General features: G+C 39.7%; 2 protein-coding genes across 3 annotated transcripts; one reads left to right on the forward strand and one right to left on the reverse strand.

Annotated features, from left to right (window-relative positions):
* Positions 1 to 11292: 11292 nt before the first annotated feature.
* TARBP1 (TAR (HIV-1) RNA binding protein 1) lies at positions 11293 to 49224 on the forward strand. 2 transcript variants are annotated; one of them, XM_063329021.1, is made up of 30 exons: positions 11293 to 12151; positions 12261 to 12358; positions 13265 to 13334; positions 14210 to 14358; positions 15494 to 15546; positions 17319 to 17416; positions 18612 to 18747; positions 19786 to 19882; positions 20742 to 20831; positions 21075 to 21213; positions 22911 to 23007; positions 23303 to 23478; positions 26617 to 26714; positions 28768 to 28929; positions 30591 to 30784; positions 31478 to 31733; positions 31826 to 32014; positions 34816 to 35015; positions 35151 to 35222; positions 36215 to 36335; positions 37752 to 37862; positions 38399 to 38548; positions 40446 to 40532; positions 41408 to 41604; positions 42670 to 42751; positions 44108 to 44279; positions 45067 to 45258; positions 46223 to 46347; positions 47534 to 47670; positions 48840 to 49224. In XM_063329021.1, the coding sequence occupies exons 1-30, from the start codon at positions 11293 to 11295 to the stop codon at positions 49000 to 49002; spliced, it is 4770 nt and encodes a 1589-aa protein (XP_063185091.1). In that variant the 3' UTR covers positions 49003 to 49224. The 2 variants fall into 2 exon arrangements, with proteins under 2 accessions (XP_063185091.1, XP_063185092.1); XM_063329022.1 differs by lacking the exons at positions 45067 to 45258; positions 46223 to 46347; positions 47534 to 47670; positions 48840 to 49224 and having other exon boundaries at positions 41408 to 41510; positions 44108 to 44244.
* An 838-nt stretch (positions 49225 to 50062) lies between these two features.
* On the reverse strand, positions 50063 to 52319 carry LOC134513016 (cytochrome c oxidase assembly factor 6 homolog). Its single transcript, XM_063329023.1, has 2 exons — positions 52014 to 52319; positions 50063 to 50286 (listed from the first exon to the last, which is right to left on the reverse strand). The coding sequence occupies exons 1-2, from the start codon at positions 52155 to 52157 to the stop codon at positions 50191 to 50193; spliced, it is 240 nt and encodes a 79-aa protein (XP_063185093.1). The 5' UTR covers positions 52158 to 52319; the 3' UTR covers positions 50063 to 50190.
* Positions 52320 to 60948: the final 8629 nt, after the last annotated feature.

Consider the following 60948-nt stretch of genomic DNA (forward strand, 5'->3'; position numbering starts at 1 on the left):
GGACTTATAAGCCATGACTAACCAAGTATCTCTTGCAACATTTTATTAACAGTGATCCACAAATTAGAAGCTACACAAATGCTTATTTTCTTAAGAGTCCAGGATGAATTTGCCTGAATGCTGTTTAGGTGGGGAAAGTATTTATATAACAGAAACATAGCATTATCAAGAGATGAGAGATGCTGAATTCCCCTTCCACACACAAAGTCAAACCTGCACACACCTCAATGCTATTTTTAGACTTGTTTTTTCTTAGCAGCAGCACATTGTAGGATGCCTTACAGTCCAGAATATGGAACTAGTGAGCATTTATGCATTTAGTGTTAAAACCTATCTATCAACATGGACATTTAGGACCTTTGTGGTATGTGAGAGGATCTCATCAGAAAGATAAAGAAGGATGTCATCAGAACGGTAAAGAAAGAGCATGCATTTTGGCCTGCTAATGATGCTGAGTCTAGAACAGGCTTTTACAATAGTTCATCTGAGAACTTCCTTGCAGAGCTAACCAAAAGTTGGGAGTTTTCTCTCTCTGGCTTTTGTTTTCCAAATGTTTTCATGAGGAAAAATCTGCACCATGGTCTGTAAACACCTTTTTTTTTATTTAAAGCACAGATGGTCAGAGATCTCTAGAGTGGTCTCACAAATGTAACTCCAATATGAGCATGCATTATAAAACTGGTTTCCCATGAAAAAGATTGCAAGATCTCCAAAGAAACGGCTTTGTTTAGCATTCGTATATACAGTAATTTCAATGGAAACCAGAAGGGGTTCTAGGCTGAGGTCAAATGCTTCCGGAAAATACCATCTCTTTTTCTTGAAGAAAGTATTTTTTTTGCAATATAGTGTTATGACTTTACAGTGGGAAGTTTCAAGAATTATGCAACACTGAATAAAAAAAGAGAACTAATTAGATGCAGCGACAGGAGGTGGAGGTCAAAGAAAACATCTTAATGTCAAGATTCTCAAAGATGGAAAATTATTTTGGATGCCTCCATTTATGGACAGCTACTAGAGGAGATCCGTACTTTCAGAAAACGACTCAGCTTCTGAATGCTGGGTTCCATTAAAGAGTTTCTGTTGCCCAAAACCTGATGACTAGTTATTGTGGTCATCAAGTTGTGTGATTATTGTGGTACATTTTCCTGAGTGTAAAGATGTGGTAATAAATACTTCAGCAGTGTGCTTTGAGGCTTCATATGTTATTATGTATAAAATGCTTTGAATGGGGTCTAATGGAAGACCTCATAAATGTGTAAAAAACTACCATTATCATTTTTTATGAGACTGATATTTAAAGGGGGAAGCAAAAAAGAAATGTTGGGACAATATGATAAATGCCTCTTTTTTACTGTTCCTGTATGGACAGCAGGAAGAGAACCCAAGGTAGAACTGCAAGGCCAAGGCAAATTAATTAATTAATAATTGAAAAATATTTTTGAAGAACACCCACTGTCTTTAGAATGAAATTGTAAAAGTGAGGTATTTCTAAAAATGAGCTGGTCTGGGGGTTTGTCTTTTGATCCCACTATCTTTAAAGTACACTACAAAAACTGAAGAGATTGTAACCTCTTGGAAAACCTTTTACAACATCAAACAAAGGCCTTCCCCTGACTTTGAAGATATCCTGCAATCAATTAAGAAGTCCCTAAATGATGTCGGAATGAGTCAGGAGTTTTGCAGAATAACTGGCAGGCTTCCACTTAGAGAGAATCACCGGGAATATGAGAAAACAGGGAAGATTAGCCTTCCCTATTAAAGACAACAGCATTAGGAGCTGTTTTCAAAACACTAGAGCTTCTTCTTGCCTAATGCTTTCAAAGCTGCTGTTCTCAGATAAACTGATGAGATGTTCTGTGTCTTTATTTTTAGTATGGGAAATTAAAAATAAACTTGGAAGAAGTGCTTTGAAGTCAAATGCGCAAGTCAAAACGTGAAAATTACATTTTGACACAACCGACTCCTGCTTTTTTCCTTGTGAGGTTAGTTAAACCAGCATAACCTAAAGTACTATGGAAGATGAAGGAGAATATTTTATACCTGTTTTCCCTTGCTTTACGTTGATGTAAAAGACTGTGAGAGATGGAAGGCAGAAGTGGTCTGGGCCTTTCACGTCCTGACTTCCCATTGGGGAAATAACCTTGCTCTCAACCAGCGCCTGACCAATTCCTCCACTGATCTGAAAACCAAAGATAACTTCTCTGTATGTAGTGGGCTATCTCTATGCTCCTAGCAGGGATGTCAGATTAACAGCTCAGCCCTGAAAAGCTACTCACCTATGCTGTATTTTCTGAAGCTGAGGAGCTACAAAGTTCTTAATACGCTGCATTCTGGAAAGACACCGAGTTGCAAACCTTCACATTTGCAAAGAAAACTACATAGGAGTTGGAAATAAAGTGAAAGCTTGCTCCCTGCCTCCTGCCCTCTCTTCCTTCCTTCTTTCCTCCCTCCCCAAAGTAAAGTGGCATTTTGCTCTATTCCCACGGAAGTAAGTGAGAACCAGATAGGTCCTTGTGGTTTGCTTTGGTTATATTTGGGGAATTTTTTTTTTATCTGCCTTCCTGTAGTATTACTCCCAGTAATAACACTGGGGCTTTAAAAAGACTAAAGGCTCCCAGGGCTGCCACTGGTATATTTTCATGCAGAAGCAACACACTATTTTCCCCACTAGAGTAGATCCTCTTATCTGGTTCATTATCAGTAGAATCCCCTGTACACTAGAATCCAGAGGCAGCAAAATACTCAGGCATGTGCTTAGAGATAAGCTCATGTTTACATGATTTGCTAGATGAAGACCTACAGACAAAAGCTGTCACGGAGAAACTGTGATACCATATGGACATTCTCTCAATTGTCATGTTTCTTCCAGATCTATGTATGCTTTTCAGGTGGAAAGCTGGAGAAGCATGGATTCTGTACAGTTTAACAGCCCTTTTGCTTCCCTGTAGAGACAATGGTAGAATCTATTTAAGCTTTACCACCCGACTCTGAGTCCTAGTGAGGGGGGAGAGGTCAAAAAGCCTATGGCTGAATGGAAAGTCCTAAATTTTTTTGAAAAAGGAAAGGAAATGGGGTCAACAAATGGGAAAGCCAACTGTTACTCAGAAATATTTTAATTCCAGTCTGTACAGCAAATGCTCTTCAGCTACAAGAAGCAGATAAAAAATGACTGCAGGTTTTGGTAGTGTCCTGTCAAGTAGGTTAGCAAAATAAAGACAGATGGCAAAGGATTATATCTAATTCTTTTTCCTAATTCATCTTTTCCTGACCTTTCCACTGCACTCAGTCTAACTAGAGATTTACCAGCTTAACTTCGCCTGTATAGCTCACAGTGACAAACCGCATAGTATAGATTTGCAACTTCCCAACATTAGGAATGTTTAATTGGACACAACTGCTTTTCATCAGCTGCCTTTAAATGCTGCTTCTGAATGAAGGACGTTTACAGTGAAGCAACAGTGGAACACTAGCTTCGTTTTTAAAGCAAACATCCTAAAAAGCCCAGAAATATCAGAGTGTTTCTGGTGAATGTGGCTGTCCTGCCCAGCCAAAGAATTTCAGGCTGAAATCTCTTACCTAGATGTGGGTAATCTCACAGCACAATACTAACAGTACTGTCCTAAAGATACTTTATTGTTTCTTTCCTGCGCTCTTTTTTCCTGTGCAGATAAAGAAAGGAAGCCATGTAGCACGGCCCTGATAATGCCGAAAGTGTGCAGCCCGTGATTCAGTGCTTGTTCTGCGGCCACAGCTTCTCATGGCCTGCCGGATTCCTTTCTTCCTCCTTCCCCACTCAATTATCTGAAGCTATTTTTTGAAATAAAAATGTCTCTGTTTTCAAATGCCTGGCTTGAGACATGACTGAGCCTGATCTTCCCAGGTGTTGATAATCAATAACAGCTCCTTAGAGAGTCAACAGGGAACTGACAGTATTCAGCACCTTCCTAAGCCTAGTTTATAGTGTCTTCAGGGAAATGGGGAAGAGTGCATCCAGCATAGGGTCTGTGCTGCCTCTCTGATTCTCCTAATTGCTTTTAGACCTCCCTCTGTACTAACACCTTTTGAAAATTCTAGATCTGGGTTCTGGTTTAGATAATCCCTTTGGTTTTCTGTGAATTTATCATTCTTCTCTTTGAGTTTCTAAATTTCTTCACTAAAAAATCCACGAAATGGCCTTTCTTCCTATACTGTTCCTTTTACTTTCCTCTCCTTTTCTCCACTCTTGCTTTCTTTCCACCAGAAAAAAAATTGGAAGGCACATGTCAGTGACAACAGCACCATCTTCTGTTCTGCAGAGATTACGAAGGCTTCACTCTCATGTTTCCATGAGTCCTTTGGAGATGTGTCTGGTTGAAAAACTGAGAGCTAGAGCTGGATCTGAACTAACTCTTCATGAGTTTCAATGTCTGAACAAGCCTGAATGTATGGGTGGAAGTATGGGTGTATGAAAGGCTACAAAAACTGCAGCTCTCACAGCGCTTATCTCTGTGAGCCACCTTTACATTTGTCTTTTATTCTGCTCCTCATAGAAGCTTAGTTGCTTAGCCTACTTTTGCTTTCTTTCCCTGAAGCTTGACACATTGCCAGTTTCTGATTTTATTTCTTTGTTTGTTTGTTTGTTTCTTATTTATCACAATTAATGTTATCTTTATTCTCTACTGATAGTACTGCACTGATTGTCACTGGGGGCAACATGCAGACGATGATACCAAATAGATGACATGATACGCACCAACAGAGGATCAGCTTATCGGTCCACACAGAAAGCCATAGACCACAGAAGGTCATAGACCATGTGCTGCCTAAAATTTGTGTCTGTGAGACAACAAGGGATGCGTGGGGTATAAAAGAGAAAAATGAGGTGGGAGTCAGCACAAGACAAAGCATAAAGCATGAAGTCTTACTTGAAAGTCTAATAGAGGAACAATTAAGACTGGCAGCATGGGTAGGTCAGGGTGGAAGTCAATGTCTTGGTATTAGATAAGAGGATGGGGAAGGATAGGCTAATGGGTCTGGAAAGGGAAAGGGAAAAGAAGCAGCATGTGTTTGATGTGGCACAGAGGAAGGAGCCAGCAGAGTGACATAAAGGGAGAGGTGGCAAGGTCACAACAGACAGCTAAGAAACAGATCTTCACAATGGCAAGATCTAATTAGGGTAAGATTGCTTTTGTTGAGCCAGGGAAGGGGATGTGGAAGTGGTACGATGACAGCCCAGACAATAACATTAAGCATGTGGGTAGATAGGAATGGGCCTGTTTGGGGGAAATTCTGCAGATAGAATTTGCAAGATACAGGGTTTGCTCATATTTCACAACGGAGTTCAGTGATAGAAACGTGGAGCTATCTACTCAACGGGTAGCTTGTGGGCAGCAATAGCTGACATACTATAATTACAGTCCACATACTGTTAGTCCGATTGGGATATAAGAATCAGACTGGGATGCAAGTGTTGAAATTAACACTGAAATGGAACTGGAAAGGATAAACTCCAGGCTCGCTGGAAGTTCAGAAATTAAAGGGAGGAAGGAGAGAAGGTGATAGCTGGAGGGATAAACTGAATTTAATTTTAAAATTTAAGACATGCTTGCATTGTGGCGTGAAAGAGTCAGAAGAAAGGCTCTTTAGAAGCAATGTAGGGGCGTGTGGGTATGTGAATGAAACAAGAATGAGAGGATCTGGAGATAACGGCACAGCCTCCTTGTAGAGATGTTGTGACCAGCTTTCCTGGCTGCCTATCGATTATTTCCTCTATCAGTTTGAACACTTCTGCCTCTATCCCTCTTTGCAAGGGGGTTCATGGACTTTAGGTGAACTAACAAAAACGAGGTGACTTTATTCCTTCCCTTGCTCACCTCTATTATCTCTGGCAGAGAACAGACGTTTCTCACTAACCACCCTTTCCAGCCCTTCCACTTCCACCCAGCTTGTCCAGCTTCACCTGCACCTAGAAGATACATACATGTCTGTACTTGGGTATGAACCTTTACCATAGCACCCGGTCCCCTTTCCCCATGTATGCTCCCCACTGCAAGTGCTGTCTTGGAGTGAGATACATGTAAAAGCCACGTGCGCTACTGGTTTCTTGCACAAGAGAACTGAGGAGATCTAGAAGAGGACGTGAATACACCTAACTATCTGGTAAGGTTTACTGTATGGAGCACATCTGTGCTTTTCATTTCATTCTGCCATTTTATTGTGGGATAGGCATGTGGTGGGAAATTTTCTGCATGACTCGTCAGAAATCTCCCATCTACTACTCCTGCACGCAGTGGGAGAGGAGAGAAAAGGCTTTGTTAGGCACCCGACCCCACTAGAGGTCTAACATTATACAGACACGGTCCCATAGACTCCAGCAAGGAAAGAAAATGATGCTCCAGGGTCAGCTAAGCCCTCTTCCTTATATACTGTGCGGAATTACCCGTTAATGCGCGGGTGGCAGTACGCGACTGTAAGAGTTTTTATGAGAAGGAGGGTATTTTGTGTGATCCAAAACCACCATCGACACGAAACTTTTTAAAGACATATATTTGGCCTGGGCTCTAATAATCTAATACGGTAGCTCAGCTCAGCAGTGGCTTTATGGCAACAGCATAACACATGCTTCCAAAATTGTAAGTGGGGATTTCCAAGACTTGTAACTAATCGTCTGTAGTTCATACTGTAGTTTTGTCCATGATCCTTTTCCAATTACAACCAACCCCTGTAATGATCATCCATGGATTGTTCCTAGTAGAGAATTGCCCGATTGTGTGATCACAAGGGAAAATATTTGCATCAGAACAAGTATACATTTTGTCTAAAGGAGTATGCAGTTAACTAAGGCACTGATTTTTTAACTAGGGGCGTGAGGAAGGAACCTCAGTCCTCTTGTGTTGCTGAGTTGGTATAGCATTACGGGTCCTGATGAAAACCAATAAACTATTATCACTAAGTGTCTGAGTTGTAAAATCAGTCACAACTTCATCAGCAAGTTATCATGTGCTGGAAATCCAAATCATCAGCAAAGGTGCTATTATGAAGTTCAGCTAAGAATCAACAATTAATACGTGTTTCTCATCTCTGTCCTGCCTCCCGTAGCCTCAGTAGTAGTATTAAATGGCACAGAGAGACTGGTTAAGGGAGAGGAGTGTGTAGTAAGCCCCACAACTGTTAGAGGGAGTTGAGAAGTATTTCGTGGCCTGTAGATAGTAGTGGCCTGTGAAGAGGACACGTGCAGGCTGGCCGTTTATTTCAGGCCTGTCTGCTATTGTGGTGGACTGCTTTTGATGTTTCAAGTAATTCCTCTTAGTCTCAGGTTTCTAAAACAGAGTAATCTGATTGAGGGTGAATATCTCATACGGCAGAAATAAAGCAAACAGTTGCAGGCTGTTCTCTCTAAAAAAATAAAATAATCAAGCTATTTTAACCTTTGATCTAGCCCATATGCTGAGGCTGGAGGGGACCTGCTTAGGTCAGGGAATAGAGAATATTTTCTAGATGGGAGTGCAGAGAGAGATGGGTAGGTGTGGGGTGTTCTGTGTGCTGAGGCTGGTGCAGTAAGCCGAGGCTGAGAGGGCTCTGGGATCCTAGAGGTGGGTGCCACCGGCAGGCTGGGGCCTGTGAGCAGGGCTGGCTCGGAAAGAAGGCAGGAAAGGGCTGGGATAAGCTTGGAAAGTGGAGAAAACAGAACTGGATGTGGTCTTTGGCGAGGTAGGCGTATGTGTTGGAAGTGTAGAGCTGGAAAGCACAAATTTAAGGTCCTAGCACGAGGACACTGAAAGAGTATGACAGAAGGGTGTCAATACAGTGGCTCTTGCATTTGAAAATTACAAAATGCTGCTTCTTGCTCCTTTTCTCTCTCTTAACTCCATATTCACCTTTCTGGGCTTTTTGTTGTTGTTTATTTTTCTACATCACATTCTGCTCAGAAGCTCCCCAGCCTAATCTCCCACAGGCTTAATTTCTCACCCACTTCTTTTTGTCTGGTAAGACAATCTGCAGGGAAAACAGTTCAAATTTACATGCTGATATTTAACTTGACGAAATAAGACTTCAGATTCGGCACCCCACTGTGATAAAAATAAAGGCATAGCAGAATTCAGACAATAACAGAGAAACAGCGCAGCACCTAGTATTTTATTCTGTTTTGATGACTACTTGTTGTGCAGACCTTTAACGCTTCTCTTAGTGAAGTCTTACAGGTGCCTGGAAGGGAAGAGTAAGATTGTAATAAAGAAGGGAATACCCTGCTTGGCACTTTTTCAAGCCTGATAAAAGAAAGACTCACAACTCATCAGACTGCATGCTGTAAGTAAGAAATGGAAGAATTACTAAAGACATCAGAGCAAATGGAAAAGCAAATAAAATATATTAGGGCATGAAAGAGATTTCAACTGTAAGCATCCTATTTACTAACATACATTATACTCATTCCTCCTCTGAAAAATGGTTTTCTGCATGGGAAACAAAAGAACTGGGTTTTACTTTACATTTAAATACACGTATCAGTTTGAACTGTTTTCTTGAGGTTTTTCTGGATTCTCTATTTTATATGTAACTGAACCCATGCAGAGTGGTAGGGCATACGGAAACTGTGTTAGCTAGCAGGTTTAAAATAATTCCTTTCCACCTTTTTTTTCTTGAATATATCACATATACAGTCACCCTGCAGTCAGCCATTTTGCAACTGGTAGGCATTCAAAGATAACAAATTTTTAATAAAGTTGGGGGAAAATGGATAGCCAGGAAAAGGAGCGCCTGTACTCCTGTGATCTGGAGAGAGTGATCAAGTGGGCGCTCACACTGTAAAACTTTCAGTAAATCTTTCTTCTTCCTAAGCAAGTACAGTTTAGCCGAGGTAACGCCCATACCCCTTTGAAACCACGTTGTACCCATGCTGCTGCACAGGGAATTTGTCATCCATTGCTTTCAGAAGAACAGAAGGTTCCAGGTTTCCTATGCCCTTTCACAGAATCACAGAATCATAGAATCATTTATGTTGGAAAAGACCCTTGGGATCATCGAGTCCAACCATCAATGTCCCTCTACACCATATCCCCCAACACCACATCTAAACGAGTCTTAAACACATTCAGGGATGGTGACTCCACCACCTCCCTGGGCAGCCTATTCCAGTGTCTGACCACTCTTTCTGTGAAGAATTTTTTCCTAATGTCCAGTCTAAACCTACCCTTCTGCAGCTTAAACCCATTCCCTCTTGTTCTATCGCCAATTACCTGTGAGAAGAGACCAGCACCAACCTCTCTACAACGTCCTTTCAAGTAGTTGTAGAGAGTGATGAGGTCTCCCCTCAGCCTCCTCTTCCTCAAACTAAACAGTCCCAGCTCCTTCAGTCGCTCCTCATAAGATTTATTCTGCAGGCCCTTCACCAGCTTCGTTGCCCTCCTCTGCACTCGCTCCAGCACCTCGATATCTCTCTCCTATTGAGGTGCCCAAAACGGGACACAATACTCAAGGTGTGGCCTCACCAGTGCTGAGTACAGGGGGACAATCACCTCCCTCCTTCTGCTGGTCACACTATTTCTAATACAAGCCAGGATGCCATTGGCCCTCTTGGCCACCTGGGCACACTGCTGGCTCACGTTCAGCCGCTTGTCAATTAGAACCCCCAGGTCCTTTTCTGCCAGGTAGCTCTCCAGCCACACTTCCCCAAGCCTGTAGCGATGCATGGGGTTGTTGTGGCCCAAGTGCAGGACCCGGCACTTGGCCTTGTTGAAGCTCATTCCATTAGCGTTGGCCCATCGGTCCAATCTATCCAAGTCTCTCTGTAGAGCCTCCCTATCCTCATGTAGATCAACACTCCTGCTTAACTTGGTGTCATCTGCAAACTTGCTGATGACACACTCTATGTCCTTATCAAGGTCATCAATAAAGGTTTTAAACAGAAATGGTCCCAACGCTGAGCCCTGAGGGACACCACTTGTGACCGGCCGCCAGCTGGATTTAACTCCATTGACCACCACTCTTTGGGACCGCCCATCCAGCCAGTGCTTGATCCAGGAGATCGTATGCTCATCCAGGCCATGAGCCGCCAGTTTTTCCACGAGAATTCTATGTCTAGGTAGACAATATCCACAGCCTTTCCCTCGTCCAATAATCGGGTCATCTTGTCATAGAACGAGATCAGGTTCGTCAGGCAGGACCTGCCTTTCATAAACCCATGCTGACTAGGCCTGGTTGTTCATTATGTGACTTGTAATGGCACTCAAGATGATCTGCTCCATGACCTTCCCTGCTACCGAGGTCAGACTGACAGGCCTATAGTTTCCCGTATCCTCCTTTCTGCCTTTCTTGTAGATGGGAGCTACATTTGCTACCCTCCAGTCCACTGGGACCTCCCCAGTTAGCCATGACTTCATGATTTCCTAGCCATGATTTCCTACAACCACGTCTTTTAGGAGAGTGGTTTGCCACCATTTTTGATATGCTGATCTCTAAATCTCTTTTCAAGGGAACTGTAATGTTGTATAGTGAATTTACACCTACTGTAAATCAGGTTGCCTAAGTTATACACTTCAGCTGCACTAGTAAATTAAACTGCATGGGAGTCCTTTTCTGTGATCACAAGGAACAGTTCCAGTGTCCAGGACCCTTGTACCAAGCCAACAGCCCAGATCCAGCACCCAGGAACCACTCCGGTCTCTTCCTGATGTGGGTGCAGGGCACGCAGGCTGACCTACGGGTGCTGCGATGGCCGCGCAGGCTGGTTTCAACAATTTATATTGGCATAAATGACAACACCAAGCCTGACTGATGACAAAATGGAGCATTTTGTGTATTACTGCTGCTTGATCTCATGTGACGATGTGCGTGAAGCAGAAAAGGAGTTTCTAAGAGACACGCTGAGGGAAGTTCACCCCCTCAAACATGGCGCTGCCACCCGAGATGTCTCTGTCAGGCCTTCCAGCGCTCAGCCCTGAGAACGCACCAGGGCATCGAGTTTTGCTTAGCAGCTGAGACAACTGGAAACCCGGGGACACAGACACACACACGTGGCTGTGTGGGCCTGCGGGGGGACACGGCACCACACAGCCCAAGAGTTTTCCGGGCGCCCTCTCCCCAGCCCCCGCACGGCAGCCAAGCACCTCCCCCGACTTCCCGGGCCGACTCGCGTCCCTCAGCGGGCTGCCAGGTCCCTCGTCAGCCGCCCGCCTCGCCACCCGCCGCCCCTCAGGCCCCCAGGCGCCGCCGCCGGGCCACGCACCGTCCGGCCGGGCCCCGCCCGCCCCCGCCTGCGCAGGCGCGGCGCTCCCCCTCCGCGCCGCTCCGCTCCGCGCCGCTCCCCCCCGCAGGATGGAGGTGGTGCTGGCCGACGCGCTGCTGGCCGGCGGCGGGGACCCCTGCGCGCTGCTGCGGGCCCTCAGCGCGCCGCTCTGCGCCGAGCGGGCGGAGGCGCTGCGCCTCCTGCTCCAGCGCCTGGCGGCCGCGCCGCCGCCACCGCCGGGCGAGGCCGAGGCGCTGCGGCGGGTCGCCTGGGAGGTGGCGCTGGAGCGGTGCCGGCCGCTGCTGCGGGGCGGGGAGGCGGCGGCGGCGGGAGGGGGTTGCGGGGAGCGGCTGCGGCTGGGGCGGGCGGCGCTGGGGGCCCTGCGGCACTGTGTGGAGCTGTGCGGGCCGCCGCTGGCGGCGCGGCTGGCCCGCGACGCGCTGGCGGAGCTGTCGGCGGGCGGCGGGGCGGGCGCGGAGGCGGCGGTGGAGGCGCTGGTGGCGGCGGCGCCGCGGCTGGAGGAGCCGGCGCTGGTGGCGGGCTGCGTGGCGGCGGCGCTGGCGCTGGTGCGGGAGGAGGGCGAGGGGGAAGGGGAGGAGGCGGCGGCTGCGCTGGTGGCCGGGCGGCTGCTGCCGGCGCTGGGTGGTAACGGGGCGGCCCTGCGGGGCGTCTGGGAGGGGCTGCTGGGCGGCGGCGGGGCGCCGCGGGTCGGGCGGGCGCTGCTGGCCCTCAGCGCTATGGCCGACGCGCTGCTGCCGCGGGGCCCTCCGGGACCAGGGTCGGTGCTGGACGCCCGGCTGTGCCCGCGGTTCTGGCGGCTGGTGCAGGAGGGCCTGACCGAGCGGGACGGGCTGTGCCGCAGGAGGGCCCGCTACCTGCTGAAGCGAGCCCTGGACCTCAGCGGCGGCCAGGGCGGCGAGCTGCGCTGCCCCACGGACGGCGGAGACGGTACGGCGGGGGCCGGGGAAGGCAGTGGGGCCCGGGGGGTGATGGCGGGGCCGGGGGGCGGGCGTCTGGACGGTTTGGCTGAAGGAGAAACTCGTTCTTTTTTTGTCAGAACCGAGCCTGTTTTGGTGGTCCGCTGAGAAGAGTGACACACTCCAGCAGTTTTGGGAAAGTTACATTTTGATAATGGAAACTCTGGAGGGAAACCAGGTAGGGGCACCCTAAAATCTGCACTTGTCAAAGCCATCTGTGATGCCTTGCTTCTGGCGCGTGCACTGGGGGTATTTTTATTGGGTAGAAATATTTCCAGCTTTGGTGATTGAGGGTATCTGAGTAAGCATTAACAGTAATGTTTTTATTTCTGACTTACTTAAAACACAGCACGTTGGATTTACTCATTTGGAATAAATACAAAGCTCTTCTCTCTCTTTGAAATAATCCTGGTTAAAGCAGTGGATTGAACTCATAAAGAAAAACCTGGGTTGCAGCTTGTTGCAAGACCATGGGTAACCTGTTTCTTAGGGAAGATTGCAACTTAATAACCTCTTTCAGCGGCGGGGCGGGGGGGGGGGGGACACGACACACCGCATCTGTGTCCTAAACCACTTGGGGCCTTGGGTGAAAATTACCGAGTTTGACTCGGTGTTCGGTGTACTTGGCAAAAAGATTCCAGTTGAGCTGAGGCTTGTGTAATTGTACAGTATTGTGGCGCTGATTATTAGTCTTGAGTGCCTCTTTGTAGTTATTTTACTTGTACATAATTGTTCTGTAACTGAGAGAAAGAGTATTTACCAGAATGTTTAACTTTAGAGATTTGTGCTGCTTTATTATTATTATTAATTTGATGAATAGAATGGTTAGTTGTTAGGAAGTAGTATTTTTATGATACACTAGCATGGAAGTATCAGTTTTTCTTCAGTGCTAAACTGTGATTGAGTGTTACATACCATGTGCTGGGATCAGTCGCACAGGCACTGCAGGTTTGTTTAAGTGCAGTTATATTGTCAGTTACTATATTAGTACTATTGAGAGTAAATTCCAGCCCATGAGTAAGTGCCAGTTCCTAGGTTTGAGATATAAGCTGACTACTTACATTACATCTGATTTGCGTTTCAGATCCATGTCATAAAGCCAGTATTACCAAAGCTAAACAGTTTATTTGAGCATGCTATATCAGGGGAAAAAGGTAAGACATAACTTTTTCTGAAACGTCTCCTAAATATTAGGCAGTTAAGTAATTATTTTTTTTCTTTTTCTTTTGCTGTTTTAGTAGCAGCTTTTTGTTAAGTTTTGTTTCTCAAAATAGCTGTTTTCTGGGTGGCTTTTCCAGTTTTTGTGGGTCTGCTATATGCATAGGTTGCTTGGTAAACATGCACAAACAGTGCCGCTATCCTCTGAGAAGAAGAAATTCCAGCATATGCTTATTGCTTGCTATGATATGTTGGAATATTTTTTTCTGTCAGCAAACCTAACTAAATGGCCCTTTTTCACTATATTTTGCTTTACTTAAGCTAATGTGAAAATAAAATAAAGCCAGAGATAGTTGGGGTGATTTATATGAGCCAAGTTACCTGCACAACTCCCTCACTGGAAGTGGGGAGAGAGTGGCAAGTGCTGAGGCAGCGTGGCAAAGGATGTAATGTCATCTTTTGTAGGGCAAAACAGAACACATCTAATTAGGTAGTGCAAGATGTTAGAAGTTAAAGTTCAGAGATCTGTAAAGTGGGAAGACTGTTAATGTGGACGTGTTGCAGGTGAATACAATGTTGAGATGAGGAGAGCTGCAGGAAAGAGGACGTGGGTTTTGCATTTTTTTAGTCATTTTAATTTATAACTACTGAAATTTACAGGGTAAGTTTTTGAAAGCCATGTTAATAAATATTATTTTGTGTTGGAGTTTTAGCAGGGTACTTTTATAAACCTAATAGCTATAATCATATTTTTGAAATACCCTGTGAATTGACTGTGGTGTTGTCCAGAAGGTCAGTATGTTATATGTTAGTACGCTAACGTGTCGCTGTCAATTCTGTCTCAGTTTAGAATAATTTGCTTTTGTAACAGGTTGTTGGTTGTTTCACCCGTCATGGCACATGTGCATCTATAAAAGAATGTTTGAGAGTGAGAATAAAACACTGACAAAGGAAGGCATTCTTCATTTTCTGGAGCTTTATGAAACAAAGCATCTTCCAAATTCACTTGGTTTTTCAGAGGTAAGGGTGTTACTGTTACTTGCCAGAACAAAAAAATGTTCTAGTTTGTAATATATTTTAACACTAATTGCCTCAGTAGTATTGGAATTGGACGCATTCTGTAAAAATAACATCTTTCTTAGCTGTGCAAGTGATGGCAATATTTGTAACTGGCGTCAAATATATAATTACTTGAAAAGCGGTCTGGCTAGAGGGAATGCATTTTTGAGTGCAGTCATTCATTGCTATATTTCAAATTAATGCTCTCTAATTAAAGTTGGCTCCCAATTTGTTGATATTTATTAGCAGAAGTGAAACTCTCAGGGGGATAATTGATGCTTCAGATTTTCAGAGCACCGGAACCTTTGCAAAATTATTAACTAATATTAATTGATTGAATGTGTCTTGGATAAACCTGGTCAACAGACTTCAAGTCTATGCGTAGTGTGACTCCTCAGGGATGGATTTTGAAGATCTATTGTTAGATAATCCTGTGAGGAGGTGAATGTCTCTGTAGTACAATCCATGTATTACTGTATCCCATTAAAAAGCACACTTTAAAATATTCCATAGGTAGTAAGAAATAGTGTAAGTTTAAAGTTCTTAATTTTTATTGTTTTATTAGTATTATTTATAGGCTGACTCCCCAACCAGCCTATGCCTTAGTAAGGAGTGATCTATATTATACTGTTATTTCTTCCTTCTCTCCTTCATAGAAGGAGCATAGCCCTCAGAGGTTAACATTTCTGATTTATCCAAATGAAGTCAGCCTCTTGATGACTAACTTGAAATCCAGTCAATCTTAAAACGCACGCTAAATCTTTCTATGTGTGTGGGCCCTTCGTCTTTCCTTTATTTAATGTTTAAATGTATTTTCTCCATCTGTTTCTCAAAAAAGATTTCTTATTTGCCTGCTCCTTTCACAATGCTCTGAGAAATGTACCTAGTGAAAAAACTGCTCTGCTTTTTTATTCTCCTGCTCCCCCCTCTCTTTAGTTTCCTCCTCTTTTTGCTCCTGTTAGTTACTACTAGAAAGAGTGTTCTCTAATTTCTGACTCTGTCTTTTTAAAGTCTGGTGAAATAAGTCCAGTTAGGCTCTATGTAACAGTGCCTTGCAAGTGTACATTTAGCCATTGTTATTGTTTCCTTTTATCAGTTTGTTATTGGACCATTAATGGATGCCCTCGCAGAAAGTTCCCTCTATAGCAGGTAAGCCACTGATTTTTTTTTATTTTTTTTTTTTTAAGTAAATGCATCAATTATTGGAAATGTATTCTACTAATACTGGTTTGAGTATGTAGGTGAGGTCTTGGATAAAGGAAAACGTTTTAATAAGCAAATGGTGTTGCTAAACTCCCTGACAGGTACAGAGCTTTTCAGGAAAGGTGGGTGGCTGTGAGTAAGATGAAGTGGGCTCAATTTTATCCTAGTAGTAGCAACGTCGGGTTGCCTCAAGGTCCTAATTTACTCCTGGTGTATTAATTTGGAAATGAAGTGAGATATGATAAATACATAACTTAAGATGATAATAAAATACTTTGCTGTTTTAGAAAGAAGGGGCTGCTCTAATTGTTGCCAATTCATGACTGATAAAGTGTTTTTTCAATGGTGCCTGGTTATCTTTTGAGAAATTAATCCTTTTTCACAGGAGACTATTTGAGGTCGACGGATGACAGTGGCCTCCCTTGGTGTAAATACATAAGGAAAGGACAAAAGTTTGAGGCACTGCAAGTTGCTACACATTCAGTGTACTGATGGCATTTAGTCCTTTGTGTTAGTTGCGTGGAGAGTACTGAGAATGGGGAATAAAGCGCTGAATGCACTTTTGTGCACTCAGTGTTACGCCAGATGCAATGGCTTGGGCGATTCCGCTAGCACTCTGAAACTCGGTTCAGAACCGCATTGGAGGAGCCTTGAATAGCTGACCTGGCAGCTAGCAAAGTTGACACTGCCTATTTGTGCACTTTTTTGGGCAGGAAAAAATGTGACTGTTGCTTATGAAACTGGTGATCAATTTGGATTGGTGTAGTAAAAATAGGTTGTTTCATCTGAACCTGATGGGACAAATTTGACTTCTGTGGGCTCTGGGAGCAGTTAGGTGTTTCTTACCTCAGTCAGCTGGCTGCAGTATGCTTTCCGTGGGCGTACACTGATGGGAAGTCAGAAGCTGAAGCAAGTGCTGAGTGTTTCAGTGTGTTTGGTTAGAGTTGTGTTGGATCGATGTTTCATAATCTTCTCTCTTAGCTTCAATATTTTCAGTGAAGGTGTTGGGATATGTAGAGGAGGGTGTGTGTTTGAGTGTACCAAGAATGTATAGAGTTGTTATGGTTAATGTCAGGCTGTAAAATCTCATGACTGTCTGATGCTAATCCTTGATAGCCGGATCCTGAGACTTCTGACAGGACACAGGTTGTCTCTCTTGGTTTCATGGAGCAATGCCTGTGTCTTTACTTAACCTTCTGTGCTGATCAGTGGTTTTGTTTATACTGACTTTATAGTCTTGCTCCTTAGCACACTTGTGTAGGTAATTTGTCTTCGCTTTTTTCCGGATCAGAGTGGTGACAATCATGCTACGCACGACAGATCTTGTCCCACGGCCCTTGGCAACCCACTCCTGGAGGCCCATGTCATGCTGTGGGTGCGGGCACAGAGTTGATCTTACTGTGGGCTCAATGTAAGGTGCTCTCAGGCCTGAGTAACTGGACTTGAGGCTGCTGTTGAATGCCAGAGTGCATTGCCACCATGACCTTGTAGGTGGCCAGGAAGAGTCACGCGTTGTGATGGTCCCCATCCTCTGTGTGTTTGCTGGGTGCTGTGGGAATACTGGGATAAGCGGGTGCAAGCTGATGCGCACCATCTCTGTGGCCTGTTGCAGCAGTCTCTGCAGTGAATTAACCACTGAACTGCACTTTGTTTAAGGGCAATCCTACTTGTAGCTGTTAACATACCTGTTGTGTATTTGATGTTTTAAAACGCAACAGGACACCAGGTCAGTTGATGGGAGCCTGTCCTCCTTTGGGAATGAGGCTACAGAAGTTTTTGGCTACTTATCTCATGCTTCTTCCAGAGGAAGAAAAAGGTATGTTTCAATTTCACCGTTCTTTTTTTAAATAAAGAAACCAAATAAAAACTATGGACCCATTTTCCAAATCTCATGTAAACATTTACCACTGTTTTTCTACGTTACTTGAGAGAAAATAGAAGTAGTTCTCCTTGTGGCAGGAGAGTTCCCAGAGAAGAGAGAGAGGTCTTCAGAGGCTTTGAGGGATGCTGCAGTATTAAGGTACAAAAATATTTCAGGGGCAAACTGAAGCAGACTTACTTTTTTATTAAAAAAACCAAACTAACTCCTGAGTTCTGAAGATGAACAGTGTTTGCAGATTCTTTTTTCTTTATTTGTCAGTGTAGATAATACTGTGCTGAGCAAAATCTTTAGAACTATGATTTTTTTTTTTGTTTTACGGGCTTTATATATTTTTTTCAACCTATGTGCCAGACTTTTTTAGTCACAACCTGTGTAGTTAGGCATTCAAAAGAGCCAGTTCTAGTCTGAAGCTGAGTAAGGCTTCTTTTATTGTGAGGTTGGATGGAGGAAGATTTCTGAGATTGTTCCAAATTTTGGTGTTAGTGTAGGCTGAAAAGAAGCAGCAACCTTTGATGGAACAGAATTTAATATCTGTTCTAATTGGATTAAATAAGGATATAGCCAGCTCTGTTTCAGACACATATTCTGTTAGGAAACACCTTCCGTGTTTGTAATGTCATAGGTGCCCTATGCTCTGCCCCATCCCAAGGTGTATATTTTATCACAAAACGGAGAATCTGTGATTAACAACCCTGAGACTGGGTGACCTGGTTCTGCGGATTGTAGCTGTGATGCCTTGTTGAGGCTTGCTTTCGCCATGCCAGCATCTGTTAAACCGGTTGAATCGCCAGGTACTTTGGTCTGCCATCACACGGACTGAGTAGCAGCTTAAAAAAAGGCATTGCCTAGTACTTGAAACAATAGGATTTAAAATTCCATTACTGAGCACGGTGATAAGTGCAGATCACCAAAGCAAAAATTTGGTTTATTTCTTACCATATTACCTTACTGACAGACTTCTTTGCAACATATTTTTTTCATTGAAATAATCAGGAAATTATCCTGTTGTCTTTCATTTAATTTTCAGAAATTATCATAACACTCTTCTGCTGGGGTCCATGTCATTTAATTGCATTGGAGAACAAGAAATCACTCTGTATTGTTTGTTTTGTTTACTTTTTTTCTTAAGGTAGTTTCCTGTTAAAATTTATTCAGAAGATGACAAGTAGGCATTGGTGTGCTGTTCCCATTTTGTTTCTTTCTATGGCTCTGGCATATATCCCTGCGTGTAAAGTACTGGGCGCTGAAGGACTTCATGCTTTAAGGTAAAATGCACACTGCGTTGTATTCTTGCAGACTTCTTGTAAAGAAACATGTTGAACATCTGGAGAGCCAGGATTTAATTGATGTTTGTTGCTTCTGGGAGGATGTGATGGCCGTGCATGGGAATGGAAGGTTCTGTCTCCTTTATGTCCCAATTCACAGAGGAAAGCAATTCAAGAACCAATGTATTTATATCTGTGTGACTTAAAAAATGAGTGCTTTTCCTTTCAGTCCTTTGTCATAGCTTCTTCGCTTCTTTTTTGGCATGATTTTTTCCCTGGTCTTCCAATACTTCCTAACTGATACATATCAAACTTCCTTTTCTTTTAATTACATTAAAACCTTGTTTAATGGCAGTCGAAGCTATATCAGGCGACAACCCACGAAGTTGAAAATTGAGAGACTTGTAAATAAAAGGCTAGGTAAAAGTTCTTGGCATGCGTATTGTCGTTAATCACACTGATGTTTAAGTGTCTGCGTTCACTTCCTGGAGACACTAAAAATCAGTAATTATTTCAGTGTAATAAAACTTGAGCTTTGAAATAAAATCTTAGCAGTGGTGGAAGGCATATTGGATAAAAGTAGTTTGCCAAAAAAAAGTCAGACGCAACTCTTCTGATAAAAGATCATTGAAGGTTTCTTTCAGTGTTGTGCTAGAGTGAGAATTCAATGGCATGTTTTATGTCTATATTTATTACAGATAGAAATGCAAATATTAAATGATCAGTTTGAACTGATGTTATCGTGGGGATTGTTCTTTAGTTTTGGTTATGTTGCGCCACTGCCCCCTCGCCCTTTTTACCTTGTCAAGTATATGCTTATCCAAGTTTTAATGTCAGTTTTTGAAAATACATGTAGCGGTAGTCTTGGTTCCAGATGGTATGCTCTCTGATCAGGCAGTGATTGTGTTACGCTTAGTAGAATGTGTTTGTTAAATACAATCTAATATTTTGAAGAAAATTCATAATTAGCAAATACATAAAAGTGTTCAAACTTCCTAAGCGTGTGTTTCCTATAGTGCATGTTTTTCCTCTTTCCAGAGATGTCCTCCAGTGTACTATGATTACACATCAGATTTTGTTGCGCGGAGCTGCTCAGTGCTATCTTCTTCAAACAGCTATGCATTTGACAGATGTGGTGAGTTTAGTTTATTTGTTGTTTTTTTTTCCCTCCTGGTGTAAAAGAAATACACTAACACTATAACAGGGTAAACAGGACTCAAAAGACTGCTAAATACAACATGGAACAACTGATTTTGCTGGATTTCCAATTTTTTTAGTGACTACTTAAAAAAAAAATAATTGTGCTATGTAAGTATGGGTATGCGTCTGTTAACTTTGGTTTTCATGAGATGTTTGTTTTTCATTACCGTTTATTAGTTGATATTTTTTTATAGAGTTTTGATGCAGTAGTTATGGAATAGTATCCTATTATGATATCCATTGGATAAACTCGTGTTTTAACAGATAGAAACTAAATGAACTTTTCTGAAATACCTAAGAGAATAAAAGTGTTCATAATAGCAGAATGCTAAGAGTACCATTAATGTTGAAATAGCAAGTCCTTAATTATTCAGTAGTCAAAGTATTCATGTTTTGGTTGTCTTACAACGTGCTTGCTTTCTGTGTCTTCCTTGTTGTGTGTTATGGCTATAAACCTGTCTGAGCAGAACTTCCTTTTGGAAATAGATACAGTACTTATTGGTAACTCTTACTCATTTATGTACATTCATTTAAAAGGTATCAGCAGTGAGTAGCACTATTCTTCTAGTCATTCATTAGCTTTCAGTTAGATTTTAATACTTGGGGAAAATTTAAATTGTGTTCCTTTGTAAAGATAGGTTGGTCTAAAAGACACAAAAGCGTGTCATGGAAAGGAAAACGATTTCTTTTTCTGAAACTTTTGCCAGATGACAGCAAACTTCTTGAGTCATTTTTTAGATGTTATCTGTTATATATTATGTTGGCAACTATTGTATCTTGATTAATTTCTTCAGGAAAAAGTGTCCCTCGCAGAAGTTTCAAGCTTTCTTCTGTCCCTTAGACCAGAGGAGTCCCTGAGGAGGGATACTATGTTATGGATGGAGGTGAGAACTGGAGCTGGTTTTATGTTCATTAAACGTTTTTTAATACCTACCTTACTCTCTGGAAGAACCTTTTTTGATGTTAGAGGGGGATAGTCTGCCAAGCCTCATGGTAGATGAGTTAATGCCCCTCACGGTGTGGGTTTGTTGATGTTACAGCTTGTATTTAACAGTACTGTTATATTGGTAATGTCAGTACAGAGCTGGTAAGTATGGTTAAATAGTAACATACTGGTTTTAATTTAGCTTTGCAGTTGGTTTAAAGAGAATGACGGATGCTTCAGAAAGTCTATAATCTCTGATTTTGAACATCAAGAAACATCATCATTATGTCAGTATGTACGCAGGCTTGTGGCAGGGTACCTTAAGACCCCAGCATCTGAAAGTAAGTTCAGTGTTCATGAATGTAAAAATATCTTGAAGATAATTTAAACAAAAAAAATTACAAAAATCCTTTGGATTTTTGAAGAGCTGTTTATTTATATTGTACTTACTGAAATTCTACTTAATTTGTGGTGTTCGTGATTCTTAAGTTTGAACTTTATTTTCTAATTCCAATTTTCCTGCATAAAATACAGTCCTGCAGTATTAATTTAAAGTTAAACCTTAATATTCAGTTTTAATGCTGCACTGATGCCTGTCCATTAGATTTCTTTTGTTACTTTTTTGGTGGTGTGTGAAAATGATGGAGTATGGGGGCAGAGGAGAGCACAAGGGCATGTGAATAGTTGCAGGTTCTGTAGTGTTTCTCAGCACAGCTTTGCAAAATGACCGAGTATGTTTATGGGGAGAGATGCCGTATAGTAACACAGCTTGGCAGCTCGTTACGCCCTTCCTGCGTAGTGATGTTCTTTTGATCTTGGACTGCTTGGAGCAGATGAGCTGCCACCCATTATAACCAAGGAAGGTTCTTTGTATGCTGTATAAATATGCAGGGACTTCTTTCTTCGCTGTCACGTTTTAAATTATTATAACTTCAGTTTAGAATTTTCTTTCAGATACCTTGAAAGGAATAGCAGATTGACTTTCTGAATACTTTAACTTTTGTGTGGTAGTCAGTTGCTCCAATCGTATCCATTTTTTAATAGTTTTATAATGAAAAAAGTCAAAATTGAAAACTTTTTTAGTATTATGACTGTGGGAGATACAGAAACTAGGGCAGAATTTGCTTGTGATAAAAAGGTTCTGAAGCTTCCTGTAGCCTGGGAAACTTCGCTTGATTGTCTTATGTCTAGAAAAGTTGCAAGCAAATTTTGTCTATAAAGGTAAATGCTGTGCTAAAACTTTTAGCAGATCATCTCTGCTTCCAGAAATGTCTAGTCCTTGGTCTTTATTACCTGTAATTTCATTGGAGACATCTGTGTTTCACTTCTAAAAAGTTTGCAATTTCCTGGTTCCTGAATCTTAGTTTATAAGCAGTTCTGTGGAGGGAAAAAAAAAAAAATCAACCATGTCCAGCTGCTTGAACCATACTCCAAAGTGCATTTTGCTTTCTGAATTCCCAAAGCCAAAAACATACCGGTCAAGAAAACCTAAACCCAGCTTATGCACTACTATTTAAGAAACAATTTAAGTGCCATGATGTAGTCTTCTGTAAGGCATTGATGAAAAGAGAAACTTTATTTAGTTTTTTTTAATTTCCTTTTGACACAATAGTTTTAATTCGTATAACTTTCAGGTGGTCAAAATCACAGCTGGTGTTTCTGACAAAGCATAATGGAATTATATTCTTGGTTAACTTCATTTGAATATGCTGATGTATTTTTAAAAGCAATAGAAAAGTCTGTTGGGAGCTACTACATAATATATGCTAGTTCATAGTATAACACATTGCCTAAAATTGATTTAAGCATCGCGGCCAATGAGATTAGCCTCTTTGAGGCGTAAAGGAAAACCAATTGTGTTTGAGTTTAGTTTATATCTAGATAAAAGAATGCAAAAAATTAGTAGTAATGTTCTTGTTAGCATTAACTGTTGTTATATTAGTAATTTATTTTAATAAGTTGTAAACAAAAAAGTTTTAAAAATTAACATGAAGGTATTTTTTAAATACTGTGGAAACCTTAAAATATCTTTAATCAGGAGAAAATTGCTTTATGCCTGACTGGTTTGAAGCTAAGCTTGTCGCAACAATGATTCTATTGGCTGCAGACGTGGAACAGATGAGGAATAAATACAGGTAAGTATGAAATACCTTATTTTACATTTTTCTCTTTTTCAACCCCCTCACTCCTGAAGGATCCAATAGAAGCCTGATCAAGTCAGGATGTTGTCCTCTTTTCTCTGTAGACTTTTGGTCAGCCTGATCGTTCCTTAGACCTTGTCCAACTGTTGCTGCAAACAAACTGGGTAGCATTTCTAAAGATACTTAAGTGACTTGGAAACACATGTCCTATTTATTTCCATGAGTGACTTCAGCACTTAAGGCAGATACTCAGAAGAAGAATTTCTTTTTAATTTTTGTTTTTGTGTAGTGGAAAAAGCAACATAGAATGGATTGAACTAGAGGCTTTCTTGAACCCTCTTCTGGATGTCTTGATGAAACTTGGCAGTAATGCTTACATACCAACACTGAAAACAGATAAAAGCCTACAGCTTCTCTTGAAGTTATTGCAGACCCGTTCGTTAAAATGTTCCAATACGCAAGATGGTTAGTGATATCTTCAGTATACTGTGTCTTATATTAATTACAGTCTAACTAAAACTAAGGTACTTACTGTTTTAAGGCTATATTGTCAAATTAATACTAGTCGAGAAGTGGTAAATGTAAAACTTGACAATCTGGCATATCTGTTATGAAATTGAGCTGTGGGTCCAATCCTACAGGGGCTCTTCTGAAGGTGTCCCAAGGACTGGGAGTTGAGAACATGGAAGGCTTCTGAGAAAGCAGTTGTTATCCATTAGGGTTAGATTAGCAGTTAAAATTTGGGGAGTGTGACCATATTAAAGGTATTTATAGGCCTGTTCTTTGCCAATGTACAGATTCCATAAGTCATTTAGACACTTCTGAAAGAAGTTAGTGCAGAAACCCATCCTAACCTACTTAGTTGCCACAGGTTCAGCCAGAGCCTTCCCTGAGTGCATAGTTATTCTGCTAGATGTACTATTCTCTGAGTTGACGAGTAGGTAATTTCGTCTCAACTAACGCTGTTTAGACTGCAACAGACAGGATGCCTCTGACTATTTCGCAGTATTAGGCATGATTTCAGTAGGCATGCTTGACTGACTTGCTTTAGTTTCACCTTGTTTAGAAGCAAGGAGGTTAAGAGGTGCCCACTTAAACAGAAGTCTGCTGATCTGACTCTCCAGGAGTTTTGCCCCCCGCTTCCCCCCCGCCCCGAGATTGAGCACTTTTAACTTGTAGACCTTTCAGGAGAGTCTGAACAAAAGCTACGTCCTTTTGTTAGAACTTGGTCAATTTGTAACCAGAATAGACATTTTTTTTTTTTCCTGAGAGCAAATGAAAAATTGCAATATTATTTTCCTTAATTAGATGCTGAACTGGAACAAGAGGGATCTTGGCATTTGTTTTCTGCTTCTCCAGATTATTTGGGGATTTTTTTTTTTCAGTGATTTTATAACATGGAATACAAGAGTAGCTTTGGAGCGGGGGCAACAGATCTAGGCTTTTCCATAAAAACAAATAAATTATTTCAGGTTCTGCATCCAGGTTTCATAAAGATGTCTAAACGCAGCCTTGAAGTAAATGCTTACCATCATTTTGAAAAGTGCTTTATGCATTCATCCGCTCCTTTTAGATTTTAGCTGTTTGACTGAAATATTGAGCACTGTTAAAGTTCATATCGTGGGGTGGTCTCTGACTGCTGGAGTGGATTCCTTCAGATGAAACTAAACTGGAGGATGTGCCCCAACATAGAATTCTATGATTCTGTGTGGCCCAACTGCCAGAGTGCATTCAGGCTACAGCACGGGGCTAGAACAAGCCTGAAGCAGGTCCCTGCGAAACACATGCGAGTCCATGTTAGGCTTTTAGTATCAGAAATTTAACTCTGTAAATAATTTCCTTGTGTGCCTTATTTCCTTATATGCTTGCTAATGTAGACGTAATTGATTGCTCCTGCTTTGGTGATTTTGATGCAAACCACGACACTGGGTCTTTCAAGAGGCATTCAGAATTGGACTTGTAATATTACGTCTTTTTGTATGAAGTTAAACAAGGATTGCTTTTCTTTTCTTGTGTTATTTTCTATGATGTTTTCATGTTGCTTCCTTCTGCACAGGAGAGCCGAGTCATAAATCTTGTTTATGCAGCTGTGAGTTGACTGTGTTGAGGGGTGGGAAGAGTAATGCTGTAAAACACAGAAGTTTTATTTACGTGTTGATTAAACAGGAGGTGAAAAGTCCTGTCTGTCAAATGGAAAATGGTAAAATGGGAGGGGAAAAGAAAAGAATTTAAGCTTATAAAATAAAAATAATAAAAATTGGGAAGTGTTGCTGTCTGTACTGTCGTTAGACTTCACTATTTTAAACAGTAAGTTTTTTGGTAGTTTTTTTTATAGTGTTACAGAGACGCTGGTAGTGAATTGGATTTTATATCCAACATGTTTACCCGAAGAATTTCTGAATTTTAATAGCAGAAGATGTTTTAGTGATTTGAGATTTATGATGAAATGTGATAATAATCTGATATAGTTAAACGGTTTGTTATAAACAAATTAAGCATTAGAAATGCAGTCTAAATGGCTCTATTAAAATTTTAATAGAGAATATTGAAAGTAAGTATAGTATGGATTTGGGACTTGTTGAAATAACTCCCCTTTATATTTTTACCTTTTAAAGGCTTTCGATTTCATAGCAATTTCACTATATGAAGTGTAACTCAGGATCAACTCCAGAGAAAAACAGCAGATATAACCTCTGGGTAGCTCTCCTAAATACTGAAACAAATGACTGATATGTTTAGAACAAGATGGTCATGCAGAGTATTTTAACTCCATTTTCATAGTGATAGGTTATTTCTTTGGCTTTCAGCTTAGCCCTTACCCTTGAAACACAGATTAAAGTGTGTCTGTGGTTAAATATGTTTTACCAGTGACCTGTCTCCCCTGTGTAAAAAAAAAAAACAAAAAACACACAAAAAAAAAACCCCCAAAAAAAAACCCAACAAACTTGTCTTTTTGTTTGTGAAATGCTATGCACATGTGGTATATTTTGTAGCCTAGCCTTTTCTTAGAGACAGTATCACATTTCGTGTTACAATCTTGTGTGTTCATTTACAATGTTAAGCCAGGAAGCTACTTGACTGAAATCTTGTAAAATTATACTGAAAGCTGAATTATTTCTAAACAGCCAAAAAAATCCCACCAACAACCCAACCAAAAAAAAAAAAGTTTTCTCTTCAGTATGTGCTAGAAATAGATAACTGCATTTTTCTCACATACAATTAATTATTGCATATGGAAACTTCTGTTCTTTGTTAAAGAGTAAGTTCATTAATAAGCTGTTGTGCAGAGGGCTCGGAATAGGACAAAAATGTGCATTAAACGTTGGAAAATTATGCTTTGATCTTCTGGTTTTCTGTGGGTTTTGGTTCACTGGTTCATGATAAATTTCTGGAAAGAATGTCATCTGGTTTGGTTTTTTTCAGCTCTATGGTTTACACTGCTAAAGAGTACAGAGCTGTTTTAAGGTATTCCTAGGTATTTGAATACTTATTACTGTATAACTTTGACTCTGTAACTTAATTAAATCTGCATGATATAATAAATTTCTTAAGGAAATTGTATTCCTGTATGTTAACACACTTTTTTTTTTTCTCTTCACACAGATGGGGTATTGTTTTTTATCTGGAAATCTCTAGTGACACCTGTGGAGAGTATTCTTGAATTTGTTCTCCGGCGGCTTACTACAAATGAGTTAAGCACTGTAAGTAATTACTGTGACACATACTTTGGTGTGGTTTTGCTTGTTAATTTGATTTACCAGTGTTCCTAATTTTCTTATCAAATCTTTAAACACTGAGAAAGTCAGTTTGCATAGAAGTGCTTCTGTTAACTTTTTTGAGTGGGGACAGTAAGAATACAGCAAAAAATAGTGTCTTGACGAGTAGTGTTTAGTGTCTGTGGTCTATATTCCTTGTTTCTTCTAAAATCTGAAGAAATCATATAGTAAGAAATCATGAGTATCATATCATACTGTATCGTATCCACTAGTACAGTTGTGGGCATAGGATGTTTGGAGGCTTTTGGTACTCAGCTTGGTTAACATCTTTATTGACTACCTTCCACTGTTTGCTCTTTGCTGTGGACAGTAAGTTTGTACTCCAGAGAAACCTGTGACTTTTGAATGGACTTGGTGGTAGAGGACTCTGACTTCTTTAAAAGTGCTCTGTTGAATGTATTGAAGAATTGCACAGCTTTTTAGAGAGAGGCAGAAGGTACATTTTTTCCTTCTCTAAAGAGCTTTCAAGTCATATGGAAATAGAAAGACACAAGACATGTAAAGCAAAACATTCACATATGTTTCCAGATGGAGAAAGAGGATTTGGAATGTAATGTTGATGAGAAAAATGATGTTATTTTTGGAAGAAAACAGATTTGAGAAAGAGGGATTGGTCGGAGGCTAATTCTCAAAACTCAAAAGTGTAATGAAATGCGAAGTAGGAACTTTGAAAGTGAGGTAAAAATGTATTGGGAGTTTCAAGAGAAGGATACGGAGTAAGAGAAAATTAAAAGTTCCAAGATCTTCACAGTTCTTTTAATTGTGACCTTCAGTTGTGTCACCTTTACTTTTATATCATAAAAGGCGGAAAACCAAAATAGAGATTTAAAGATAAGACATCAGTTTAAGGATTAGTTAATTTAGTAGACTATATTTAGATAGACTATTGGGAAGAAGGGAGAAGACCAGAAAGATTGGAGAGGAAGAGGCGACTGTAATGGGGAGATGGACAAAATGTAAAGTGGCATCTTTAGAATTATTTAGTGAAGAGTGAGTTTATGAAAGAAAACCAGTTTAGGCTTCATGGAGAAAGTTATATGGACAAGTGTGCAGAAATTATATTGAACAGAAGTCTAATTTGCTTCTCGTGTTTGTGAGAGTGAAAAAAGTCTGTAATTTGGAGGGGAAGGGAAAGCATGCCTTTCTGCAAGGTTGAAAACTTGGAGAGAAGCATGGGGCTCTAGGGTGCTTTCTCAGAAACAGTATGGGAAGTACAAGTTCAAGGGGAAATGCAAAGAAAGAAAAGAAATGTCATAGTGGACAGTCCTCAAAACATGAGTGTGGTGGAAGATGAATGTGAAAAGTGGTCCCGAGTCCAAGCAAAAGTTAAGATTTGAAGTGGAGGATGGCTTCTGAAGGTAAGTAAAAATTCAAAGGTGTATTTTCTCTCAAAACTAAAGAAGGAAAAGTTCTTTCTTGCTGCGGTTCCTTGAGTGCATGGCTTTATACGGGGGTGTTTTTTATGATAGGTGGAGAAAAGTTGCAAATACAAGAGGGGAATAAAAAGCCATAAAACAAGCAAGAAACAGCCATGAGATAAAATGTAGTTGGGGAAGAAGTGCAAGGCACGCTGTTGAGTGTGAACGGGGTGCGATGCTGTGCTGTGATCTGGTAACCAGGTTGGCTTTGAACACCACTTCTGATGCTCGGGCTGGCTTCGGTATTTTTATGTGGCATTCCTTTGTGCCCAGGAACAGAAGTTTATACTTAACAATTAAAGGACCTGAAGATTTCTTTCAGAATTTCACACTGTCTCTTCTAAGGCATACTCCAGAGACCTAAAACTAAAAGAACCTGTAAGATGAAAAGATTTTGAAAAAAATAATAAAAAAATCCCAACCCCCCAAATTAAATAAAAGGTTGTTCAACTGCAGTGATTCACTGCTGTTGTTTTCCTTCTGCTATAATTGTTACTATTAGTTTTCTTTCTTTTCAAGAAAGTTTCCTGTTCTTAATGCTTCAGTTTCCTCATTTTTAGGTTGGCGATCTGGATCGTTGTGATCTATACTTAGCCTTAATTCCAGAGATAGTGAATTTGTGCTTGCAAGTCAGCAGGAAGAAAGTACCATCTATCAAGAATTTCATTTTGTCCCTGGCAAATGCGTCTATTTGTAATCTTCAGGAGAGAAATTGTGAAGAGGTAATTTAACATTATTTACAACAGTGAATATTAATATAGAATAAACCAGTAAATATTAATTATTTTATTTGTAATGCTTATATAACATTTAGATTATATATAAATAATTATATAAACAATACTATAAATGCAACTTAATGTACAAATATTTATATTATACATATATTTTATTTTCTTTATTAATATAAATATATATAATGTATGATATCATAAAAATAATTAAAAGTTTGTGTGAATATGTATGTGTGTATATATATTCCCTATGTGTGTGTATATATTCCCTAACACACATGTGTCTTTAGTTGGCAGTGTCATGTTAAAGTAAAATGTATGTCGCTAAGATTTTTGGTACTTTTGTTTTCTTATATTATGTTTTTTATATAGTCTATATAGCTAAATAGTCTATTTAGCTTTATGAAGTCTATGTAGCTAAAGTAAAACTTTAGTTGTAAAAATGAGCTATGTATACTCAAAAGCTTTTTCCTCAAATATGAACCAAACTTACCAAGGAAGTTACTGGTAAATGAAAATGCCTTTTGTATTAATGATCTGTTAAATTTCCAAGATGTAATATACGAAGACAAAGAAATTCCAGAACCCAGCATTGCTTTGGCTTTTTCATATAGTTATGTTCGTTGTCCTATAGTTGTGTGATTACACTGCTAGTATATCCAAGTTAGATGTATTTTCAAAAAGTAAAGAAACATTAATAACTTCTATAAAAAGAGGAGATTTAAATTAAGATTTGTTGGGCAATACGTTTGGTATTTTCTGGGTTGAATAATATATTGATCAAGAACAGTTAATAGCACATTAAAAAGACTGTATGTATTTCATTTGCTAGCTTTACTTTTCTAAGGAAACAGAGAGCAAGACTTAATTTCTTTTTTTCCTTTGGTTATGTGTACTTATTCCGTAGTTTCGAAGTAAACATTTTATGGTTCAAACTTAGTGTTCACTGGGGTCTCTACAAACTTCTTTTGAATTCAGTGGAATTATATTGTCGTGATGATTTCCTCAGTTGAGTACATCTTCAGTTCAAGAAAAAAAGAAAACACTGAGTAATTATAGATGAGAAAAATCTTTTCTGTGCTCTAGACGGCTGAAAGTAACTTGAAGATATTTGAACATTGAGCTTTTAATACTATTAGGGAACTGTATGCTTATTGACTTTTTTTTTTATTGAGACTTTTTATTTCATTCCTCTTTCAATATGTGCGTTTATCATACAAAATAATCACAGTAGGTATTGTGACCTTGTAGCTTCTTGGAGCAGTTAGCATTCAGCTGTCTTATTGCATTAGGTCTCTGACTACGCGGACCCGCATCTTTTTGCTAACTGCTATCTAGCAATATGTATAAATTGCTACCTGGCAAGATATAAATGTTCCATCATAGTTGAGCTAGGCGCCTGCACGTAATGAATAAGCGACTGTAACTTGTGAGTTTTATACTCTTTTCAGTGTTTGCAACTTGTGATTGACTGCAGTGACCCAGCCAAGCAAAACTATTTTAGCGTAGGGTAAAAGTAGAAGGATGCAGAGTTGCTTATGATGCCTGAGGTGATACGAGTAGGAGGATTATCGTATGTATCAGTAGGTTATTTATATCATATTAGAAATTGGTGCATGTTTGTTCACATATGATTTGGTTTTAATTAGGAGCCAAAGCTTAAAGAACAGATTAAAAAAGTAGCTAGCATGGCTTCACTTACAGCAGTTTGTGAGATAATGGATGGGAAACCTGAAGCGCACCTTGAATCTCTGCCTTTTGTGGATGCTCTGAAGAGATTTATTTCCGTTTCTCAACATAATGAAGTATTAAAGAAGCCATCTTATATTGAAGAAAAAAGTAGGTATGTCTGTGCTATAGCTTCATTAATTCTCCAGAATAATTTTGATTAGCATGGAGCAGTGATTAAGATGCTGGCTTTTCCTGTTATTTTCTTTGATAACGTTTTGCCAAGATAAAAATGAAGAATTCTGAACAAAAACTATTCATTCAGTTGCTCTTTTGTCTTAACCTTCAGGTTTTAGAACATTAAAGCAGCCATAATTGATCAGACCAAAGGTTCTTTTGCTCGGTCCTCTAGTGCTATGAATCCAGAGCTAGCTTTGGACGTTGCTTATCCTTGTGCCAGCTTAAATATGTATGCACTGCACAAAGTCGTAGTGTGTATGCAAGCCATTTTAAATGGAAATTATTTACTGTTGGGGAAGGGAAGCCCAGAGCAAGCCTGTGGGACAAAACCCAAATACCTGGTTAATAAAAAAAGACTGACAGCATATAGTGATGTTTCCAGTGGATACTCTCCCAGATGTTTATGACCAATGAGACTGCCTGAGCCCAGACCTGATTTTTCTGTGTTTAAAAAATTTTTTTGTAGATTTCTTTTCCATGGTCTTGTCCAGTCTCCCTTGAGCCTGTGTAAATTTCAGCATCTAGAAGTAGTATAATGAGTTTGTATAGTTAAGCTGTTCCTGATGGAGCAGAAATGTGCCGAATAAACTAATACAATATACATTTAAGAATAATATTCTCCTTACAGCGTATCTGAAGAAGCAACATCTCAAGGATGGGGGAGAATTGTTGCACGCTATGTTCGTGACCAGTGGATTTGCCTTCGTTTTATTTTAAATTCGTTTCCGACACTGGCTCAAGAGTATGAAGAAACTTCAGAAATGTCATTATCTACAGTTGAAAGGTCAAGAAAAATTCTAGAGTCTGCATTAGAAGCCCTAACTATTCTTCCTTCAGACCAAGTTTCACCTGTGTTTGACTGCATGAAACTCCTTGTTCCCAAGGTAAAAGATCAAACAACACAATGGCATGATACTAATAGTTTTCGGGGTGTTTTTTGTCAAATATAACACTTCTTTCCTCTCTTCGTTTTCAGCTTCTGGACTCAGCGGAGTCTCTCTGCATAGAAGCATTTGATTTGGCTTGGAAAATTATTTCCTCTTTGAGCAACACGCAGCTAATATTTTGGTCCAATCTAAAAGCTTTTGTTCAGTTCATCTTTGATGCTGAGGTTCTAGCTGTTGCCGCAAGTGGAAAGGGTCAAGCATATGCCAAAATAAAAGAGGTCAGTTTAAGAATTCTTTTTTGGGAAGTGAACATATATTTTATCTGGATCTAAAACTGTATTTTACTTTGTATTTTCCCTTGAGCTGTTGTTGTGAATTTTTAATTTCCAAAAAGGTACTAGTTTGAGGGTGTTAAGACAAAAGATCTGAGAATCAGATTGATGATAAACAAATATATCGTTCTTGTAACACAGAAAATGCAAGGTACTATTTCTTTCATTTTTCAGACTGTTCAGTATCTTCCGCATTCAGCAGAACATGCTTTTTGGTCTTTAATTTATTTTCACATTATCCACTTCCTCTTGAATATTTTGGTCAGGATTTGCTGCCCAAACTGTCACAAACTATTAACCTTCTGGAAAAATTATGCCTTTTTCTAATAGTTTAGTCTTTATGAAAATACTTTCTGAAATGAAAAGTTAGAACCTTTCAAAGCTTTAATAGTTGCTATTGAATAAGCCAGCTGCTTCTTCAAAGGTGGTTTGTTTTTTTTCTCTGAGGTATAGAAAACATAAATCATAGTCACCTTAGAGTTCAATTTAATACTGCGTGGTAGAACAGTCTCCGTAGGTAAGCAGAAAAAGGCCCAGACATTCCAAAATGATTTTTTAAATAAAATACAGAAAAATGGACACTTCCTAGCAATTTAAAATTGCTGTGATATCTCCATATTAGCCTTAAGTTTCTTAAATGTAGTCCCATTTATTTTGTATTTATTCTTTTGAAAATTTTCTTCAAATGAATTACTGTCATCTGTTTTAAACAGTAGATAACACTTCGCATTTGTAGTCTTAATGTGGACCCTAGCCAAAATAAGATAGGTATGCAAAGGTGGTAAAATATCTCTTCAGTTCTAGGTATATCTGTTAGCTTTTTCTTTTAACAAACATCTGTAATGGATAATTGTACGCTCAGTGTTGTAGTAACTGATGAGCTGTATTTGTTTTTTTATTTTTCTTTGATCTTAAAATTTGTTTAAATTCTTAAAATTAACTGTCTTAACTTCAGCGTTAGTATTTCAAGCATTATATAAGGTGTATTTTGCCAATGTTGAGAGTCTTGAGTCTATGTGACAGCTATGCTGTTGTCTGCAGTGGGACATACCATGACAGCAGGCATCAAGGAGGTAATGAAGGTCTCCTATACTCAACAAAGGGCATCTGGTCGAGCCACCTTCGGCCCCTTCATAAGAACATGAAGATAAAGTTCACAAGCAAGTGTCTACTTAGGTATATTCTTATCCCACTCCTTGGCAGTCTCTGTTGCCATTGACCCCTTGTGGAATGGCTATATAGTTTTAGCTAAAGAGAAAGAACAAATAGAACTGCCTAATACTGATATGTCACAGAAGCATCATTTTAATTTTGTCCACCACAGTGCACTCTGTCTTTTTAATAATAGTTAGAAGGGGTGTAACAAAGGGGTATTCTTCAACCAAAAAAGGGAATATTGCTATGGTAAAATCCAGAAAGGCTTCCACAGAGATGCCCAGAGCACAGTGTTCTTAAGCTTCATTTCTTCTGCTGCTTTTTTTCCTTTTTCTTTGTGACTTAGTCAAATGTTAGTTGTGCTAGAACTTAAATTTCTTAAATTTATTTTGTGTGTGCCGGACTTCTACTATATTAATGAAGCAATTGAAAAACATTCCAGGATTTGTAGTAAATGTCATGCTGCTTCTCCTCAGGTGAAAAACAATAGTTCAATTTTGGAATTATTGGGAAAGCTACATTGCCTGTCTTGGCACTAAAAGAAAAATTTGAATTCTTTATGAAAAGACCAGAAGTTTCTAGGGTGGTTGTTTTTGGTTGGTTTGGGTGTTTTTCCAAAAAGTTTCTTCAGAGTGCATCCCAGTATGTCATTTAAGGCTCTTCATGAGCTTCTTGGTGCTTTAATCCTTAGCAATTCAGAAGAACTTTTTCTGTAAAAACAGAGTTACTGTCAAAGAATTTTTAATGCTATCAAAAGTATAACTTTGGAGCAGGGAAGAGAAGAAGCTTTGTCTTGTAAGAGCTGTCACACTACCTGGAAAACCGTTCTCATGGACAGCTCAGGTTGATGTTGTCTAAAAAGGAATTTATAAATAATGCACCTGTTCATTCCGAATCTCCCCATCTTCTCCCAAATGCTTGCAAATTTTTAGAAAAAAATTTTACTCTGTAACAGAAGTTTACTGTTGCACTTAGCCTAATGAAGGGAGTAGGAAAGGAAAATTTTGGCGGCATTTTTCTTGTTTTGTTTTACTATTTTCTTTTTGAAGTTCTAGATAACTTTCATATATCTTAAACATGCCCTCCTCAAAAAAAAAAAAGGAAATGGTACAAAGACGTTTTTCCACTTTAACTCAAATATGAACTCACAACCTTCAACATGAATGTATCTTTATTAAAGAAGAAAATTAGTGAATTGGCTACCTATGGAAGAAATCTTGTTTATTGTTTAATTTTTTTTTTTACATTGGTAAGGATTGATTAAAAACACCAGGTTTGTACTCCCTGAAGTAAGCCCAGGTTAATTTGTTCCAGTTATTGGGAGATTCATGTAAAGTATCTGGTATTATATCTGTTTAAGCAAAGACTAGGTCTGTCTTTTGTTAACATAACCACATGCTGGGCCAATTGTTATCCATTCACCTGCCCATAGAATCAGGGAATTGTAAGTAGTTTGAAGACAGCATTAACCTGAGCGGATCTGGGATGCAGAAGTAAATCAGACCTGCTAAAATAGATATCACTGCAATATTATTCTAAGAATTCTAGCACTTCTGAAAACTAGATTTTGAATCTTTTCTTCTTCTTTTCAGATAATTTTCAAGCTCATAGATATGTCCGCTACAAAGACTGGAGTCTTCAATGTAGTCCTCAGTCATTGCTGTCGATCTTGGATATTGCCCACTCTTAAAGAGAGACGTGCCTTGACAAATGCTTTCTTAAATGCTGGAAATTATTGTGAACTTATTACTGAGGCTTGTGTCTTTGGAACTGTATTTAGGAGAGATCAAAGGTATTAAAAAAAAAAAAAATTCTTCATGATTATATTTGTTTGCACTTTTTCTTTTAAACTTCGAGATAATTATTGAAATAGTTTCGGTATGCTATTCTGCTAATCTTGTTGCTTTGTGATTTTTCATCTGTGAAGACTTACTCAGGATGTGAATGCCTTCATAGAAAATCTTGGAGAAAAATGTGCAGCAAATGTTGTTACAAAAAGGTAATGATTTTCATAGAATCATAGAATTTCCTAGGTTGGAAGGAACCTTTCAGATCATGGAGTGCAGCCATCAACCTAACTCTGACAAAAACCATCACTAAACCATATCTCTAAGCATTATGTCTACCCATCTTTTAAATACCTCCAGGGATGGTGCCTCAGCCACTTCCCTGGGCAGCCTGTTCCAATGCTTAGTAACCCTTTCAGTGTAAAAATTTTTCCTAATATCCAATCTAAACCTCCCCTGGTGCAACTTGAGGCCATTTCCTCTTGTCCTGTTGCCTGTTACCTGGGAGAAGAGACCAACACCCACCTCTCTGCAATCTCCTTTCAGGTAGTTGTAGAGATGAATTATTTAAGAGTTTTCTTGTAGCTTCACTCCCACCTTTACACGGTGGAAGAAAGTCAGGCAGTCTAGCATAGGGATTTGGAAAGCGGTAGTAGTTGCTAAAACCTGAGTTTCTAAGAATTATTACCACTTCTAGTTCAATACTCGTGGATTTTCTCCCAAGAGCTTCTTGGTTTCCAAATGTCTGGTTATTATAGTCTGTAGCTGTGGGATGTTTTGTTAGCTATGATGTTAATAATTCTACTCTTGGCATTAATTATTGCAGATGTCCCTGAGTAACTAATAGGAATCAAGTGGTGTTTTCACTAAAACTGTAAGCATAAATTAGTTGTTTTAAGATCACAGTTTACAAAAACTTTTTATGATAAGCTGTTTCTGTTGAAAATTATTTTAAACACTTAGATGCTGTTAAAGACCTGTAGATAGAAACAGGGGCAGGTTATCTGGAATTCAGTAGGTTTTTCATCAGCAATGATGAACAGACCTTAAAATTACGGTTCTGTATATTTGCATATTGTCTCACTACAGACAACTTGGTGGCTATATGTTCAAGATGATGTTTGGTGCTTTTTTATAATTTAGGAATTATCTTTATGTCTGAAGAAGTAGAGTTTGATTAATTTTTTTAATTAATATTTTACAGTACAAATCGAGATGATCACTACGTTCGTGTTTGTGCTATTAAATTTCTGTGCTTGTTGGATGGATCGAATACCTTGCATAAGACGTTTATGGAAGACATTTTCATCAAACTACTTGATAAAGTAAACTTCATTTATCTTGGTATATAAATGTAATGTTAATACAATTATTAAAATCCAAAGTATTTACAGTTGACAGGATGTATTTACAGTTGCTTGTATAGCCTGTAGATTTGCCCAGTAATACACTTAATACACTTTTTTTTTTTCATAGGAGACAGGAGTTAATGCATCCAAACTGAAATAGTAAAAAATGTCTTTCGGGTCTATTTATCTCTTTTTAGTGGATTTTCTAACTTCACGGAACATTATCCAAATTCTAACCGTTGTTCCATTAAGAATCTTCTTGCTGCATTTTGAAGCACTGCATTTCACTTTAACAATTGCAGACTACCTTTTGAATTGAGAGGCTGATGTCTCTTTGGAAGACCTAAATAAATAGGATTAATGGAAAAGGTTGGGGTCTGGTTTTCATTTATTTCATAGCTGTTTATGCATTGGTGCTAGTGTAAAGTCAGTGGTAAGTTACTACAGCTGCTATTCTGATGTCACCCGTGCATTCTGGTACTTTAGAATTCTGCTTTTGTCTGAAGAAGAACAAGAAATGGTTGTTCCTTTATTAATTTCCTCCTGACAATTAATTACTGGAGAAAAATGAGTAATATTTGTGTTGTAAGATGGATCAAGTGGGAAAAGTGAGCTTTACATTTATTTCCTTCCTTGCTTAAATATGAAGCTTTAACATGTAATGATAAAGTGTATTTATATTTCAATATTAATATGGGACTTCAATCACCAAATTATTTTTAGAAAGTTAAGGAAAGAGTTTTGGGTGTCAAGTATTTTGAAAGACAAAACAGAGTACATAGGGATAGAATCTAAGCTATATGAAAACATGTATTTCAAATCTTTTTAAATCTGCATTTGTCTCATGTATTTTCTTTCATGTAAAACATCCTATTGCAGAATACCAATTTCTGTCTCAAAACTAGAGCTGTAGTTACAAGCTGATCTAATTGATATCATGACTAAACCCATTTTTTAAATGTAGACACTAAAATAGAAATGTTTTCATTTATATGCTCTTCACTTCGGATCTTTAGTTCTTATATAACTAAATGACGGCTTGAGTCTTCGTGTACCATTTTATGTACTACTATTTAATTGTTCATATACAGTAGGTGCTGTAAATTCTTCAGCTTTCTGCTGTTTGAAGAGTCTTTAATACCTAATGGTTTTGTGCTGTTAACTAAAAATACTAAGTGGAATTGTATATTTTTTCAACTTTCTGAACTTCTCACAGACAAGCTTCAAAATTTAATTCTAAATAAATGAAATTAATATATTTTTTCCTAATTTTATATTTAATGCTGATATTAGCTGTGCTGTAGATGCTGCTTTCTCAGTACAGTAAAGTATATTTCCATGTATTCGATTTTAAAGGAAGAATACGTAATAAACCTTTTAATTTGCTTTTAGGATGAACTGGTATCCAGATCAAGAACACGCTATTATGCAAACTCTTTACAGCATAGAATTAAAAACCGGGTATGGCAGACTCTCTTAGTTCTTCTTCCGAAGCTTGACCAGGTATTGCTCTTCACTATGAATTCTTAAATACCTACTTGGAAGAATAACTTGGTGTTATGCAAACTGTGTATGTTAAATTACAGCAGACTATAAGAGGCATGTTATCTCTGTGGCAGATACGAAAGTGTAGTTTTGTTCTTTCAGTCTGAAGTCATGGATTTATGATGCATTTCTAGAGGTCACTGAAAACTGATTCTTGAATCTGTGAATTATAGAAGATCTGTTTTTTCTGTTAAAGCTAGTTAAAACTCTGTACTGACTTATCTGATTTAAAGCTTTTCATTTCATAAAAACATTGCTAGTTTATGAACACTTAGAAAATTGAGACATTTTAGTTTTGTGTAATGCTGCTTCATAATAAAATACTTGAAAAGTATAATTCAGAAATTAGATGGTTCTAAAATGTTTTCATGTGAGTATTAAAAATATTTCTAGCATTATCATAAAGCTGAGAATGTTCTTTTATTTAGAATTTATTTCTTCATGGAAATAACCCTAACAATACGCGAAACGAATATCTGATTTTGTTTTCTCAGAATTTTTTGCGTGGAATCCTCGACAAAGTTTTCCAGGCTGGATTTAGTAACAATCAGGCATCTGTGAAATACTTCATAGAATGGATTGTTATCTTGAGTCTACATAAATACCCCCAATTCCTTAATAAATTCTGGGATTGCTTTTGCTATGTAAGTAAGAACTTTGGCATTCGCTTGCAGGGTGATTTGTACAAAGAGGGTACAGTTTGTCTTCCCATATGTTATTTTCTATGTATTCCTGTTTTCTTTTAGAAGCAGTGGGTTGTTGAGCAGATTAAATTAACGTGGAAGTGGGTGTGGACTATTGTCTGAGACATTTAGAAATTTGTGATATAGAAGCTGCTGAAGACAAGTGAATTCTTCCAGAGGAGACATTGCCTTTTATAATGTGCTACTCTGGGCAGAGTAGAGCTGGCACAGTGAGCCACAGTACTCTTTGCAGTCGCCAATGTAAGAGCTGTCAGGAACACACGGACGCTCCAGATTCTGAGTTTGGGAAGATACCGCGAAGTCACTTGCGGTTTCCACACCCAGCTTTTGTCTTCTGTGTCTCATTTGTCAGTGGGAACATGACTTGCGTAACACACATTCAATTTGCAGTTTTTAATAAGAACTTCTCTCACAGTGGTAATGTGGGTCCAAAACTGGAGGCAGGGTCTGAGTTGTGGTACCCACAAGTTGTGAAAGGGTTGACTGAGGAGAACTGACTTACTAGCATTTCCTTTTCATGTTTTGGGTGGTTCTTTAAGTAATTACCTGTAAGAGTTGACCTGTAGAAGTAGTAAAATAGTAATTCTCTGTATCGATATCCTTGAATTTGTTAACTATGTACACTTGGGCTCAGAGAAAACATATGTACTTGCTTGTCCTACAATGTATAGGAGTGTATAGATGTGACTTGGAGTGGTGCCTCTGCTCAAGCTCACTGCTCATAGTAGTTAAATGCAGATGTCGTCTTGCTTATCAAATAGCCTAGTTGCTACTGTAGTTTTTTTGAAAGACAAACAGTAGGACAAGAAATAAATAAAAAATTTGGAAAACTATATATATTCATTTTTTCCCCAAACCAGGCAGGTTTTTTAGTACTCCTCTGAGACAGCTTTGCTCGCTAGTGATGCGTGCTGTGATTTTGTTGTTTGGTTTTTTTTAATTTTTAAATTTTTTTTGCACCGGGGAAGAAATTCCTCTTTCAGTTTACAATTTATACTTTTTTTAAGTGCATAAAGATGGCTTGTCACGCCTGTCTGCACTGATGAAAAGTGCTGTAAGGGATGTAACGTTTTCCTATTTCAGAGTTCCTTCCAAGAGCTCAGGCAGTTGGAATTGCTGTCATTTTAGTAGATGATAATCTGTTGGATCAAAGCGATCTCATGCTGGTAGCAAATGTACCGAATCACAGAGGGCCCATTCAGACAAACAGAGCAAGCAGAAAACATGTGGATTTATGAAAAAGGAATACAGAGTGTATTTTCAGAGGCTATCCTAGAAGACAGTGACTCTGAAAAGGATTTTCAGAATCATACTGAAAAATAAGCTGAACTTGAGCGCTCAGTGCAGTGCTGTGGCAAAATGGATGAATAAGAACTATATGTGTAAACAGAAGTGGTGAATAGAAGTGTGGAAACTCATTTCTTCCAGTAGAGGACGTGGCTGAGGCTGATGGTAGGCTATTCATTCTGTGTCCAGTACCCACACTTGTGATGACATGGAAAAGTGTGAGCACTGAAAAAAATCCCCAAGGTTTTTATTGGGTTTAGAGTTTTTGGGGGCGGAGGGGCCATACAGTGAATTTGGGTTGAATTTTATCTCATTACAGTGCTGTATACTTCATTCTGATTGATGTGTTAGTAAAAAGCAAATAACATGTTAGGAAAAACGAAATCTTAATAGTATGAACTTTGTATTTTAGTAAATTTTGCTGTGGAAACACATAGTTTTTTTTAATAGTGTCGATGTTCTTGCATCTGCACCACATGCTGTGGTAACTTACAGGGTATAAAAACATTTTACATCTGCATATTTCTTGCTACATTCTCTTTTGCTTTAGGATGAAGAGAAGCTTAAAACGAGCATCTGCACGTTTTTATCAGTGTTATCACACTTTGACATCGTTCTTCAAAATACCTCAGAGAAGGTAAGTTTGATTAAGTGTTCATTCTTTAATCAGTTGCAGTGTATATGGATTTCTGGAGTAAAAACCATTTTTGCAGTCTATTTTCAAAACCTTTTTAATACCTGCTTTCTACTAAGGTACTCTTTGATATGGAAAACACTAACTCTTCCTGTCACCTCTGTTACATATTGGACTTATGAAAATTAGCTAAGTGGCAGATGTTCCGAATACATAGGGCCTGATTACCTGTGAGTTTTACTCCAGTTTTAACTAAACATGTGGATGCACCTGGGTTTGATATTCTTGCTGCTCTTGTTTCATCTGCATGAAATTGGGCAGAGAGAACCTGGAAAAAGGTGATCTTTCTATATAACAGCAGCACTCAGATATGGAGTTCTTTGGCAATAGATAGTCCATATTACATTTAGAATTATTATTTGGAATTCTCAATTTTTTTATTGAACTTTAAAGTAGAGAATGAAATACGATCAGATGTTACATTGGGTCAACTACTTCACATCTGTAGCAATCCAGGCATTTCTTTTACTTTTTTTTACTGTTTGCATACATTTGCAACATCAGCTTTCTAAGTGCTAGAAAATCAGAAGTTGATAGAGGTTTCCTTGTATGCAGAAACATAGTTTTTAAAGCAAATTGATAAAATTGCGAAACACAAGTGGAGACAGAGGTCGGTACCCTAGTGAGAAGGCAGAAAGGAAATTGAGACCATGTTCTGAAGCCTGTATTTGCACATATATGTACTGGTAAAGCTTTGGACTTTCTGAAAGACTGTTTTTTGAGGAAGCCACTATTTCTTGAGCTGCTCTTGCTTTTCTAATTCTAAATGGTACGTTAAGACTTAAAGAAGTTTCTTTCATTTATGTTTTTGTTTTTAGAAGCCAGCTTTGAAGAAAGCCCTGATAGTTGTTCTACAGTGGTGTTTCAACCATAATTTCAGTGTTCGACTTTATGCATTAGTGGCCCTTAAAAAAATCTGGGGTATGTGCAAAATGTTGCATGTGGAAGAATTTGAAGCTCTGACACCAGTTATTGAATCTAGTCTTCAACAAGTGGAAAACATGCATGGCACAGGGTTAGTGACATTTTTCTGACTTACAGCTTAATATTATTCTTCAGATCCATTTGCAGCAAGTCTAATTTTCTGAAATAGCACATGATAATTTTTCTGGGTTTTTAGTGGGGGGTGTCTTTAAAAAGAAACCAAGACTTAAAAATTGAAACCTAATTATCAGCAAAGAAAATAAAGTGATAATTCAGTGTAGCATTAAAGTCTGAAAGCCCCACAGGAAAAACTCAAGGCCTATTTGAACAGTGCTCATAGTTCAGGGGTGGGGTAAGAAAAGAGTGCCAGGAGTGCTTAATTTTCTTACCTGATGGGTTTTGAAGCAATACGAATCATTCTTCTGAACTTCTTGGTACCAGTAAATTCTCAAATATAAAATGTGAAATGTTTTCAGTGTTAATATTTGAAAAAACTTTTGTGGGAGAAAAATGGCTAGACACATTAATTTTGGGTGATGATTAGATGAGCTTTACAGAAATGCTTTTCTGCTTACTGATTTGGAAGTACAACAGTTCAGTTAAATTTTGTACTATCTATGTGTTTGTATCTTTTTTTTTTTTTTTCTTTTAGCCCTGTTCTTAGGAGTTATTTAAAATTATTTAGAATTTCTGACAGTGTTGTCAGCCAGCATAAGCTTGGGACTGCTGCTTTTCTCCTCCGCCCCTGGGTGAAAGTCACTGTTAAATCACCCATGTCAAGACATGGGATGGAAAAAAGCAGCAGAGGAGTTGTCTGCCCTTTTTTTTTTTTCTTTGTGACAGCTTAAAATTGTCACTGAACAGTAGGCTAGTATTCAGTTTCCTTCAGAGGCCTGTATGGGATCCCCCTTTCTTGTGAACCTTGCTTCTTTCGATAATAGAATTTGGAGACATGGTATGTCTCCAAACATAAATAAACTTATTTCCTGAGCACTGCTCTTCCTGTTTTTTAAAATGGGTTCTTACTTAATTGTTAAAGTATTAAAGTATATAGTAAATACAGTCAGGTTGCCTTATTCAAATTCGACGATCAAAAAAAGAAAAATCCAGTATGTTGCCTTTTTTGTGCATCTTGCATTACTTTCTGCAATTGCAGGAATGCTAGAAGGAACTGGCAGCGAATCCAAGATCATTTCTTCTTTGCGACGTTTCATCCTGTTGAGGATTACAGTTTAGAGGCAAGTGTGAGACTATTGCTGATCATGGTGTTTTTGTAGTTTTACAACTAGATTTTTATCTTTCTTTGTATGTCCTAATGCAGGATGAATAATGATCAACTATTATTCATTGAAAAGTCTGAAAAATTACTTCACCTAAATTGTGATGGATTTTAGACTAAGACTGCAGCTTAATTCTCTAATTAATACTGTGTTAAAAAACCTAGGTCAATTAGGAAGATGTATATGTGATGAATGTGCTCATTTGTGGAGGAGTTAATCAGGTTTTATATTTGTGGCTGGAAAAGTTACTTAATAACTGAAGAGCATCTACTTAATCGCATGTAGTTTGTTAGGATTATTGAAATATCTCCTGTTCTTAGAAGTGACTTGAGGTTACTTAACTAAATTGTTGTTTAATATGAAAGGGGTACAGAAGATCTTTTTCAGCTGTCCTTTTTGCCATAGCTTAAATAACTGAGAGATGAATAAACACTGAGGGAAAGCAAGCAAAAATAAGGGTGCAGATAAAAATAAGAGATAGAGGAGCTAAGCTGAAAATAGACAATAAACATCAATGTGAAAAGGGATGCATGTGTTCTGGCACAAACAGTGCCATCTTTCAGAGGAGGAAGTATGTTTCTTTTTTTAACTGATGTTCTGTGAGATATTTTTGTGCACACTTAAACATGCTAGATATGACTTAGCAAAATTCAGAAGCAAAAATCCTGAACAAGGGGGTGGGGGGGAAAGCAATGCTAATACTTTTAAAGTATTCAGGGTGCGTTTTCACCTTCATCTTGAGGGTGCATTGGGATAAACAAAATATCTGGGGTTTAAACTCTTCATCTTATTCAGCCTTTCCCTTGGGGTGGGTGTTTGTTCCTCCTTGATAGATTGTGGTTAGCTGTATTGGTACTGCTGAGTTGGATTTTGCCACTAGATTTTAATGCTTTTGACTACATTCCTTTTGACATCAAATCAATTTGCATCCATTACTAGAAATTCATAAGGGCATCTGAAAACTCTTCAGTGTTACACATAAAACACTTTCATAAGGCCTCTGTGCTGAGAAGCATAGCAATAATTCTTTGGTATTCTAGAATTTCAGAACAGTCATCAATGCAGATCCTTAAAAAAGGTCTAGTCAGAGAGAAAAGAGACTAGATTTATGAAAGTCTGGGATAGCACTATACATAGAAGGATGAATATTGAGAGATATATTAGTAACTTATGTCAAGTGCCAAGAAAAAAAAGTATTAAAATCATACAATACAAGATAAAATATGTGTCTGATAAAATTACCAGAGGTTAATTTATTATCTGTTTTGCTTGCTTTAGTAGTGCTCTGCTAATAACAACTGTGTTACATTGCAGACAATATTTTACACTCTTCCCCGCCTTTCGGAACTTGCTGAAGATGAATGGATCTCAGTTGCTAAATTTGACAGATTTACTGATGTTCATTTGCCACCAACATTTCAGTGGTATCGTTCTCGAACAGAACTTCATGATCTGAAACCAAGTGACTGGTCTCAGCAAGACATGGGTAAAATACAGCTAATCTATATTAAATATAATTATTTGTATATAGTAGCTGTATATATCTGTCATAGTTTAACCCCAGCTGGCAAGAACCACGCAGCTGTTCACTCAATCCCCCCCCAACTAGGGGAGGGAGAAGAGGGAGAAAAAGGAAAAAAAAAAAAAAAACACAAACTCTTATGGGTTGAGAGGTTGATATAAATACAGTTTAATAGGACAGTAACAGAAGAGGAAATAATAATAATAATAATGGTAAAAGAATATACAAAATAAGTGACGCAGTGCAGTTGCTCACCACATGATGATCAGTTGCCCAGCCCATCCTGAGCAGTGATGGCAGATTCCCACACCCTGGGCAACCCCGATTTATATACTGAGCATGATGTGTATAGTATGAATATTCCTTTGGCCAGCTCGTCCTGTCTGTGCTCCCTCTCAGCTTCTATAGGAAGCTGAAAAAGCCCTTGTTTTAATATAAGCATTACTTAGCAACAACTAAACCAATATGTGCAATGGACATTCTTCTGATACTAAATCCAAAACACAGCAGCTACTAGGAAGAAAATTAACTTCTGAAACTTCTTTCAGCTGAAATCAGGACATCTGTGTTCAGTCTGACCTCGTATGTTATCCTGCTGAAGTACACGTGTATCTATGTGAGCAGAGTATGTGCCATGGAATAATAGTAGATGACTAATGGTGTCTACAGTATTACCACTTTGATAATCTTTACTCAAGGAGCAGTTTCACTACCACTTGCATAGCCGTATCACTAATACTTGTTTTTATAGGTTCAAATTCAGTTGAAACAGATAGCCAGACAGAATGGACGGATGTTCAGAAAAAGATAATACCCTGGAAGAACAGTACTCCTAGTTCAGACCTAGAAATGGTATTTCAGGATCGTGCTGCTAAACTCGGTAAATCAAACAGCAGACTGATTGTGGTGGCTTCGCTTATCGATAAACCTACCAATTTAGGAGGTAAGGTTGATTGCATATTTTTAAACTTTTATTTTATAATGTAGAGCCCACTTGGATAGTAAGAATGAATTTCATCTTATGTTGATAATTAGAAAATTATTTAAGTACTGCTCAGAGAAATAGATCGTTATCCTGGAAAAAGCCGGTAACCAAAAGAAACACTACCTGCTTCAGAAGAAGGCATCTTCTAGAGTTATATTTTAAGAAAAATAAAAAAGTACTTGCACATAGCATGGATTAATTAAATAGAACTTTGCTGTAAATTGTGCTCCGTTTCTTACTGGTTTTTATATTCTTTGTTACAGCTGGGTTTTTCAACTGTGTATGCAGTTACAGGAAATAATTCACTTTTACTTTTTTTTTTATATAACAATTAAACCAAATCTTGTAGGCCAACTACTTTCTTGTGAACATTGAACAGGAAAGTGACTGTTTCTGACTCCTTCACAATATCATGCAAGTGGTGATACAATAAATCCTGCAAATACTTTATTGCATTGTGCTTGCTGTTGTCAGCAGTTTAAATAACTGCAGTGAGACTGTTAATGAAAAATAAGCCCACAAGCTGGTGCTGTCTGCACTGTAATGCTGTAATGTGTCATTCTTTCGAGCCTTTCATTGAACAGATACTGAAATTAGAGCTTAGGCATGTGTGCACGTGTCCATCCATTCCTGCCCAGGCTTTTACTTTGTGTAATTAGTATTGTAGAAGCACATTGTCAGACATAGCACTTTCCTAATTTTTGTCTTTCTGCTAAGTTAATAGAATATAATTTTTTTTGGTAAATTATATGGAGCAAGGTGTGACTTGGAACAGATTTAAGAAGCACCTGAAACTGATTAAAAATAGAGGACTGAAGTAACCATTTCTGTTTCGGATTCTTCATCCTTTGTCACTTGCTAAAGTATTCTGGCTTGGTGTTTATTTTATACACAAGAATCACTTTAATTTTTCTGTTTGTAGGTTTATGTCGTACAAGTGAAATATTTGGGGCTTCTGCACTAGTTGTCGGCAGTCTTCATTACATACAGGATAAGCAGTTTCAGCATCTCAGTGTTTCTGCAGAGCAGTGGCTCCCCCTTGTTGAGGTGAATGGAAATATTTTAATAGCTAAAAAGTGTACTGTACATTTTCAGTTCATCAGATGCATAATTCTGAGTCTTACTTTTTTCTTTTCAAAACGAACTTTTTATTTAACAGAAGCTCGTGCTGTCATCTCTGAGACTTAATCTTGAGTATTTTGGAATAAGCTTTGGGTCAACCTCATAAAAAAGAATTAAAAAAATATTTTTAATGTCTTATTGCTGTGATAAACTGATGAAGTGTGCTGTCATTGTTAAGTCTTACTCTGTTTTATAGTGATGTGTTGGAATTTAATGTTTATTTATAAAAGTTGAACAACATTTGATTTATCTTGCTTGGTCCATTGCTTTTGGTAACTTCACGGGGCTAATCTTTGAGTTTGCCTGAAGCTAACTTGTGCCAAGCTTTTAGAATCTATTATCTAGCTTACAAAAATGAGGGCTTCAACCTGTGTGTTTAGTACATGGTAGAAAATATGTTTGTGATACTTGAAGAGCAAATTATTATAAAGATCAGCTTTAAATAATCTGAAAAATTCAGTGCAAATTTTCCATTTTTTTTCTTCAGAGTGTTTATTTTCAGCTTATAAAGATTTTTCTTCAGAACAAGATAGCTGTAGCGTGTTTTGCCTAGAACAGAATGATAATGGACACGTGCTGTCGTTCCTTATCTCTGTACAGCAGTGTACTGCTGATAGAGTTTCTGTTGCATGAAGAAACTGGCATTTAATACAAAATAAGCAGTTTAGAAAGTGGAATGAAGACAACCAAGAAATTCTTCACTGCAAGCTATCACAGGTTGTAATGCAGGCATGTCAGGCAACTCAGCTTCAGTACTGGCTGTTGTATTGTTTTGGGAAGGGATTCCTGGTTAAATAAAAACTGTGCACCTTGTCCCTGTGCAAGAGTGATGCTTTTGCATTCAGATGTAAGATTTGCAGCTGTCAGAAGCATAGAAAAGCCTTTCTTCATTATATTAATGGAGTACGTTTTTGTGGCATTAACTTAACTTTTTGTGCTATTGCTGAAGAGCTTTTAAAATGGTAAACTAAGTATATGGACAGAGTCTTCGGGGATAGAAATAGGTCATCTTAAAAACTGTCAAGGTAAATTGATTTTTACAGGAACTTCAGAAGTTTTCAAGTGGCAGTATTAAAATATTTGTATATTTCTCTCTACTTTTGATGGACAGGTGAAACCTTCTCAGCTCGTTGATTACTTACAGCAGAAAAAAACAGAAGGCTACACTATTATTGGTGTGGAGCAGACAGCTAAAAGTTTTGATCTTACAGAATACTGCTTCCCAGAGAAGTCACTATTATTGCTGGGGTAAGAACACACTTTGTAAATCTGCCTCTTGCAGTCCATCACTTGTACTTGTCAGAGTTTGGTCATATGAAACCCAGGTCACGCTGATAAAGGTGGATTGAGAATGGGAAGTGATTAGGGAAACAGCAGAGCTTGGGTTTGTGTGCTAAGGAGTGGGAGGTATTAATACCTACTGAACGATCCTTCTCCTCATACTTTATAACCTGTCCACACACTATAACATATTTTTTTTTAATGGGTGGAGGTAGCAAAAGCACGGATTAGAGTTTTCCAGGTGTGACAGAGATACCGTCTGTTCACTTTAGCAGTATGGGGCCCTGTACAGACAGGCTGCAGCGAGCTCAGGAAGGAGGGCTGCCTGTCTGTACTTGCTTAACTTGGTGAGGAGGACTGGAGCAGAGTGGCACTGTGCATAGCTGGGAGATGCTTTAAAAATTAAAGACGAGGCACAGGACAAAGTAACAAGTTTTTGCAATACAAGAATAGGCTGGGAGGACTTTGAAGAAAAGCAATAATCAGTTCCTATAAGCAGACAAGCCTCAGATATGACAAAGGGGGGGCTTTCCTCAAGAAATCTAGAGGAAAGTGCCTACAAGACAGAAAGCTGCTGGAATTGCAGGGCCGCTGAGTGAGACCAGGAGGAAGGGGCTGTCTATCCTTCTAGGACAAAGCGTTTTTCAAACCTTTTTATATGTAGTGTGTCTTCAGAATGTAGTTCTCATAATCACTTTGTTCTCTTCTAATTAAAAGCATAGTTTTAATTACTGATAAACTTTGGTATCTTCTGGTGTGCTCATTCTGAAAAAACATTTCCAGTTCAAGGCTTTGATCAGTCTTGACATTCCCTCATACCAAGACCTCACTGAATGTAAAGTGGGCAGCAGCTGTTGTGCCAGGAGCTTCATGCCCTGGTCATTTCATCTATAGCTGTTTGTTTTGCTATATGTGGATAGCTTCAAAATAAAGGCAGAGAGGGACTCCTTATGTTGGTCATTCAGCTATTGCTGGACCAGTGAATTAAAGATCAAGTGCTCTACCAGTTTTTCTAAATCAAAGCTCAGTCAGGTCTCCCATGTTTTCTTTGTATTACTGCTTTAAAAAAAAATAATTTCTGCTTTCTAGAACACCTGTCTTTTCTCAGATATAAGTTACTGTTTCTTCTTTACTAGAAATGAACATGAAGGAATCCCAGCAAACCTGATTCACCACCTGGATGTCTGTGTGGAAATTCCTCAGCAGGGTATTATTCGATCACTCAACGTCCATGTAAGTGGAGCTCTGCTGATTTGGGAGTACACAAGGCAACAAGTGATCAAGCAAAAACAAAAATAATGCCAAGAGTTTCGTGCCTTATAGTACAGCTGGGTGACTTCCTATGGTGCTACAATATGAAATTCTGAATAGATGAGATACAAACTCAGGGTGAAGGAGGATTCTTAAGTTTTGCATGTCTTGCTCTCTTGTAGTTCAGACTGATTTTTAAATGCCTTTATTAATACTTGTACCTACTTAAATAAAAGTGTTGCATTGGAAATAAATACTATTTATATTGTATGTGGTGTGGGTGATTTTTCTACTATTAGAACATCAGCATAGTACCAATCCCAACCTTAAAACATGGGCATTTTACTGCAGTTACTTTGACTGTGACGACCACACTTGAAATTGAAGCGGTGCCTTCCTACAAGCACAATCAAAACTTACTGTAGCCAAAGTATTTGATGCCTGCAGTATCTACATATACCAGATTATTTAATTTTTGCAAGGTAAATTCACTTAAGTTATTGCATTAAAGGCTGCCCCTGTTTAAATGCCTCCCATGGTCAAGTTTACTAATCCTGCTGTAAACAGTCTGTATTTTTAAATGGAGCTGCATCAGTAAGGTAATCAAAACCACGAAATCATACAAAAGTCCATAATGTGAGAATCATAATAAATAACTGCCCTACTTCTAACGACAATACTGTTATAGCTAATGTAAAAATTCCTATTGCTTATAAAAAATTAGCATACTCAAAATATGTAAAATACATATTGTATGCACAGGATGCATTAGGTCATCTACTGCCTGTTGTTTTCTAAACTGATGTCTGACTTAACTGATATTTGTTGTTTACATTACACCACCATCTCCTTTTGACAAGGAGGGGAAGGTAGAATGAATTTTTTTTTAAATGGAAGAGCTGGTTCACTTATTGAAAAACAATTTTATTATTCTTTTGAATTATGTATATTACACTATTAAATAATCATTTATTCTGGTGAAACAATTTGACTAATTATGCATTGAAAACCTTAGATTTGTGAACAGCCCTGCACCATATTTCTTTGACTTAGGAAAAGGCTGTCCGTGCCCATCTTTTTTGACCAGGCACATGAGACCTTGCAACAAGAGCAGCAGCCCGCATTTCAGGGAGACGGTCAGGTTACCAGTTCTTGAGCCCAAGCAGCTTCTGTCGCTTTCCCATGCTTCTTCCTTCCATAGTTGTTCTCACTAGATTTATTTTGAAAGCAGACTACCTAAGACTTTCCAGCAGCTTCTGGAGGATGATAGCCTTCTGTTTCGAGCTTTTTTTTGTATTTTAAAAAGTCTCTTCTTTTGTCAAAATATTTAACCTGTTTAAAAAGAGAAAAGATATTCTTTAGAAGAAATTAGCAGAGGAAAGCGCTTTGTGCATCACAAGACGACTAAGGAATAAACACTGGACCTAAGAAGGATTTTAACTTAATCCACTAGTTAGGACTTTTTGCTCTCTTGAAGCAGAAGAATAAAGGGTGGAGTGGGTTTGGGTCTTTTTTACCATCCTGAAAGTTAACTTGTTTCCTGTCATAACCACCCCATTACTTCCATGGACATCTAATAAAAGTAGTCTATTGTTTTGCTATTTTCACTGCTATGAACCAAGATTATTTGTAATACAAAGATAAGTCCAGCAGCTTTTCTATGGTATTACAGACTGCGTGACCTCTGCATGTGTTGCTTAGAGCTACCAATGCGTACGGTGCAAAGCACTGGCAGATGAAACCACCATCACTAGAGATGACATAAGACAGAACCGCAGTGCTCAAAGTGTAAGTCAGTACAGCAACTGTGAATGTACCCGTTGTTTTAACTGACTTCAGCCTACTAGTTCCAACAGGAACTGTTCAGCCCCTCAGACACTGCTGTTACTAAAAGGCAATGCCTATTAAAAAAATTAAGACTTGCAGCTTGATCATAGGAAACTAAAAAGCACAAATGAATGAGTTACATGTAGGCTGATGGTTTACTCTGAAATTGTACTGCATGAAGAAGGGTATTCTTACGCACAACAAGGTATCAGATGCCAGTCATGTCATGCCATGCCACTGTAAGCCCTGTGTGTCACCTCCCTTCCATACTGGCCTTCCTTCTTTGATAACAGTAATTTCTGTGACTTCTAAAAGCTTCCAAAAAAAAAAAAAAAGCTTTTTTAAATTAAACAATAAGCCTGTACACTTGTATAATTGTGTATTTATCTGAAAGTTTGAGATCGTATTTTCTTTTCCTTTTATTCTATATACTTTATACTACTGTCCATAGTTCCTGGGCCAGCCAGTGGTCTGCTCAGGACTTTCAATTCCCTGGCAAGACCAAAAGTGTGCAAACCACGTTATGTGTAACAAGGGTGCTGTGTTATCAGGGAGAAAGACTGCACACGTTCTGCAATCACAGAATGGTTAGAGTTGGAAGGAACCTGTCCTGGGCAGGGACACCAATCACAGAAGCAGGAGCTGCATCATTAACAATGTAAGTGTAAGGAGTGGGTCCAGCGGGGGGCCACAAAGATGATCAGAGGGCTGGAGCACCTCTCCTGTGAGGACAGGCTGAGAGAGTTGGGGTTGTTCAGCCTGGAAAAGAGAAGGCGCCGGGGAGACCTTATAGCAGCTTCCCAGTCCCTAAAGGGGGCCTACAGGAGAGATGGGGAGGGACTTCTTACAAGAGCACGTAGTGATAGGATGAGGGGTAATGGCTTCAAACTGGAAGAGGGTAGATTTAGATTAGATATTAGGAAGAAATCTTTACTGTGAGGGTGGTGAGGCACTGGAACAGGTTGCCCAGGGAAGCTGTGGGTGCCACGTCCCTGGAAGTGTTCGAGGCCAGGCTGGATGGGGCTTTGAGCAGCCTGGTCTAGTGGGAGGTGTCCCTGCCCAGGGCAGGGGGGGTGGAACTGGGTGATCTTTAAAGTCCCTTCCAACTCGAACCATTCTACGATTCTATGGCTTGTCGCTGCTGCTGCCCAGGCGCACAGAAACACTCCGTCCTTCTATCAGGAGCCGGGTCAGGCCGGGGGACGCGTCGGGAGCGGCGGCTGCTCACCCACCCACTGCTGGGGACAGCGGGACTCGAAGGACCGCCGCAGCTTCTCGCATTTGGAGGCGTCGTCGGCGTGCCTGTCCAAGCACTGCCAGAACTCGTCCCGGGCCCCCCAGCAGGCCTTCCTCTCCTCCATCGTTGGCGCCGACATCTTCGCTACCGACCTGGACCTGCCGACGGTGGGTTCTTCCGCAAGCGGGGCCCGACGGCAGCGGTCCCAAGGCGGCGGGGGAAGCTCAGGGGAGGGGAGGCCGCGGGCCCCGCACAGCGCTCACCCGCCCGGCCCAGCGAAGGTCACGCTCCCGGAAGCGGTACCGGGCGGGAGAGGGGCGGGGCGGGGCCTTACCCAGTGCGCAGGCGCGGCCGCGGCGGCGCGGGGTGAGATTGGCGGGCGGGACGGTTGTCCCGGCCCCCCTCCTCCCTTCCCCCCGGCCGCGCGCGAGCGCTGGTTGCCATAGGGACGGAGCAGCCGGTGCTCCTCAGGGGCCTGGTCGGGCCGGGGATCCCCAAACCCGCCAGTAGCGGTTCCCTCCCCAGCGGTTCCCCAACGCAGGCCCTTCCCGGGTGCCTTCCCCCGAGGAGGGCGAGCCGTGGGTCCGCCAAAGGCGCGTTGAAAAGCCCGGCGACGCTTGGTTTCGCTGGCTTGCAGGCAGTTGTGAGCGCCTGGTAAAAACCGGTTTGTCGTGACGGACTGTGTTGCTAAGTGAAGCTGGTGGTAAAAGCAAGGAAGAAGAACTGGTTTACCCCAGCGCAAAAAAAAAAAAAAACAAAAAACAAAGCCAAACATGGTAAGGGTGATAAAAATAATACCAGAAGTCTGGAAGCCGGCTGAGTGGGCACCCGGTGAGCTCAGCCCAGCAGCAACATGAGGCACGAAGCTGCTGCCTGCAGTGCTGGTTAAAAAGCATCCAGGAGCAAACTCTGTTTAATTATTTTATCTGGGAGTTGGCAGCGTTTCCTTGTGGCAGTCAGTCCCTGTAGCCAAGGAATTGATAGTCTTCCACATTGTCCACCTGGAAATGTGGAGCGGTTTTGGAGCTGTGGTGCATGTTTCCATAGTAACACACTGCAGTTTTGGGAACGGTGACGTTTTGGCAGCAGGGAAGAGCCTAAATCTGCAAGGTGCTGAGCCCCTGGCAGCTCCCTTGCCAGCAGCTTTACCAGGAGCTTGTCTTGAAGACAACTTCTTAAGCCAGGTAGTAGCCCCACCAGAGGGGATGCAATGCTGGACCTGGTGATCACCCATGCAAGTGAGCTAATTGGTGACTGAAAGATTGGAGGCAGCCTGGGCTACAGTGGTCATGCACGGGTGGAGTTCACAGCCCTGAGAGCTATGGGCCAGGCGAAGAGTAAAGTCAGGACCCTGAATTTTAGGAAAGCAAAACTTCAACCGTTCAAGTAGTTAGTCAATAGTACCTCCTGGGAAACTGCCCTCATGGGCAAAGGAGCAGGACAGAGCTGGCAGATCTTTAAGGATGCTTTCCATAGGGTGCAAGAGCTCTCACTCCCCAGGTGTAAGAAATCAGGAAAGGAAGGCAAGAGACCAGCATGGCTGAGTCAAGACCTGCTGGTCAAGTTAAAGGGCAGAAAGAGATGCACAGGCAGTGGAAGCAGGGACAGGATTCCTGGGAAGAGTACCCCCTGATAAACCAGACTGGCAAACTGGTAACAACAGATGAGGAGAAGGCTGAGGTACTTGACAACTTTTTTGCCCCAGTGTTCACTGGCAACCTCTTTTCCCACACCTCTGGAGTGGATCGACTGCAAGGCAGGGGGGACTGGGGGAGCAAAGTCCTTCCCATTGCAAGAGAAGATCAGGTTCGTGACCACCTGAGGAACCCGAACATACAGAAGTCTGTGGGACCTGATGGATGCATCCCAGAGTCCTGAGGAAGTTGGCTGAATGTAGTTGCCAAGCCACTTTCCATGATATTTGAAAAATCATGTCAGTCAGGTGAAGTCCCTGGTGACTGGAAAAGGTGAAACATTGTACCCATTTTTAAAAAGGGTAGAAAGGAGGATCCTGGCAATATCAGAGACCTGTCAGCCTCACCTCTGTGCCTGGGAAGGTCATGGAACAGATCCTCCTAGAAGTTATGCTAAGCCACATGGAAGACAGGGAGGTGATTTGAGACAGCCAGCGTGGCTTCACCAGCAGCAAGTCCTGCCTGACCAACCTCTTGGCCTTCTATGATAGAGTGACTACATCAGTGCACAAGGGAAAAGCTACAGGTGTTGTCTATCTGGGCTTCTGTAAGGCCTTGGACATCGCTCCCCACAACATCCTTCTCTCTAAATTGGAGAAATACAGATTTGATGGGTGGACTGTTCAGTGCATGAGGAACTGGTTGGATGACCACATCCAGAGGTAGTGGTCTACAGCTCAATGTCCAGATGGGGATCGGTGATGAGTGGTGCCCCTCAGGGGTCCGTACTGGGACCAGCACTGTTTAATATCTTTATCAATGACATAGACAGTGGGATGGAGTGCACCCGCAGCAAGTTTGCAGACAACAGTGAGCTGAGTGGTGCGATTGACACACCCAAGGAATGGGATGCCATCCAGAGGGACCTGGACAGACTCAAGAACTGGGCCCATGTGAACCTCATGAGGTTCAAAAAGGTCCTGCACCTGGGTCAGGGCAATCCCCGGTATCAATATAGGCTGGGAGATAAAGAGATTGAGAGCAGCCCTGCTGAGGAGGAGTTGGGGGTACTGGTGGATGTAAAGCTGGACGTGAGCCAGGAATGTGCACTTGCAGCCCAGAAAGCCAACTGTATCCTGGGCTGGATCAAAAGAATCTTGGCCAGCAGGTTGAGGGAGGTGGTTCCGCTCCTCTATTCCACTCTCATGAGACCTCACTTGCAGTACTGCGTTCAGACTGGAGCCTTCAGCCCAGGAAAGACGTGGACCTGTTGGAGCGGTTCCAGAGGAGGCCTGCAAAAATGACCAGAGAGAGGTGGAAAACCTCTCCTATGAGGACAGGCTGAGAGAGGTGGGATTGTTCATCCTGGAGAAGAGAAGGCTCCGGGGAGACCTTATAGCAGCCTTCCAGTACTTACAGGGGGCCTACAAGAAAGACAGGGACAAACTTTTTAGCAGGGTCTGTTGTGATAGGACAAAGGGTAATGGTTTTAAACTAAAAGAGGGAAGATTTAGACTATAAGGAAGAAATTTTTTACAATGAGAGTGGTGAAACACGAACAGGTTGCCAAGAGCAATGGTAGATGCCCTATCCCTGGAAACGTTCAAGGTCAGGTTGGATGGAGCTCTGAGCAACCTGATCTAGTTGAAGATGTCCCTGGTTACTGCAGAGGGGTTGGACTAGATGACCTTTTAAAGTCCCCTCCAACCCAACACATTCTATGACTCTGTGATAGCCTTCTGGTGCATGAGGCTGCTTGGCAGCCACATCAGGGAGCAGGTATTGCTGACCACCTACCTCGCCTGAGCTAGGTTTCTTCCTTAGCATGAGATAGTGGTTCTGAGTGGTGGTGGTGGGCATGCTTTCCAGGTTCTCCCTGCAGGCAGCTCACTTGTCTCAACACAAGGAAAGGTATTTTAAGAGAAGACCAAGAATTTGCACTTCTTCAGCAGAGCCTGCTGTAAGCCAGCCAGATTTGGAGGGGATTTTGTTTGTCAAAATACCAAACCAACCCCTTGGAAGGGATACTTTTTTGGAGCAAAGTGAATGCAACCGCTGCTGTACACTGTGCTATATAAAATACAGTCCATGGTCTTGTCCCTACCTGTTTGCTTAACTACCTTCTGCTTGCTAGACTATGATAGGTAAGAGACAGAAACTCAGTAATTTAATTTCTAATAGAACAGGGGGTTTATGGTGAGTAGGTCACTCCGAAAGTAGAACTTCAATTATATTTTTCTGTTGAAAAGAATTAATATAGAAGTAAATTTATATTACAGCTTACGTATGACCCTTTTGCGCTCAAGTTTTTGTGAATCAAGCTTTATAAGCATGAATATTGAAAAGAAAATTAATGTTAGTCTGAAGACTGAAACGTGATAATAGAAAATGTCAGTTGTGTTTTAGATTTCAAAATTTATCATGCGCATAATGTTGTTTAGTTACTGCATTCAGGAAACAGAGGGGATAATGTGATTATATATAATTAAAGACAAAGCCCAAATAGCGCACCTGGGAGATTTGTGATAAATAGTTTTTTCTTTAATGACCTATAGCCCAAGAGATACTGGAAACAATTGTAAATAACTCTGTGCAATGGATATCAAAGAAATTTAGTGATGTGGTTTTAGAAAGTGCAAGAATAGAAAAAAAAAGAAAAAATTTATCTAATACATTTTTAATGGCAATATTTCCATTTGGTTAAACTGCTATCATAAGGAGGTGGATTTTTTTTTTTTGTTAGTTAGCCAATTCTAAGTATCATTAGTCTCTTACTTTTGGGAAGTATGCCCAGGAAGTAATAAATAGGATATTTATAATAGCCAGGCAGACATAAATGTTCTAGAAAGATGGGAGGCTGAAAAAATTCCAGATTTGTTAGGTGCGCTGGTTGCCACAGTTGAAGCCTTTGAATTACGTTTCCATTTAGCAGTTAGTGAGACAGATGTGAAAGAAATAGATGCCTGTCTCCCACTCAAACTCTTGCCAGCAGTGTGTTGAAGTGAATTGTGTGGAGTTTATGCGGTGGTTCAGCTCTCAGACTCTTTTGTGCCTGTTCTTGCTAATTGGGATACAGCATTGTGTGTGCTTTGCCTTCCAGTTAACATCTAACAGATCTCTCCTCACCTACAGCCTTACTTACTCTGTATTTAATTGAAATTTGCCCAGCAGATTCTGTATTGGCAACCGTAATGATTTCTCCTTTCACTTTGGAAGCAATTAGCCTGTTACAGGTGTCCGTAGGACTATTAAGTGGAAGCGCTCCTTGGTGTACTATAGCTGCGTTCAGCTTTGTGCTTAGACCAGGAGCTCAATTAATTTGTTTTTCTTGCGTCGAAAGAGTCCGATATATGATCCTTATCTGTAACAGATTTTCAGGGAACAGGATTTAAAATCGAGTCCTTTAAGCAATACAGCCCTGTGTCCAAGTATTTATTTTGCTGGAAATAATAACAAGATCTTACATGAGGTAGCCTATTCTCTTCTGTTGTTGAGCACCAAGCAGTTTTCTTAATAAAAATTTAAATACATACTGTGAGAAAACTATATATTAAGATTTTGTGTTTCTTGCTGTGCCTGGTGAAAGAAAATAATTAAACAAAAAAAAGCAAACCAATCACAATGACTAATTGTGCCTGGTTTTATTATTAAAAAAGGGAATAAATTAAGCAAAGAAGCACCATGAACTGCAAACACTAATCACCTCTTTCTGCTCCTCTTTGAAAATGTTTTAACAGAGATCCCTGAAACAGTTGAACATCAAGCATCTCTCTGAGTGGATCTCTTGAGGTCCTGCGTGACCAAATTTCAGATTCTACTTCCATCCTTTTACCGGCTAAAGACCCTCATGGGTTACTCTTGGCAGTAGCGTCAGCTTTGAAGGTACAGTCTGCGAAGGCAAGTGCAGAAACACTGTTTGTTCTTGTGGAGGGGAAGCATTTATACATCTTTATTGTTTAAAGTCTTCCTTATGTTGCTTTCTGAGGTTATTTTCTGGTTTATTAGGGTTCAGTGAGACTTAAGTTCTCTTTCAAATAGGTCCTTCTTTAACAGAAAAGGTAGGTTTTATCTTTAAAATAGCTTTTCAAAAATACTTTAAAAACTAAATACCCCTCTTGAAGAATTATGCTTCAGAAAAGACCACTGATTTTTTGAGCAATAATTTTCTGAGCTTTGTAAGAGAATTGCTTAAGAACTGGCAGACAGCTAATGAATTCCTTAGTTAATAATTAATAGGTTCATTATTTAGTAGACACAGATAATACTAAACTATCTATATTTATAAAGAAAACATCTTTCTCTTCACATAACCTTGCATTTAATACCAAACATTTGCAAAGAAAGATCTGAAAGAGGTATATTAGATTCTAAAAGTTTAAGAAATGTATAGTGTACTCCTCTTTATTATTTCATAAAGACTTTGTGTTGAGTTTTACTTTTATGAATTTCCTTTTAGCGATAATATGCTTAAACTTCCTTGGATGAGTTAGCAAAAATTTAGGTTTTTGAATGGATAAAGGAGGAGGAGTATATAAGGAGAAAGAGAACTGTAGCAAATGTATTTTTTTCGAATCCCTAAGAAAATGTGTATTATCACATTATTTTTCAACTAAATGTGTGTTGGGGCTCTTACCTTGATTTCCTCACAATGCTGTCTTGGCTGGGTGTTGTGATGAGGATCCTTGCACTGGGGAGTGCCAATGTGACACGAACATAGACAATTAAGCACATGGCTTGGGACACTGAGGGAGAGACAGCCGTAGAGGCTACCGCAGCTCTCTGCGGTAGCTCCGCACGTATGGAGGACTGGCTGTGGGGGTTCATCAGGTAGCGCTGGAGGGGATTTGACTAGGAAGGACTAAGCCGTCTGTGCAGGCTGGAGTGTTTAGTGATCTGAAGTCTGCTGAGAAAAGGCTTCCTTGTCTTTGTGACCTCTCATGGACATCAGTGGAGTACTCTATGGAACACAGCCTGAAAATCACTAGGCTACCTAGAGGAGTGGTGATTATGATGAAGAAAAAACCAACAACTGCAGGTTTAGGATTCTTTTAAGGTGATGAAGTCATTTGCATTAATTATAGGCGCTTGTTTTTAATGCCAATATTCCATTTTTGTTCAGTTGTTAGGAAGGAAGAAAACAGAAAAAGGAGTATTTTAGGAAAAGCAGGCGATGGTAAGGTGGGAAGTCTGACTAATTCTTACTCTTCTCTTGGCTCCTGATTAGCAATTCTTCAGGCCCACCAAGGATGTGACAAGCTTGCTTTGCAGCAGTGTTGATGCTCAGATTTTTGCAAGAAAGCTAGATGGGAAACTGGGAATCTGCCTGTTCTACAAGCAGACTCCAATTTTTAAAGCTATGTAAATGGAAGAAGAAAACTCATCTTTTGAGTTTCATTTGTATGCCTTCACATTTCTGTGGCATGTTACATACTAAATGCAAAGAAGTGGTTCCTAGTTCTCTCAGACTGAAACGCATCCTAACACTCTTTATCAAAAATGCAGCTGCATGCTTGCATTCAGGTATTGTATTTAGTAATCTGTCAGCTGCAGCGATTACCTTATGTTCACTATAAACATTGTCTGTGAAGCATAGGTGTACTGTACCAGATGGGATTGCTTACATGTGCACAAAGGCAACATCGTTTTCAAACACAGTGAGTATTTGTTCCCAAGATAAATAGCAGTTTTCTTAGCAGCCAGGCTAGCAAGTGACATGCCTTTGACCAAATCCAGAATCACACAATAAAAGAGAGATGTTTTTGTTTACAAGTCAGGAAGGCATTTAAAAAGTATAATTGGCCAAAAATCACAAGGAGAGTATTACCCAACTTACTCTGCTTCCTCGGCTACAGTCATTAAAGACTTGGCAGCTTCAGAAGCCAGAGGGACAGTGAGACCTGTCACTGGGAGAGAGCACAGCTATGTTCACTGGCCCATAATGTATGCTAGTGGACGACCGGGCAGGAAATCCAAGCAGAAGGTCGTATTTTGTAAGTCCTTACAAACTCTGCTGCTTGGACCTCTCTGGAATCCAGCTTTTAGTATTCTTTTAAGAATCTTTTAAGCGTCTGGGTCAGTCGTGTGTATATGCAGAAGATGGAGTTTGGGGTTGGTGGCTGCCTTTGCTGACCCCTCTGAGAAAAGGCAGAACAGAAGTCTTGTTCTTTCATGTTGAAAGGAGTCTGAAGGATGACTTTCCACAGAATCATCTTGGCTCTTTTTTTGAGAGGATAGGAAGCACTGCACTTAGATTTCTGAAGAGTTTCTAATGAGGCTTCTTACCAAAGAAATGAAGCTACTGTGGATCAAATCAGAAGGTTTTCTTGTGGACTAGTAACTCGTTATTGAGGCAGGAAACAAAGAGCGGGAATAAATCATTGCTGTTCAGAAGGAGAGAGATTACCAAAGGAGCTGTGCTGAGGCCAGTCTTCTTATATGTAGTCATAAATGATTGATCAAAAAAACATTTACTGATCATAATTTTTTACTGATTCAGGAGAATGAAGACTAAAACTAAGAGAGGATCTCTCACTTTCATGTGGCCAGGCAGCAAAATAGCTGGTGGCATTTAGCATTAATAGACACAAGGTAATGGACATAGTGAAAAAGTCTAAAATACATGATGAGGGGCTCCAAACTAACTGTTGTCACTCATCAGAAAGATTCTCAATTTATGGCGGATAACTCTGTTAAAGCACATCTACTTTAGTTCTCTTCATTTGCGTGACAGATACTCTGCAGTGATCAATGCACTGATGGCTGTCTTGACATGTTAGGTGGACTGAATCTAGAACTGGAGGGAAACCTGGAGATGAAGAGCTGGAAAACTCTTTCGAGTCTTCTGAAGAGATCATCTAGCTCAGCAGTAGGATCAAAGAGATGTCTCTAGATTGTTGCAGAGAAATTGTGGTTCTTAAATACACTACTAACGCGAGTTCCACAACCTCGCTTGTTTAAGCTTTTTCCAGAATTGTAACTCTCCTTGTAAATTTCACTCTTCATTACTGAGAAGTTGGTTGCATCCTAGTGTATTTGCGATGTGCATGGAGAAATACTGATTCCCACCTTCTTTGGAATGATCTTATGCATATATAAAGATCCCTCTAACAGACTTTCAGGTAGAAGAGAGAAATATGAGACATATTATTTTCAGACACACTAGTTTGAGCTACTGGTCCTGTCCTTAGGAATGTGGTTTCATCTTAAAAGAAGGTTTTTAGGCTGCAGGTGGGCATTTGGCTTCCTTTTTACTTTCACAAGATCTTTCAGCTCCTTTTTTTTCTTATTTCCCTTTTT

The sequence above is a fragment of the Chroicocephalus ridibundus genome, chromosome 3 (genome assembly GCF_963924245.1).
Source record: "Chroicocephalus ridibundus chromosome 3, bChrRid1.1, whole genome shotgun sequence".
In the NCBI taxonomy this organism is placed as follows: Eukaryota; Metazoa; Chordata; class Aves; order Charadriiformes; family Laridae; genus Chroicocephalus; species Chroicocephalus ridibundus.

Coding starts and splice junctions, on each gene's coding strand:
- TARBP1 (XM_063329021.1), top strand. CDS start 11,293: ATGGAGGTGGTGCTGGCCGACGCGCTGCTGGCCGGCGGCGGGGACCCC. Junction 18,748..19,785: donor GAAGGACTTCATGCTTTAAG/GTAAAATGCACA, acceptor TCCTCTTTCCAG/AGATGTCCTCCAGTGTACTA. Junction 37,863..38,398: donor TTCTTCCGAAGCTTGACCAG/GTATTGCTCTTC, acceptor TTGTTTTCTCAG/AATTTTTTGCGTGGAATCCT.
- LOC134513016 (XM_063329023.1), bottom strand. CDS start 52,157: ATGTCGGCGCCAACGATGGAGGAGAGGAAGGCCTGCTGGGGGGCCCGG. Junction 50,287..52,013: donor CCCGCTGTCCCCAGCAGTGG/GTGGGTGAGCAG, acceptor CTTTTTAAACAG/GTTAAATATTTTGACAAAAG.